This window comes from Mustela lutreola, chromosome 1, assembly GCF_030435805.1.
Source record: "Mustela lutreola isolate mMusLut2 chromosome 1, mMusLut2.pri, whole genome shotgun sequence".
In the NCBI taxonomy this organism is placed as follows: domain Eukaryota; kingdom Metazoa; phylum Chordata; class Mammalia; order Carnivora; family Mustelidae; genus Mustela; species Mustela lutreola.
Window position 1 is genome coordinate 109,226,259 of NC_081290.1, and position 72,089 is coordinate 109,298,347.

Sequence of the window (72,089 nt, forward strand, 5' to 3'; positions counted from 1 at the left end):
TGTCTGGCTCAGTAGGTAGAGTATGTGATTCTTGATCTTGGATTCATGAGGTCAAGCCCCATGTTGCATATAGAGCTTAAAGAGCTTATGTTAAAAAAAAAAAAAAAAAGACAAACAAACAAACAAACAATCTCCCCCCCAAAACCCAACTTTTTAAAAAGGACTCTGAGCAATGAAACTATTATGGATCTGAATATTAGTGTTTCCTTATCAGCCCCACATTTCTACGAATCAACATGGGAAGATATGTTTACCATATGATTATGAACCTGGAGTCAAAGCAAGGTGAATCCGTTGTATGATTAGTGTCCTCAAGAAATCATCTCTCTCATCATCTCATCAACCAAGCCTCAATGTTAATGTTAATTAGAGGTTGCTTTAGATTATATCTGAAGTTAATAGATTGAGGAACAATCAACCAGAGATCCATATTTTAGCACCAGAGCACCTTGTCTGCAGAAAAATACTAGAGACAGATAATCAAATATTGTTATTCTAGATTTCTCTTCTACAGATAGCAAGCAGACCATCTGCCACCCATTAATACATTTCTCTCTTTAGACAAATTCAATGCAGGCATTTACTCACATATGTGGCAATGACAATTCAGTCATGTCTCCCTGGGAGTTCCACTTAAACCTCTGAATTTTGGGTGTTTACAATCTTGCAGGTTACTTCTAAATACTATAGATTCCTCTCATATGTTTACATTTTTCTTAATTTCAGTTTTAAAAGGGAAATTAAGGTAGATCATTTTGGGAGCTACCTTATTGTTGCCCAACATACTACTTAATATGGATTTTTCACATACTCTTTGCAGATTATTTCTTTCTCATTATTTCAGACAACGATTTCACTTACTAGGTGGTCCAGTCACAATCCAGTCAATATTATATAGTGTTAAGAGCCCTGAAAACCAAACTGTGTTTTTGGGAAAATTATTTAACTGCAGTTTCCTTATCTATCTCAGAAAGTTGTTTTGAAGATAAAGTGAGGTTATTACTGTGGCAAGTAAACTGAGTAACATGGGGCTTGACATATAATAATTTTTCTATTACTTACATTATTTGTTTTGAGGCTAGAAATTTTACATAGTTTTACAAATTATATTTGAATTTTCCCAATATTTGTTAGCAATCTACCTACAAATCATCAAAAAGCTAATATTTTAATACTGGATACCACCTATAATTGGCTAAACAATGTTTTATATACTCTTGGGTGTTGAGCTGGGGTAATGAAGTAGTCTGAAGAAAAATAAAGCAAAGTAAGGAGATAAAAAATAATGAGCATGCTAACTTAGGTAGGGTGATCAAGGAAGTCTTCTCTGAGGAGATGGCATCAGAACAGAAAACTGAGTGAAACAAGGGAAGGAATTGTGACTGTCTCATTCATTAGATGAATGAGTGCTTGTTATGGTGTTTGTTAGCTGCATCCTTTTAGTTCTTAGTCACACTTCTTTATATGGGTACTGAACTATTTATATTTCTATGACTTAGGATGCCAAGCAGATTTTACAGTCCAGGAAGGAAGTGCCTGGGCTTTCCATGTGCTTTAAATATCTGCCAGTGATTACACATTTCCCATTACTGACTTAGTACTTCTTGAATAGTTTGTCAGTTCTGTAAATGAACTTAGTATTAGAAGTCCTTTGAAAAGGAACAGGCATTTGGAAGAACCTATCAGAGGAAAGCCGCTATGGAATGGAGGAAAGAATCTTGAGTCAAGAGAATTGGGTTTGAATTCCAGCTCACCATTGGCTGTGTGGATATGTCCCCTAACTTTAAGGCATTTGTTCTTTATCTATAAAATGGGGATGATAATGCTTGATTCACATAATTGTTGTAAAGGTCCACCAAAGTAATTGATATGAATAATACTTAGTATGTTATATGAAATCAATAAATGTTACTTGAATTTGAAAGCTTAGAGTATCCTTAAAGATAATGGTCTGGGGTTGGTTCTCTGCATTAAAGAATTCTTAAGCATATTAGACTAAACTAAGAAGTAGTAATAAGAAACTTATGTTACTACAATATCCCAGTCATAACAATTATAGTTAACATTGAGTGCTCACGATGTTCTAAGAACTATCCTAAGAATGTTACATAGATTAAATCATTTATTTCTCACACTAACCATACAAGTACTATTATTCTGCCCCTTTAACTCATGACAAAATTGAGGCTCAAAGATGGGGCTCCTGGCTGGCTCAGTCAGAAGTGTATGTGACTCTTAATCTCATGGTCATGAGTTCAAACCCCATGTGGAGTCTACTTAAAAAAATTTCTTTAAATGAGGCAAAAGGAGATTAATCTGCATACGGTGATATAGTAAGTGGTAGGATTGGGGTTATGAATTAGATGATTTGACATCACAGCTCATTTTTAAACTTTATTAAACTATACAATTATAATTTAAAAGATTATCTTGTCTGAAGCCATCATCTCAGGCCTTTCTTTAAGGAACATCACTGTAGAAAGTGACATTAAAAAAAAGATAGAGTTTAAGGTATGACCAAGTTTAAAAAGAGAGTGAATAAGGTTAAAAAAAAAAAAAAAGCAAAAAAAACCAAGCCTCAATGTTAATGTTAATTAGAGGTTGCTTTAGATTATGTCTGAAGTTAATAGCCAGCACTGTAATATTAAGGATCATCTACTTTATTATGCAATTTCATATCTTGTTTGAAGATCTACTCATTTTAAGAAAAATGGTTGCTTAATACTGACCAGAGACTAAGAAAGACATCTAAGAAGAACAGATTGTCTAAAATTCCAAGTCCTTAAAAAAAAAAAAAAAAAAAAATCCCAGAGGGTGAAACAGTAACATTTTTGAGGGATTGGGTTGTAACAGATGTGATCAGTTTGAACCACAGCTGAACAACATCCAGTAAAACAATGATTCTGGCTATCTAGAAAACCTAAATAAAGTTCCAATGACAAAGAGGTAAATAAATGAAAAAAAAAAAAAAAACCTGATATATTCTATCAAATTATTTAAAATATTTTACCATGAGTTAAATCTATAAAGGCTGGTAATATACCAGCTTGTGGAATATATTATGTAGGAAAAAGATCATGACTATACATGCTAAATGATAACCAATCATCCCAGGCTTATAAGTAACAGTTACCATGATACAATGCTGGGTCATTAGTTATGTATTAGCTAATTTGATGAAATAAAATAGTATTTCAATGCTATATACCATTTCATACATTTCTTTATTGCTTAAATATAAGCATAAATATGGTATTAAGGTAACAAATGTAATTTTTTATATATTAATAACTAAAGTATAACATTTCTACTCTGCACAATTCAGACTGACAAAAACAATACAATCACATAAACACATAGATAAAAATCTAATCACCAAATCTTTGACATGGTAGAATCTAATGGTGATATTAGGCAAAGACACACGAATGTGCCATAAACAAACTGTATACAAAATGGAGATAAATTAAGCTACAAAGAATAGGAGCATATATAAGTATTATAGAAGTACTGGGATGATTCACAAAAGTGGAGAGATTTTTAATTGAGAAAAGTTAATAAAATGGAAGCTATAATTAAAGTTTTAAGAGTATCACTGGCTTTCAGTCTCATATGGGGACTGAAGTTCCCTTAATTTTTTGCTACTATCTAGTAGCACTATCAAAATACATCTATGCTATCCCCTCGAAGAAGATAACCAGATACTACAGAAGATATCACTGAGATCAACTGTAATTACTTTGGGTAGTATAAGTAACAGTAGATAGTTTCCATAAGTAGAAATTCATTTATTTACTCAGAATTTCATATACTTTAAGCCTGCTAGAGGTAAGCTGATTGGAAAAAAGCTTTCATTAATCACCTTTGACATCCAGGGAAACCAAAGCATATGAAAAGGCGATGGTTTTGTGTGTACAGCCTCAATTATGTTAGTCAACTCAAGCAACCATTATGTACTCAATAATAGGTATGACACAGCTCTGGACATCAGCAACACTAAAGCAGGCAGGCACAGGCAACCTGCTAATACTGATGTTTCTAGTGTTGACATTCTTAAGAAGTATGGAAAATAATAATGATGTCTTCCTCATTAGAACTTTATAGCAGTGTTCTTTTAGATTTACCTCCACTTTTTATTAACAACCAGGCTGTGCAGAATAACACGGTCTTAAGAAATTACAGCAGAATGTCTTAAAGGAAAAGGAAATGTACGATGCCGGTGTAGGGATAACTGACAGGGATTTTTGCGAGAATAACAATATATTCTTGAACATAAAGCCTCTGTAGAAGGTACCTACAGTAGTAACGAAAAAAGTCGTCTTGAAACTTTTTAAAATTTAAATTCCTTAGTGTACATGATAATGTAGCAAAGTCAACAGAAAAAAAATTAACATTGTTTAAGAAAACATTAGGGGAAGCAGCTTATCCTTAGGGAGGCATGAGGTTGCCTTATTATTAAGTAGTTAATAGAGTTCGATGCATTTTCAAAGCTGGTTACAATCATTACCACAGCACACCCTTGTGAGGTAAGTGTATTATCATCTGTGGTTCATAAATGACAAAGCTGAGGCACTGAATGATTAAGTCACTCGCCTAAGGAGAATGAGTCAACGTCAAGAGTCATAGTTGACCGACCTAACTTCTGCCGATCAGTCCAGGGCTCAGTCAGCGGGGCCCAGAGTGGCTTCCCTGGCTGGCACCTGGACTTCGGCTATTTTCGTTCTCGTTAAGCAGACTAGTGGGACCGAGAGGACAAAACTTTCAAATAATTTTTACTTCTACTCAAGATTTAGCCCTGAGGTCTTAATCTCAGAATTTGGGACAGGAAAAGCTGTCGGGCGCACTCTCCCTCCCCCAATCTGCGGCTAGTGGGTACTGCGGGCGGTTCCGCCACCCCCTTTCGCAGCGATGGCAATGAGTGACCACCCTCTTTAGCAGAACAGGGGGACGGGGGAGGGTCGGTTGCTTTAAACAACGACTCTCCATCGCCGCCTCTTTCTGAAAGCAAGAGAAAATGGTGGGAAGTCAAACAAAATTTAAATAAACAACTTGTCCTCGGACCCCAACTAAGCAAATGAAGCCTCATTGTGCGTGCTGAGCCTGCAGTTCCCAACTTTCCGGGGAAGATGGGCGGACAGGGCAACAAAGGGCCCAGCAGGCATGCCTGGCAGTAAACGCGACAGCAGCTATCCAGGCGGAAGAGCACAGGACTGAAAACCACCCTCCGCCACGCCAGGGTCGGCTGCCGAGAACCGCGAACCCGACCCACCAACCACGTGACCAGTCCTTTTCTTTCTTTCCTTTTTTTTTTTTTAAACTTCTTTGCCCTTAAAAAAGAGAGGGAGAGCGAGAGTGAGCGAGAGAGACTCCACTTCCCAGAAGCCTCTTGTTACCCACGCAGCCGCAGTCGTGCGCAGGCGCCGCCGAGCCAAACGGACACGTCCGTCACGTGGACAGTAGCCGGCCAATCCGGTTTGAATCTCATTTTTTTCCTCTCACCCCCCCTTCAGGAGCGGTTGTGCGATCAGATCGATCTAAGATGGCGACTGTGGAACCGGTGAGTATTGCCTTTGCCCCCCCCCCCACCGGTCCCCGCGCTCCGTCTCCCTTCGGACTGGGGGACCCCGCGGGACGGCGTTCCCGGCGCGCACGCTACTGCTTGCTGCCCCCTCCCCCTCTTCTTGGGCCTGACCTCTCCGGGGGCAACTGGGGGCGCCCCGGAGGCTGGCCGAGGCGGCGTGTAGCGCACACGTTCTGGTGGGGGCCCGAGAGCAAGGGGAGAGGGGTGGGGGAGGGGCGGCACGGCGCCTCCTGCGGATCCGTGAGGTGGTCTGCTAGGGTGGAGAGTGATCGGGGTCCTGGGCAGGGTGTGTGGGGTATGTGTCTTCAGGATAGAACGGCGCAGGACTGGCTGGAGCGGGTGCCCGGATCCGCAGGGAGGCTGGGTGGCGAGCCGGCCCGGAATGAGATGGAGGAGGGAGCCCCGGGGTAGCCTTTCCGTCCCTCTCCCCCTCCCGAGCTCCAGCCTGGGGGTTCGTGTGCGAGGCGCGCGCGGGTCTTTATACCGGTGGGCCAAGGGGCCGGTGGGCGCGCGTTGCCGGAGGGTGGGTTGGGCGGGAGTGGTTCCGCGGCACGCGCGGAGAAGCTTCGACCTCGCCGAGGGGAGCCGAGAGGGGCGAGCGCATGTTACTCCAGCGCGCCCGAGAGTTGCCGGGGTTGGCGGCAGGGGAGGCGAGAAAGGTTTGGGGCGGGGAGGAGAACCTCGTGTTGCGCGGTAGAGCCCTCAGAGTAGGGTGGAAGGTAGTGGTGGTGAGAAAGGGGGATCACATTGTCCTCTCCCCTCCATGCTTGATACTGGGCTGTCATGGAGGAGGGAAGGGGGAGGAGCGAGGCCTACAGATCGCTGCTGCTGGTCTGGTTGCCGGCCGGACCTGCTGCATTTCACACGCGCCTGTCTTCCATTCATTCATCGTTTTCCGCGCAGTGCGCACGTCTCGACAGAATGCGGATGGGTCTTGATCCATCTGTTCTTCCAAACCTTTATAGTCTGAAATATTTCTAAGACATCGTTTATTGGAAATAGGAACTTAACTTTTTAAAATCAGTTTTTTGTTTATTTTTCCTTTACCTATTCTGCCGCTTTCTTTTCAGGTTAGGCACCATCTTAAACTTAGTGAAGCAAGCCGATCCCAGAACAGTAATTTGGTAGTTAACCGCCCGAAGGAGAGGATCTCTTGGTCATGTTTGGTTTTGCCGGCACTGGCTCACTGAAACTTACAGGCCTGTGTTGCAGTTTTAGGAATGTCACATCTAAGTGAAATTTTTTTAGAGGCATAATGGACTGTTTTAACAACTAGAAGACCTTTGACACTCTGGAAGCAGTTCTAGACCTTGGTTGCTAGATATTTTTGTGTATCTTTAATGATAGTTTGTGATTTTGATAATGGATTAACCAGTTTGTTTAGACTTTTTAGAGACTTTTATAGCTAGATGAAAAATTAGTCATGGAAGGCTTGTAGAATACAAAAAGACTTATTTTTTCATTACGTTGGTGTGAACTATCCTTACCTTATTGCCAGAGTTTACGGCAGTTCTTCTCTTCGGTTACTTGTTCTTCATTGGTGCGTGTTTTCATTTATGTTCTGCAGAACTGTCTCTTAACTTGCTGATACACTTAACTTTATAACATTAATGTTACATAAATAAAAAGATAAAGAATGAAATGAAAATACTCCCTTTTAACAGATTCCCATGTCCACTTTTTACTGGATCTGCTCTCCTCCCTACTGTTAACCAATATCATTAAAAAGCATTACAGAGAGTAATAGGGGCAAGGCTGAAACCTCTAAGCTGTGAAATAATGATGTATCCTGTGAAGTTTAAGTAACATTTAGGCCCTTTGGATTTTGCAAAGCTATGCAGTTTTCTTTCAGCCGCGCAGAACAGAACTACAAAGTGTTGAAGGACTATTTTGAGTCAGTGTACATTTATAGTCTCTTATGTTTAGGAGGCTATACCAAATGTTTTTTAGGATACAACGTTATACAAAATGTGATTCTATACCTTGTTCAATTTAACTTTTAAGGAGCTTAATTCTCAGTGATGTGGTGGGTGATACAGTATAGTATTCGTTCTGTTGCTGACAGAAGGAAATTTGGATAGTGCATTTAAATTTAGGGAGTAGGGAACCTAAAAACCTAAAGTGTGTGAAAGTGGAAGGCCAATAGTAGTTTGAAGATGTATGTAAAATACATTGACATGTTTATTTTTAGTGAGAATGGCTTTTTTTTTTTTTTTGCACCTTTAATGCACCTTTTTCACAGGTTATTCTTAGAATTCTTTGATGATTGTAAATACTGGGAGGTGGTTGTTTTTAAACTGCAGCTGGTTAGTATTGATTGTAGTTGGTGTTCCTGCTGAAGCCTACAGAAACCATATTTATATTTGTTCATTGCTATTTCATCTAGCTTGTGAGTTTCCTTACTGCTTTTTTGTTGGGCATAATCAGTAAGCACTTAAGGAGTCATGGGCCTTTCCTGCTTGTCCCACCTTTCGTAGATATTTGGGAGATTTTTAACGATGGAAATTACATAAAATATCAGTCATTTTCTGTTTGATATTAGTTGATTTTTTTCAGATGTGTTTAAGAGATCAGTTACATAAAGATGTGGTTTACAGATACTAAATTTATTAAGAAGCTTGATAGGGCAAAGTAAAGGAAGCATTTTACCTCTCTGTAGGTAATATGGGAAATTTTTGAATATTGGGATAAACAATGTTTTCCTTTTAGTCTCTTGGCATTTGAACTGTGGCTAGGTCAAAATTAGACTTTGTGGCTAGATCAAAATTAGACTTAATATTAGTAGTGAAGATGGCAAGGCAGTTTCCCCAGGCCATCTTGCTTCTAGTAGCAAAACGTTTCTTTGTAGCTATCTTCATTCTGCATTCTTCATTGTTGGGCTGGTTTTTGACTTGTAGTTCTTTTTAAAGGGTTTTTTTTGTTTGTTTAATTAAACTGGAGGTATACAGTTTTACATTGTATCTCTTGGGTTTTTAAAACTATGTTAATTGCATAACCGGAATCAACTTGGACAGTGGGCTGAACTGTTGTTTCCATTTTTACCCTTTAGAAACGTGTTTTGTACTATAAAGAGCTTATTAAAAGTAAATAAGGCTTGGGCACCTGGGTGGCTCAGTGGGTTAAAGCCTCTGCCTTCCACTTAGGTCATGATCTCAGGGCCATGGGATCAAGCCCCACATCGGGCTCTCTGCTCAGCCAGGGAGGCCGCCCCCCCCCCCCGCCCCCACCTGCCTCTCTGCCTACTTGTGATTTCTATCAAATAAATAAATAAAAATCTTTTTAAAATTTTTTTAAAAAGTAAATAAGGCTTACATATATATTGACAAATCTGTTGTATATAATAAATTTTTGGTTAATCAGAGACTGTTGATTGACAAGCAGACCTTGCAAGTTAATATTCTGTTTTCACCTTAATGAAAGAACCCAGTATATATATCAAAGTTCATTCATAAACCAAGTAAATTTGGTTCTGGTGTTTATATTTCAAATTTCACTTCATTTTATACTTTGAATTAATACTATGCATAATCATTTGACCTAGAGAAATCCAGTTTAGAGAGCAGTCCTAATTTGTACACTGAAGTTGCAGAGCATACAGTGTTAAATGAATTGGGTAAGCTTAATCCAATTTGGACAGCAAATTCTAGACAATACAAAAATATGTTGTTTAATATATATAAGGTTAAAAATGTAGTAGAGTACCTGGATATAACAAGGAACTGGTGAAACGGTTACTCTGGCAAAGATAGTTTCTACTTTTCCTTCTCTGCTACTACTGGAAATTTTCTTGCTCTTCTGGTACCTGTTAGTTTTTCCATATTTGTTGTAGAGATTTTTGTTGTAGAGATTTTTTAGAGAAGTGGAAAAGAGTAGGGGTTATAGTCTAATTTTAATATGTTTGACCTTGACTGAAATTTCTAAGTTTAGCTGAGAAAATGGGAATAAGATATCTTACAGTGATTTTGATTTTCAAGTTCAGTATTCAGGGATGACAGTTTGTTAGTTATGGAGACCTAGGTATACCAAGTTAATAGTCCATGAATGTGTTGCATGCAGGTGTATTCACGCATACGTATACTCACCTTTTCCTCTTTTTTCTCAGAAATTCATGTGGCTGCTTTTTGATTATCATTCTTAGTCTTTGGCAAGAAATGCAAAACTTATGCTGTACAGTCCTGAGATACTCTTTCCACTCCTATCCCTATCATAAAAATTACTAGTGTTTGTTCAAAAGTTCCTGTTTATGTCAGGAGAAAAAAAGAAAGGATCACTTTTGTCCTGCAGGTACTTAGAATGTGGTCAGAAAATAAGTTATTTTTTTTCCTCCTCTAGTTGGAACTTTTGATATATTATTCCACAGAAACAATGGAAAGCTGTGATTTAGTCACATTGTTCAGTAAGTTTCTGTGGCATTAGGACAAATCTAACCAGCATTGAATTTCTAGGGAAATGGATACAGAGTTCTAAGCAGTTGTCTTAAAAATGACTTTTAAGGGGTGCCTGGATGGCTTAGCCAGTTAAGCATCTGCCTTTGGCTCAGGTCATTGTCCCAGAGTCCTGGGATCCAGCCCTATGTGGGGCTCCCTGCCTGCTCCTCCTCCTCCTCCTCCTCCCTTTACCATCCTTCCCTTCACCACCCTCTCCCCACTCCCCGCTCTGTCTGTCAGATAAATAAAATCTTTGGGGAAAAAAATGACCTTTAAGCAGAACCTGTTTGTAACTGATTTTTAATGTAGGCAGATCTTTATTTCTTAATTAAAATGTAGCACTTATGTATGTTGGGCACTACATTACTTTACATATATTAATTCACTTAATCCTACAGAGCCCTGTGAGGGAGATACTATTGTCCACAATTCAGATGAGGAAACCAGAGCACAAAGCGATTAAGTTACTTTGTGTGACTAACTTGATCAAGATCGCACAGCTAATAAATGGTGGGGTGGAGTTCAAACTAAAGCAGCAAATTTCAGCATATGTGTTCTTAACTGTGACACAGTCTTTCCAATGACCATGTAATGTGTTTTCCTTATGTGATTTGGGAACAGTAATTTGATTAACTAGGTATTTTGCTGCAGTTCTAAAAGAAAATGTGTGGACATTTTAGGCTCTTTTGTACTACAGTGTTAGATAACTGATAACTGAAGTACAGTAAGAAAATAGCACTGTGGTGTCTAAATCCAAGGACTAAACAAGTTTTTACACCTAAGTTTATATTTTAGAAACTGGTCCACAACACTTTGGATAGATTTCTGAAGAAAGCAAATGGTCACTTCCCTCCCCCCCCTTATTTGCTTTTGGACCTTGTCAAATCAAAATCAAAATCAAATGATTTGCCAATTAAAATATTTTGCTAGTAAAGACACAGTAAGTTTTTAAGAATTTGTCATTATGGAATTTACTAATAACTACCTTGAACTGTTAGTAATTTTGATGAAAGGACTAAGCCATCCAGGCACCCCTTAAGCAGTTGTTTTGAAAATGTTTCAGTATAATAATTGCTAGCTTTTTTTTTTTTAAACAGATCTATTTTATTTATTGTTTACAGAGCACGGGAGAGAGAGAGAGAGAGTGTGTGCCTGCGATCAGGAGCATGAGTGCCTGTTGGGGAGGTGTGGAGGGAGAGGGAGAGAGAATTTCAAGCCGACTCTCTACTGATCTCATGAGATCATGACCTGAGCCTAAGTCAGGAGTCAGTTGCTTAACCAGCTGAGGCACCCAAGCACCCCTAATGTTGCTAGTCTTAAGAAGCTCAGGTGTTTGAGGAAGATAGTAGTAAGACCATTTCTCTGAAATTCAAGGCTTTGCAGTAATTGTTAGAGCTAAAACGTATATTTAAATGTTTTTAGCTGTATGTTTTAAACTTGTTACTATAAAATGTTGAGGAGAGATTACAGTCTTTCAATACTGTGCTTATTACAGTGACCATCAATAAGATTTTTATATTTATCTGAACTAATGTCAGTGTTTTTTTTTTTTAAACATTTTATTAGAGGGAGATAGTGCCAGTGGGGGGAAGGGCAGAAGGTGAGAGTAAGAGAATCTCAAGCGGCTGTACTAAGCATGGGGCCTGATACAGGGTTGATCCCAGGACCCTAGATTATGACCTGAGCTGCAGCCAAGAGTCAGACACTTAAATGACTGAGCCACCCAGGCGTCTCGTGTTAGTGTTCTTATGAAGAATTTTTATGGGGTTTTACATAGTCATCTTAGGGCAACACCTTATGCAGTCACAAAGTCTGATAACTTCCAAGTATTAACTAAGGAAAGAAAATTTAATATTTTAATGGAAAGATGAAACATCTTTTTCTTGTAGTTTTTCTCCCTAATTCTCTTAATATTTTGAGATAAATAATAGCTGGGAAATTCATATTTCAAGTCATTTTTTCCCCTGTCTAACTTAGAACTCAAACTCAGGCCCTTGGGCCCAAGTTGTGTTACTATTCTATTAAAAAAAAAAAAAGAAAGAAAGAAACTGAAATTCAAGACTAAAAAGTCTAAGTCCTTGTTATCAGTAAATCTCCTGCCTTAAGCATAAATTGCTATATAGATCATTTTGCACAAGTAAATTAAATATAAAATTCTGTCTTTGAGGGCGCCTGGGTGACTCCATTGTTTAAGCTGCAGACTCTTGATTTTGGCTTAGGTCATGATCTCTGGGTCCTGGGTTTGAGCCCTGGTTCAGGCTACATGCCCAGTGGGAGGTCTGCTTCTCTCTCTCCCTCTGCCCCTTCCCCCACACATGTGCATGCTGTCTCAAATAAATTAAAAAACAAACAAACAAACAAAAAACCAAAAACCCATTGTTGAAAAGATATATCAAATGATTTATGGGCTGTGGTATGGAGCAATTTGGGTTTTTCTTTTCTTTTTTCTTGTCTCTTCTCTTCATTTGAACTTGTACGCTGTATTTTTAATAATGTTCAGGATTATAAAATCTCGTTTGGATTTTGGCTTATAGGTAATTCCCATTTAGCTTTTCTTTCTTTCTTTTTTTTTTTTTTTTAAACTTTTTTCTTGAATTAGTAATACATGCTCATGGTCCAGAATTCAAATGGATCCCTTTAGCAGTGAAGTCTATGGCTCCATTATCAGAATAATGTTTTTAAGTGCATTAAGTAAAATATTTAGGATTACAAAAGAAACCGTATTTGAAGTACAGTAAGGATTAACTGAGTTAACATGCAGCATTAAGGATGCTGCCTAGCCTAGGCTCAGTCCTATCTCCCCCCCACCCCCAGAGATTTTTTTTGTGGGAAGGGAGAGAGAGTGCATGCTAGTGCGCACATGAGTGGGTCGGTAAAGGGAGAGGGAGAGAGAGACTCTCAAGCAGACTCCCTGCTGAGTGCAGAGCCTGTATGGGCCATCACATGATCATGAGATCACAACCTGAGCTGAAACCAAGAAATGAGGAGTTAAAAGCTTGACTAAACCACATGGACACCCTGTCCTGTCTTTTTATGGTTTAAAACCTATTTCCTATCTATCTTTCCAGCCATCTAGTTCCCTTCTCCAGTGCATCCGCACTGTTACCCACTTTTTTGAAGATTCTTTTAGATAAGGGCTGTCCAGGAGAACTTCTGTGATGGTAGAAATGTTCTATATTTGTGCTATTCGGTATAGTAGCTACTAGCCCTACATGGCTTTTGAGCACTTGAATTGTGACTGATTCCACCAAAGAAGTGAATTTTAAACTTCATTTAATTTTAATTTAAATGTCATTTTAATTAATTGAAATTTAATTTGATTTGTCACTAGTGGCTACCAGATTGGACAGTGTAGCTGTAGAATCTAGACCTATCTGGTATAAACATATGCATATTGTATTTGGCTTAACTTTGTAAGGTACAATCAACTATAACCAGTTTGGTTGGAGAAATTATCAAATTTTATCCTAGAGAAACTTCTGTCTGTATTTTAAACTTTCAAAGGCAATTATTTGCGCTTATATGTATAATGAAAATTGTCCTATAGCCTTTTTTGTGCTGTTTAAAAAAATTTGTGAATAGGCAGTACTTTATGTTGTTTGAAATTCAGATTTTGTACAAAAGACTAGTGAAGTCTGTGTCTCACGCTGATCCCATTCAGGTAGATCACTTCTAGACACAGCCAGCATCACTTCTTTCCATGGAAATTTGTATGTATATAAGCAAAAAGGGTATATATTCTTTAAAAACAAAAAAAGTGGTCAACTGTATACACTAATCTGGCACATTGTTTTTCACTTTAATAATATGTGTTTTAGAGCCTTGCATATCAGCACATAAATCTTTTGCCTTTTTTTTCTGATGGTATGTATTGCATGGTTTGGTCTTAAACATAGTTATTTCTGTATTGTATTTCTATACATTTGGTTTATTTCCAACTATTTGCTAATTCATTTTATAATAGCCTTTTACTAAGGTTCCATACATGAGGTAGTATAGCTGCAAGGTAAGTGTTTTGGCAATAAATTGAAAATTAAAACTCTACTGGTTAGATAAAGTACTTTGTGATTACAGTTGGCTATTAGGCTATAATTTTTTTAGAACTACACCTTTTTTTTTTTTTAAGATTTTTAAATTTACTTATTTGACAGATCACAAGTAGGCAGAAAGGCAGGCAGAGAGAGGGGGGCAGCAGGCTCCCTGCTGAGCAGAGAACCCTATGTGGTGCTTGATCCCAGAACTCTGGGATCATGACCTGAGCTGAAAGCAGAGGCTTTAATACACCTCTTTTTCTAATTGTGATAGATTTATATGTAAAAAACGTAGAAGATGCACATGTGCATAGGTTTTAGAGTAATAAGTTGATGACCTGTGTATTCATCACCTAAGACATCATCATGTCTTTATGATGGCTTCAGTTTCCTTGAATCTCTACTAAAGCCCTACTTGGGGGAACCAGTGGGCAAGATCATGAACATATTCTGGGAAACATAGGACTCCACAGTTGTTATCTAGCAGGTTACGGTGTGAGTCAGGCAAAGAACCTTCAGTTAGGAGAATGTTTTGTGCTAGTAAGATGCTTTTGTGTTGTTTTAAGTGCGAGTTCCTCAGTGTGAAATTTGTAGCTGTTTCAGGGGAAAGGGTGCAAAGGAGAGAATGGGAACTTTGTCAACACAGGGTTAAGATGAATTAAGTGTAGTTAAAAATCTGGGCTAGACTAACCATGGCAATCAGTGTTTTGTTTTAAGTGTAGAATAATAAGCATCTTGATCATTACAGCCATCAGATGAAGAATGTAGCCTGAATCACATTGCTCGGATCTGGACCTTGCTCTCTATACTTGGCGCACACCTGTCTTTGACTATGCTCGTGATTCCCTCATTTGACTTCCTTTGTGTCCCTTGTTTTATTTGGTTTTCTGTATCATTTCAGTAGGTCACATCTCAAGTAATTTTTTGAGAAAAGATACATGAAGAGTTGGATATTTTTGATACCTGGCCTATTAAGCAATATCCTGTAGTTTGGCTGGGTGGAAAATTCTTTTCTTCAGAATTTTAGTTGTTATTTCAGGTTGTCATCTGTTGGTGGCTGTTCAAAGTCAGATATTCTTTTTTTTTTTTTTTTTTAATATTTTATTTATTTGACAGAGAGAGGAGAGAGAGAGAGCGAGATAGATCACAAGCAGGTAGAGAGAGCAGAGAGCTGAGCAGAGAGCCCAATGTGGGGTTCGATCCCAGGACCCTGGGATCTTGACCCGAGCCGAAGGCAGAGGCTTTAACCCACTGAGCCACCCAGCCCCTAAAGTCAGATATTCTGATGGCTACTTCCTTTTCTCTTTGCTTTCCTTTCTTTTCCTCTTCTCTTTTCTTTTCTTTGTGTGACCAGTTCTCCTACTTCAGCCCCGCATTTTTTTTGTCCCCATTTCACAGTGACAGGCTCCACTATGCTAGGTACTCATTGCACTTTTTAATGTAGTAACACCTATTCATCACTTTAGATTTATTTGTGACTTTCATTTCTCTTTTCTTTCCTCTCTTTAAAAGTTATTCAGATAATAGATCGCCTAGCGTGGTTCTCTGATTTTTTTTTTTTTTTTTTTTAAGTTTAAATCTTGCTTTCATTTTCTGTCTTCTGTTTTCTGGGAAATTTTACTTTCCAATCTTTTCTGTCATAATTTCAATTTCCAGATGTCTTCTTTTTTCTCTTCTCTTCTCAGTGTTAACGTTATAGCTTCCTATACTTGTGATGCAACATTTTATCCTTTGGAGGATATAGATTGGTACATATTTTTATTTTTTTAAGATTTTATTTATTTATCAGAGAGAGGGCGAGTGAGCACAGGCAGACAGAATGGCAGGCAGAGGGAGAAGCAGGCTCCCTGCCAAGGGAGAAACCCGATGTGGGACTCGATCCTAGGACACTGGGATCATGACCTGAGCCGAAGGCAGCTGCTTAACCAACTGAGCCATCCAGACATCCCCATATTTTTGAAGGCATTTTCTTTTTCCTGCCTCTTCCTCCAAGTTGCTTATTTTCTTTTTTATTTTTGAACTCATGGCAGCAATCCTGTGAAGGTGGAGGGAGGAAATTGAAGAATCAAATAGCTTTTGCCATATCTCTTTATTTACCTCCTCCTTTCACTGTCAGTTCTAAAGGTGCTTTCTTTTAGGTGCTGCCGGCTTTTGAGACTTTTAGGATCTAGCTATATATATTGATTAGTGACCACTTGTCCATCTGTGTTCCAGCCCTTTACCTTTTTTCCCTGCTCTTTCCATAGTTGTGGGCTTAGAAAAAAGTTGTGGGATTTTGAGAGGGAACAAAATTAAAATCATTTTATTCGAACATTTGAGTACCTATCATGTGCTAGACACTTCTGAGTGCTTAACCCAGCTCTCCTTTGAGCTTAAAGTTACTGAATTACTAAATAGCAAAAAAGAAAGAAAGAAAGAAAAAGTAACTTATTGTTGCATTCTGGTAATAGAACACAGTATTACAGTTTTTCTCTAACTAGGCAGATAGTGCCAGGAATAGTAAACTTAGCAAGTAATTGACCACTTTCATGTACCCAGGAACCAGTGCCTTCAAGTGCGTAGAAATTATAAACCTAGTAAGTAATTTGCAGGATTTATAAATGAAAGCTATATAGTTCTACTGAGGAATACAGTGGAGGGCTTTAATAAAATCATAATTTGCTTTTGGGAATGATTCAGTATTGGAAAGATGTTAATTTTTCCTGAATTTAATGCTTAAATTTGGTATATACTGAATCAAAATGCCAAAATCATTGCAGGGGATGGGGAACTATATGCTGAGGTCCACAGACTGGCCTTAGTGCTGTTCTTGTGTGGCCTGCTAGCTAAGAACATGTTTTGTATTTCAGAGGGTTGTAAAACAAAACAGAATAAGTGATAGAAAGATATCAGCCTAAAATATTTACTCCTTGACCCTTTATAGAAAAAGTTTGCAAACTCCTGCTTTATAAAATGATTATAAAGTTTATTTGAAAGGATAAATAAATGAGAATTGGCAGTACATTTTTAAAGAGAAAAGAGGAATGGAGAACTTGACTTACAATGAGAAAAAAATATTGAACAAAGTTAACTCTTAAAAATGTATTGGTGTAAATAGGACTGACAGATCACTGGGACAGACCCCCCCACCCCCAGCCCCACATCCCTTACCTGAGTGGAACATATGTTATACCAAATGAACCTACATTGACACATCATTGTCGTCTGAAGTCTCTAGTTTACATTAGGTTTCACTCTTGGTGATGTACAGTCTTTGGGTTTGGACAAATAGTGTCATGTATTTACCATTGTATCATACAGATTCAAGTATATATTTGGTTTCAGTAATTTTGCTGTAATAAATTTGGAACATTTAGATCTGTGTGAAGAAAATAAAAGTCCTTTGTAATCACAACAACTAGGTTTTCTTTGGTAATATTTTGGTTTTTCTAGTTTGTGGGCTTTTTTTCCCCTTACCTCATCTTTTATCTCTCTTTTCCTTTATTTATTTATTTATATTTTAAAGATTTATTTATTTACTTGATAGAGATGGGCTTATGAATGGGAGGGGCAGAAGGAGAGAGAGAATCTCAAGCTGATTCCACAATGAGCCCGGAGCCTGATGTGGGGCTCCATATCTCAGGATCCTGAGATCTGGGCCTGAGCTGAAACCAAGAGTTGAAGGCTTAACAGACTGCACCACCCAGTTGCCTCTTTTGCTTTTAAATAACAGTATTTTTAAGAACAATTTTTGATTCACTACAAAATTGAGAGGAAGGTAGAGAGGCTTCTGGTATTCTTCTGTATGCACAGACCCCCACCCCCACATCCCATACCTGAGTGGAACATATGTTATACCAAATGAACCTACATTGACACATCATTGTCGACTGAAGTCTCTAGTTTACATTGGGTTTCACTCTTGGTGTTGTACAGTCTTTGGGTTTGGACACATAGTGTCATGTATTTACCATTGTATCATACAGAAGGAGTTTCACTGCCTAAAATCTTCTGTTTTCTGCTTATTCATCCCTCCCTTCTAACCCCTGGCAACCACTGATCTTTTTACTGCCCCTGTCGTTTTGCCTTTTCCAGACTGTCATATAGTTGGAATCATTCAGCATGTAGTCTTTTCAGATTGACTTCTTTCACTTAGTATCATTCCTCCATGTCTTTTCACGGTTTGATAGCTCGTTTCTTTTTGCGCAGAACAATATGTTAACCATGGTTTATTTAGGACTTCTTAAAAAGTGCCTCCCCTCCACTGGAAAAGCAAAGTGGTTCTTGTTTGTACAGTTCTGTAATCTACCTTTTCTCACATTTACATTAGCATTTTTTTTTAAAGAATTTATTTATTCATTAGAGAGTCAGAGATCACAAGTAGGCAGAGAGGCAGGCAGAGAGAGAGAGGGAAGCAGGCTCCCCGCTGAGCAGAGAGCCCCATGTTGGCCTCTATCCCAGAACCTCGAGATCATGACCTGAGCTGAAGACAGAGGCTTCAACCCACTGAGCCACCCAGGCGCCCCTTACATTAGCATTTTAAAATAATTTTCTAAGCATCACATTTAGTGTGAACACCATAGTAGATCTCTTACTTTTTGGTCATATGTTTTGATATATGCTGACTGTACTTTTTATTTACTAACATAAAATACACAAAACTGTTAGTGTCATGATACTTTTTTTTTTTTTTTTTAAAGAAATCTGAGAAGTATAATTACTGAGTTAAAGAATAAAGCTCTTTTTATATTTGGAAGCTTGTAGTTCATTAACTTAAGCTCAGTAAGTAGAAGAGTATAACCTACTCTGTAAACCTGGGGATATTTGAAACTGTGACTGTCTCTAGTTTTCTAATTTTAAAAAGTAATATAGGTTGATTTCTTCTGGAAGATAATTTAGATATTTGAAATAAGAAAGGACAACTCTAATTTTCTTGGTAAAATTATTGTTTTGGGGCCCTGGCTAGCTCATTTGGTGAAGCATGACTCTTGATCTCAGAGGCATGAGTTTGATCCCCTCCCTGGGTAGAAATTTAAAAAAAAAAAAGAACTAGTTTATATCACAATTTTAATCTTTAACTTTTAACATTATAGAACTTCTAAAAAACATGTAGAATTTAGAAAATTCAGCTGTAAAAAAAGCTGCTTACTTAACTGGGACTGTAAAGATTTCAATCAGTGTCATGAAATTTTAGTTACAATTTTTAAAGGAATAAACTTTAAAAGAATCAGAAGATAAATTCTTCAAAATGTTTGCCTTACAGATTGTAATTATGAAGCTTTGAAGAATAATTGAAATAGAAATTGCCATGCTACTGGAACCAGTGTAATTTTGTGCAGTGAAAATGCTTGTCCTTACATGATTTTAATGTTACTTGGAGCACTTTTAAATTTTGTATAATGTTTAACTCCTATAAATTTCCTTAGTTGTTATAATGATGAGTCTTTATATATGAGTCTTTTGGTAGTCTTTGGTTTAAGTAGCATTGACATTTAAGTTTTATCATTAGCCTTCTTATACTATATCACACATGTTTATTTTTTATGTCTCTATCATCACATTTTCCTTTCTGAATTTGGAATCTTCTCCTAAGCTACATAAGATGTGCAGTGTAATTTGGCTGACAGATTTCAAATGAAACAAGATGCCTGCAAGTCTTTCTAGTAAATGGTTAAAGATAGATGCATCCAAGTTTTAAGAATTTTATTCCATAAGGTCAGAAATTCAAGTGTGGCCTTGTAGGGAATTTTTTTTTTTAATATTAGTAAAATGTGGTTAAGTATATCTTGCTGTCTATCCAGAAATAACCATTTTTAGCTATAGAGCTGCAAAGTTAATCAACTCTGTTCACTGAAAAGTTTAGTGCTTGCTAGTCATTAATTTTAGTCAGGTAATTAATTAGGTTATTGTTACTTAAATAGATTGAACAGCTATTAAATTTTGTAGTACTTATAGATATGACACAATTTGTACAAATCCTCACAGCTCTTCCCTTCTATACCTCAGCTTCCAATATTTTTTGTTGTGTAGATGCCATTTTATATCAGTTGAAACGAATGTTGCCTGGGTGGCTCAGTGGGTTAAAGCCTCTGCCTTCGGCTCAGGTCCTGATCCCAGGGTCCTGGGATCAAGCCCCGAATCGGGCTCTCTGCTCAGCAGGGAGCCTGCTTCCTCCTCTCTCTCTGCCTACTTGTGATCTCTCTCAAATAAATAAATAATAATAAAAAAAAAAGTACTGTCTTTTGAATCAGAATTGGTATTTAGGGTCTCATAGTCCTTTACATGAAAAAAATTTCTCCATTTAAACAGTGCCTTAAACTTAAAAGGTTTGTATTTTGCTACATCTGCTTATGTTGTTTTTCCACCTCGACGTTTTAGTTTAGAGCATGAAAGTCACTATTTTGATTCTTCATTACAGACAAGGAAGAAGATCTGCAAAATCCACAGCCTCCTCTTTTGTGAAGAGTGATGTCAATTAGCTGATATTACTTTAACAACTGAAATAATTGATTTAATTATTTGTGGTTAATTTTCAGTGTTTACACCAATTTTTTTTTTATTCCTTACAAGGCAAGTGGTAAGACTACTTGTTCTTTTGTACTAGTTAATTAATCATACTAATTTGCATATGGAGAGTGCTGGGGGAAATGCATTGTTTGCTAAAAAGAGACCTGGGAGCTCACTGTTTGGAGACTAAAGGGGAGAGCAATATATCTTGAGGTCTGTTTACATATCTTACATGAAATGATTTTCTCCTTTCAGTTATTTGTATCCATTAAGAGAGGATTTTATTTATACTTGACTGTATTTCTGAGATTTTTGACCATATAGGCATTTAGTATGCTGTCTTAAAAAATACTACAAACTCACTGTAATTGATAATTGGCATTTGCTTGCTTTTTTTCCTGGTGGAATTTTGTGTGTGTGTCGGGAGTAAGGTATACCATTCATGCCTTTTTTCTAGTGTATTGACAATGCCATGCATTTGCAGGATAGTGAAGGTACTGAGTCCGAGGCTGTGGCGCAAGGCATAGTACATACTGTAGTGTTGTGCAGCCTGGAAAGCGTACCTTGATAACCTTATATAATTTATTATCCAACTCTGGGCACTTTTGGGAGTGAATGAAGATTCTACTGACACACTGAAACAATAAACCGGTAAAAACCAGGACATATGATAGAGATATCCCTAGCTGTGAGTCCTGATGGTCCTGGATTCAAATATAGCATACAGCTAGGCCACATTAACTTCCAGCACTTAAATTTGAAGAGCAGAGAGCATTAGTAGTTTCACAGTATTGTGAAGATTGAATATATTGAGATTATGTAAATATTGAAATAATTATGTAAAAATGTGTAGCACATTATTTGATAGTAACTGCTTGGCAAATATTACTGTCAAGTAAAAACTCATAGTTTGGATGAAGTGTGAGGGTGGGTGTTACCACTTTAAAAGTCACAATGCACCATTCTTCTCTGTTCTTATTTGCTTATTCTCATTATTTTGCATCTTTAATGTATGTAGTGCTTTCAGTTTACTGAAATGTTGGGTGAGTAACTTGTAGAGATAATTACAACTCTCTTTGTCAAAATAGCATTTACATTTCTCTTAAGGCCACAAATGATCTTTTCTAACTCAACTAAAGAACAGTGAAGCAAGGGGTATATATAAGGAAGTGCGACTGAAAATAGGATATTATCCATTATTCGGTACTCTGATCTAAACCAGTGTCTCTCATACTCTGGTAGAAAGTGAGTTATTTATTTATTTAGTTATAAAGACTTTACTTTTTAAGTAATCTCAGTACCCAATGTGAGACTTGAATTTACAGCCCCAAGATCAAGAGTCAAATGCTCTACCGACTGAACCATCCAGGCACCCCTTTTGTTTTTAAACAATTACTCGTGTAATGTTTTTATAAATCCTAAAAATAGGATAAAGAAAAATGCAAAAATGTAAGCCTGAGTTTGCTGTTACTAGTTTTGACAGGTACAAAAATACTGTCAAATTGTTGTAAAGTTTTCTAAGTACTTACTTCCCATTTCTATACCTACCCTGGTTGTAGACTATAACCAGCAGAAATCTGTGGACTGCATTTTGAGTTACTGCTTTAACTCTTTTTAGTGCCAGGGGAACTGTCTTCAAATTAAATTTTAGGTGATGTCCTAAAGCTGTGTGTGTGGAGGGGGGATGGTAGAAGTTCTTAGTAATATTTGTTCAATGAAGTAAGGGAAGACACTAATTAAGTCTTCTGAGGGGAAGGCTCATTGTTATTTCTAGGAAAGATAGTTTGTAAGTGTGTTTGAGTTGAGAGTTAATGAAAAATTGTGAGTGTTTACAACCATGGAAAAGCATACTGTGGTTTTGGAATTAAAGCTCTGTAGATTTGAACATGGCTAGAAGCAAGAATCTAAACTTGTCAGATTAGAGAAATGATACTGTATCTGGGAAGTATTTAGCTTTAATTTTTTTATTAAAGATTTATTTATTTATTTGACAGAGAGAGAGATTGAGAGAGAACTCGCACGTGCTAGAGAGGAACACGGCAGGGGAGTGTGGGAGAGGGAGAAGCAGGCTTCTGGCAGAGTATGGAGCCCATTGTGGGGCTCCATCCCAGGGTCCTGGGATCATGACCAGAACTGAAGGCAGATGCTTAAGGACTGAGCCACTATGTTAAGCTTTATTATATTAGGATTGTCCAACAAACTTAATATTGTGTTTGATACATGTGCTAGTTTTCACAGAATGTTACTACATTCTGAGATGTAGCAACAATTAGAAGCTTCCTGAGATTCTTTGCAGCTGATTGTTAAACTTGCCCTACTCCTGCTCTACTTTTTTTCAACTTCTCTTGTTATGACAGTTACTGAACTCTGGGACCACTAAATTATAAGACTACATTTTTATTTGAATCTCATAAACTAATCTAAAACCATGCTTAATATTTTGCACTTAAACTGGTTGTCTTTTCTATTCCCATACTTGTCATCAGTGTTTAATTAGTTTGATCTGTCAGTGAATGGCTTCCATTGCTCACAAGGTGAAAGGTTAACTTGACCGTTAAGGCTTTTCAGTTTCCCTTCAGCCCCTGTTCTAGTTTGTCCTTGGTTTCATGAGCCCTCTATTTCAGTCTCATTGGTTCCTTACCATCTTCTAGTTAAACCTTGTACCATCTAATAGCTTTGTGCTCTCCATTCTACCCACCTGAAATAGGTTATACAAGAGTTTTTCAAGTATAGTTTGTCTTTTAGGTTAAAAATGTATTTGATAACTTAGACCAAAATTAACACAAGAAACAGCAGGTGTTCGTGAGGATGTGGAGAAAGGGGAACCCTCTTGCACTGTTGGTGGGAATGCAAACTGGTGCAGCAACTCTGGATAACAGTATGGAGGTTCCTCAAAAAGTTAAAAATAGAAATGCCCCATGATCCAGCAATTAAACTGCTAGGTATTTACCCAGAGGATACAAAAATACTGAGTCAAAGGGATACATGCACCCCAGTGTTTATAGCAGCATTATCAGCAATAGCGAAATTATGGAAAGAGCCCAAGTGTATGTCAGTTGATAAATGGATAAAGAAGATGTGCGTGCGCGCACATACACACACACGAATATTATTCAGCCATCAAAAAGAATTAAATCTTGCCATTTGCAATGACATGGAGGGAGCTAAAGAGTATTATGCTAAACTAAGTCACTCAGATAAGGACAAATGCCATATGATTTCATTCATATGGGAAATTTAAGAAACAAAACAAATGAACACAGGGGTTAAATAAAAGAGACAGACCAAGAAACAGAATGTTAAGTATAGACAAACTGAGGGTTACTGGAGGGAAGGTGGGTGGGAGGATGGGTTAAATAGGTGATAGGGATTAAGGAGGCCACTTGTTGTGATGAGCACCAGGGGTTGTATGTGAGTGTTGAATCACTAAATTCTATACCTGAAACTAATATTACACTGTATGTTAACTGGACTTTACATAAAAACTTGGAAAGAAAAAATGCATTTGATTACTCTGAGAGTACAGTAATTGTTAAATTAGCCTTTTTTGTTTTGTGTAATTTTAAATTAATGAATACTGGTAAAACATGGATATTTAAGATGTAATTCTCAATAAAATTTGCTTACAGAGGATCTTAGAGTGAAGGTAGAGGATGTGGTGGAAGTAAAGAATTGTTTTTAAATTGAATGTAAATTTAGAACTTTTATTGTCTGCTCTATATACAAAGCAACCATAAAAATGACAAGTTATGGAACACATTTTTTAGTTCTTATACAGATCATAATCTTATTTGCTTTACTTGCTCCTTTGATGATCTTACATATTTAAAAATAAGAAACTGAATCAGTTGTTACAGATATCCAGGGAGAATTTTATGAAGTTGGTGTTAACAAACAAAACTGTACCTGTTTTTTTGGTAATCCTAAGTCTTCGTAGCTTTCTAAATTCTAAGAGGAGATAAAAATTCCAAGATAATTTATTTTCAAATTCAATTTATATTAGAAGTACTTAATAAATTAGAACAAAAAGTGAGTAATTTGGAGATTTGTTATGGTTAGAGGCTTATGCTTAACTGATGAGTGAACTGAAAGAATTTTTGTTCCAGTTATTTAAAAAATAAATTTGTTTTTTTTCTAATTTTAGTATATATGCTGCCGAAGCGGGCACTATTTGGTTTTTTCTAATTTGGCATATGTTCATCATTATAAATCATTTTTAAATCAAAGGATTTAATTCAGGATGACCTTCATTCTTCACATCATTTTTCATTGTGTATGTTGCTGTAGATTCAGAAGTTTATGTAGGAATTGGACTTTCCCCATAGAGAACTACTGTCACAGAATTAGCCTGGAAGTCTTAAATAACCTCCTACACTGATTATATTTTTTCTTTTGTTTTATCTAAGGTTTTTTAAAAAAGCATCCTGATTATTTGAATCAAAGTTGAAAGGTCTTATAACAATAAAATAATAAGTTGAAAGAAATTAACAGAGAAGCATGTCTTTTTTTTTTTAACTTCTTCACAATAATTTACAGTATAGTTGCAAGAAACTTAAAAGGTGAATGATTGATAAATTTTTGGTTTAGATTTTGGTTTAAATTTCTGCTGATTAAGAGTGAATTGATGAGACAAGTAAGATGGTCATAACAAAATATGGCCTAAATAAGAAAGTGTATGCCAAAAGATATGACTTCTTTTTATTTTAATGTGCCTTTTCATATGTGGTTTTTAATATTAATGTTTCGTAAGTAAATTCCATCATGAAGTGATTTCTGAGTTTTATTAGATTTGGTTTGTGCTGTGTTAAAGAGTATTTTCATTTTGTCTTGGAAATAATTGGCTATTAAAACCATTGTTGCTTTATTAAAAGAGTTTGAAAAATTCTTAAGTTAAAAATTTGAACATGAGGGACGCCTGGGTGGTGCAGTCAGTTGAGCATCCAACTCTTGGTTTTTGCTCAGGTCATGATTTTGGGGTCATGAGATTAAGCCCTGCTTAAGACTCTCTCCCCCTCTGCCCCTCCCTTCCACTGTGCGCGCACTCTCTCTCAAATAAATAAAATCTTAAAAAAAAATTTGAACATGAAACTATTAAAACGCAGATGATAACTTAAAAGGCTAAATAAAAGAAACGTCAGTCCACTGCTTAAAATCTTTAAATAAAAGGGAGATGGGTGCGTGAGTGCCTCAGTAGGTTAAGCATCTGCCCTGGGCTCAAGTCGACTGAACCTCCAGTCTGGCTCCTTGCTCAGCAGGGAGCCTCTTTCTCCCCCTCTGCTGTCTTCCCTGCTTATATTCTCTTGCTCTGTTTCTGTCAAATAAATAAAGAAAATCTTAAAAGTTTTAAATACTGAAAGATGATTGTGTTTAATAATTTTGGGGGGTGTTTTAGAGTATTTGTCTTAACATTTAGCATATTTGTGTAATATTAAAAGTGGAGGCTGAAAGATTTTTACATTTTTATACAATCACACATTTATTTAAAGTTGAGTACTTATTTTAATTTTAGTTATAAGAAAAATTCAAAATTATAGATTCTTAATGTAAAGACTGAAACATCAGTTAAGGTAGGACTTTTAATTCGAAAAAAACTTAAATTCTAGGAACTGAATATACTTTTTCCTGAGTTATTACCTGCTTTTAGTTCCTATGTGTCCAGAAATTTTTAATACCATCTAAGTCTTTGATCATTCTCCTCATTGTGAAAAGATTCAAGTAACCAAGAAGAAAGGAAAATACTAAGTTTAGCAGGTGACATTTAGGATCTCATAAAACTTGTAATTATTCATACTGAAATTAATTGTTTTTATGTGCTGCTGACATAAACTGTTTAAGTAAACATTGGGAAAGTATGGTTTGTACTGAGGATTTTGAACTTAGGAGTACATTTTACTCGTCTCTTATTGTAGGTAAATAAGATCATTTATAGCACTTAACTTCTGAAGGAAGAATATGCTGTACAGCCAACCTTACAAATTTATATATACCCAGCTCTTCACTAGAACCATCATTACTATTTTAAACTTCATGAGACATCATTATTATTGTTCTTCTAAACTGTTCATAGTCTTTGACAAATTGATCTATTTACATTTTCCAGTGATTTTCATTCTTTTTTACATTTTCATGTTCCTACCTGGGCTCTCTAGCCTGTCGACTTTTTTCCTTTGGTGTTTGTTCCTCTTTATTTTGGATCTGTATGTATGTGTTGAGGAAGAGGGGTTGTTTCTGTCTGTGTGCATCTGTGTATTTATCCAGTTCTGAAGGATGTTTTTCCTAGGCACTGAATTCTAGGTTAACAATTTCTTTCAGTGTAGAGATGTCATTCTGTTATCTTAGTGGCTTCCATAGTTTCTTTGGGAAGTTAGCTGTTAATCTTATTCTTATGAAAGGGGTGTGTGTGTTTGTGTGTCTATGTCCTCTTTCCTAATTATTTATAATGTGACTTCTTTAAGTTTTCAGTAGTTTGAATTTGATATGCATAGGTATAATTTTGTGTGTATTTTACTGCTTGGAGTTCCTTGAGCTTTTTGAATCTGTGACTTGGGTTTCTGATGAGATTTGGTAAATTTTGGTCATTGTATATTGCTGCTTTCGATTCTCTCATCTTGTACTTGAACTTTTTAACCATTTTCCACAGTGCTTACCATCTATTTTTCTCTGTCTGTATTTGAGGATCTTCTGTTGACCTATGTTTAAGTTCACCAATCTCACATTCTGTAGAGTTGAATTTGTTGTTAATCATTCAGTGAACTCTTTAAGTTTTATTTATTTATTTATTGGTGAGCTAGAGAGCTTGAGCAGGGGGAGAGCAGAGGGAGTGAGAATCTCAGGCAGATTCCTTGCTGAGTGTGGAGCCCCATGTGGGGCTCACTTTCATGACCCTGAGATTATGACCTGAGCTAAAACGAAGAGTCGGATGCCTAACCGACCTTGCCACCCTGGTGCCCCCCCCCAGGGAAGTCTTAATTTCAGACATTGTACTTGGCATTTCCATAATGTTTATTTGGTTCTCTTTAAAAATTGATTTCCATTATCTTTTCAAAAACTCCACAATTTTTTTTCATCTTTTCTCCTATTTTACTAGAGTAATTTTAGTTATTATGTCTTTGTTTGCTGTTTTCAGGTCTCGATGTCTTTCTGTAGACAGATTAATCTCTTGATCATTAGTGACTTTAAAAAAATTCTTTGCAGGGGCGTGTGGGTGGAACAGTTAGTTAAGCCTCTGCCTTCATATCAGATCACAATCTCAGAGCCCTGAGTGGAGCCTGCTTCTCCCTCTCCCTCTGCTGCTCCCACCTGCTTGTACTCTCTCACTCTCTCTGAATATATAAGAATATATAACATATCTTAAGACTTATTTATTTATTTATTCGAAAGAAAGCAAATAGTAAGATACAGCACAAACAGGGAGTGGCAGGCAGAGGGAGCAAGCAGAAGCAGCAGTCTCCCTGCTGAGCAAGGAGCCCAGTGCAAGGCTCAATCCCAGGATCCTGGGATCGTGACCTGAGCTAAAGGCAGACATTTAACCAACTGAGCCACCCAGATGCCCCATAAATAAATAAAATCTTTAAAAAAAATTCTTTGCATGTCTAGTAATGTTTGATTGTTGGATAGGATATTGTAAATAGCATTCATAGAGACACAGAATTATGTTCTCTTCTGAAGAATGTAGAGTTTGGTTCTTGGAGGCACTTAATTTGTAGGTAGATTACCTTGATCCTGTCAAAGATTGGTTTTAGGATTTGTTAGACAGATGTATTTCACCTGATTTCCTTTCTAGGATTTCATCTGAAAGCTGAGGATTTTCACTCAGCTTTCAGGTGTGAACCCAGTGAAAACCCAGGATTTTCAACTCAGCTTTCAGGTGTGAACCCAGTCTTGCTAATGGTATTCAGCCCCTGAAGTCTTGGCTGAGCTTTCTCTGCTAGACTACCCAGAGCTGTACTCTGAACATCACAGCTTAGGAACTAGCCAAGGATTTCTGAGGGACTTTTACATAGATTGTTGAGGCTTAACATCTCTCTAGCCCATTTTTCTCTACTACCCTATCTAAGCCCACTTAGTCTGTAACTGTTGCCTGTTTCTTGACCCATTGAGACTGCCTCTGTCTGGAAATTATTAATTTTAATCTGGTGGGTTAAGGAATGGCATTTTGTAATTATCTATATGCAGATGTAAATTGTGATAGAAAAATCCTAGTAAAAATGGTGATTTTAGGGCATTGACTGTATAAATTTTCGGGTCTTAATTGCTTTTAAACGTTTACATTTATTTTATTTCTTACATAATCAAGCCACTAAGTTCCTGCTGATCTCATTGGCATTACAGTTGTGAGCAAAATCAAGGCATAGTCTCTATTATAAGCGACTTCATAGGCTAGTAGAAATTAGCTCCTAGATATGTCATGTTATTAAGGAAAATGTATTTTGTAAAATGAATACTTAACACCTGTCTTATAGATCTTCCATCCCTGACTTGCACAATCCTGTTAATGTGAACATAGATCTTTGTTGTTTTGCTAGTTCAGTTGAAATATGATCCCTAGACTCTTTTTGTGGTGCCCTTTTTGAAAAAAAATCAGCTTTTGTTTTAGCTTCTGGTGCCTTTCCGTGGTATCCAGCTGTGTTGACAGTAGTTTATAATTAGGTGAAGAGCTACATGGAGCAATCTGGAGAACACAGATTATCCCCAAGCTCCTTTTTTTCTGAGAGTTTTTAAGGATTTTTTTTTTTAAGAGTTTATTTTTTTGACAGAGAAAGAAAAAGGACAAGCAAGGGGTCTGGCAGGCAGAGGGAGAAGCAGGGATCCATCCCAGAACCCTGGGATCATGACATGAGCCAAAGGCAGAGACTTAAGTGACTGAGCCACCCAGGCATCCCTTTTCCCGACATTTGTAGATTGCAATATTATGTCTAACCTAGAAGGAGATTTAGGATCAAGCCAACATCAAGCTTTTTTGCCTGGGGCTTTTGAAAGTGATAGAAGTTGCTGAACTTCTAAGTTAACATATAATAAATAGTGTGACAAGAAGGAAGAGCCTGTGCAGTATTGGCTTCATCAATTTATAAGCTTTCTTTTGTCATATTATACTCTCCAAACTTTAGGCACACTTCCCCCACCCTCCAAACCCTACATAGTACTTTAGTGGTATGTTAGGAAAGACAGCTGATTCCTTAACTTTGTTGCATGGTGTCTAACAATCTTTCTGATACCAAAATGTGTGTCAGATAACTGTATATAGTATTGTTACTGTGTTTTTATTGAGAAGCCTTTTGCTCTTAGTGAAGAGATGCTAGATTGGAGAATCTGGTGGTTTTCTCAGCGTTTGTTTTTGGCCTATTTTATGAAATTCTTTTATAATTCTTAAAGAATATTGGCAGTATTTGTTTAGAGTATTGCTATCATAGTTATGTTAAGAAATTTAAAATAATATTTTATTATTTTCCATTAGGAAACCACCCCTACTCCTAATCCCCCGCCTACAGAAGAAGAGAAAACAGAATCTAATCAGGAGGTTGCTAACCCAGAACACTATATTAAACATCCTTTACAGAACAGGTAAGCCTTCTGACACATGTTCTTTTGACTGAGGCAATGAGGAGAATGGTAAAATAGGACAGGTTTAGGGAACAATTAGGTGAGACTAGTTTTAGTTATATTAGGCTGAGGATTCCATTTTCACTTGGATAACCTGTTTTTAGCAAGCAGTTTTATGTGCGAGTCTTGAGCGCAGAAAAGAGAACTGGTTGAGACATTGGGTGTAAAGTCTTATCAGTAATAATTGGTGGTAAGTGAAACTCTAGCAAATGAATTCTCTTTGAAGTGAACTTGACTCAAGACAGAGAGGTTTGGATACCAAAAAAAATACGGATTTTTTGGAGGGATAATGCCTATGAAAGGTTTAGACATAAACTGTGTAAACTAGGACAGAGTGGCAGTCAGGGAAACAAAGAAAATGGTTTGTTTCAAGGATAGGTGGTCAATAGCATATGTTACACAAAAAGGTCAAATATCCATTGGATTAAACAATTTGAAAACTCAAAATGGCCATTGGATTGAATGATAGAGTCCTTGCTAATGTAGAAGAAAGTTTAGTAGAATGTAGATGATGGAAAAAGCTTGGAGTAGTTGGTATAGTGAATACAAATGTATTATAGAGCAAGAATAAGCAACTTGAAGTCGGCCTGTGAAGGAGAAAAAGCTGGGGGATGTGGAGTCTAGAGGTTGGTTGGTTTCTTTTTAAGACAAATTAGGAGAGGTTAGGATGAATTAAGTTTCAGGACACCTAGATGGCTCACTTGGTAGAGCATGCAATTCTTGATCTCAGGGGTTGTGAGTTCAAGCTCCATGTTGAGTGTGGAGCCTCCTTTAAAAAAAAAAAGGATGAGTTAAGTTTCATAGTCAAGTAGTAGCTCATTATATATTTTTCCAGTTCTACCCCACCCCTTCCCAGTATGTTTGTGTGTTTATGGTTTATGTAATGAAAAGTAACATGAATGCTCTAAGAGCTGATGGTGGAAAGAAAAGGGCAAGGCAGAAATATTTTAAGAATTTAGAGGGAAGTAAATTAGAATTTATTTGAGGATATATAAATATTTCAATTCCATTCATTCCCTTACCCCAAGACTTTTTAACCCTATCTACTCTAAAAATCCCATAATCCTATATATGTTTCACAGGCATCCCTTGTTTTATTGCATTTTGCAGAAACTTTTTTTTTTTATTTATTTATTTGACAGAGAGAGAGAGAGAGATCACAAGTAGGCAAAGAGGCAGGCAGAGAGAGAGGGGGAAGCAGGCTCCCTGCTGAGCAGAGATGCAGGCCTTGATCCCAGGATCCTGGGATCATGACCTGAGCCGAAGGCAGAGGCTTAACCCACTGAGCCACCCAGGCACCCAAAACTTCATTTTTTACAAATTGAAGTTTTGTGGTGACCCTACTTTGAGCAAGTTGGTGCCATTTTTCCAGTAGCATTTGTTCATTTTTTGTCTCTCTGTCACATTTGGGCAAGTCTTAGAATCTGTCTCAAACTTTTTCATGGTGTTTGTTATGGTCATCTGAAATCAATGATCTTTGATGTAATTACTATAATCATTTTGGGGCATCATGAACTGTGCCCATATGAGATGACATACTTAATAAATACTGTGTGTTCTAATTGCTTTACTCATTAGTTGTTCCCCATCTCTTTGCCTCTCCTTGGGTCTCCCTTTTCCCTGAGACAGAACAATATTGAAATTAGGCCAAGTAATAACCCTATAGTAGCCTGTAAATACTCAAGTGAAAGGAAGAGTCCTACACATCTCGCTTTAAATCAAAAGCTAGAAGCGATTAATCTTAGCAAGGAAGCGTGTTGAAAGCTGAGATGGGGCAAAAACTAAGTCTCTTGCACTAAACAGCCAACTTAGGAATGCAAAGGAAAAGTTCTTGAAGGATATTAAAAGTGCTACTCCAGTGAGCACATGAATAAGAAAATGAAACACCCCTAGTGCTGATAGGGAGAAAGTTTAAGTGGTCTGGATAGAAGATCAGACCATCCACAATATTCCCTTAAGCCAAACCTAATCCCGAGCAAGGTCCTAATGCTCTTCAATTCTGTGAAGGCTGAGAGAGTGGAGGAATCTGCAGAATAAAAGTTTAAAGCTAACACAGGTTTGGTCCCTGAGGCTTAAGAAAAGAAGCTGTCTTTCTAACATAAAAATGCAAGGGCTGATGTAGACGCTGCTCCAGGTTATCCAGAAGATCTAGCTAAGATTGTTACGAAGCTGGCTACACTAAATAACAGGTTTTCAGTGTAAATGACAAAGCGTTCTAGTGGAAGATGTCATGTGGATGGACTTCCATAGCTAGAAAGGAGAAGTCAGTACCTAGCTTCCAAGGACAGGCTGACTCCTGTTAGGGTCTAATATAGCCAGTGACTTTAGGTTGAAGCCAGTGCTTATTTACCGTCCTGTAAATACCAGAGTCCTAAAGAATTATACCAGATCTACTCTTAACAGTGCTTTGTAAATGAATCAGTAAAGTCTGAATGACAGCACTTGTGTTTTACAAAGCAGTTTGCTGAATATTTTAAGCCCACTGTTCAAACCTGCTCAGAGCAGAAAAATTCCTTTCAAAATACTAATGCTCCTAAAACAATGTACTTGGTCACCCAAGAGTTCTGATACACAAGATGCATGTTGTTTTCATGCCTGCTAATATATCTCTTTGGCAGTGTATACAACATCTGAATAAAGGAGTAATTCTGAATTTGAAGTCTTACTGTTTAAGAAATGCATTTTGTAAAACTGTAGCTGCCATATAGATAGGGGTTTGTCTGATTGATCTGGATAAAGTACACTGAAAACCTTCTGGAAAGGATTCAACCATTCTAAAATGCTGGTAAGAACATTCATGATTCCATATGTAGAGGTCAGAATATCAACATGAATGACGTTTGGAAGAAGTTGATTCCAGTCTTCCTGGTTGATTTTGAGGGATTTAAGACTTTGGTGGAGGAAGTAACTGCAGATGTAGTAAAAATAGCAAAGAAGTAGAATTAGAAGTGGAGCCTGAAGATTAGGACTGCATTGCTACAACTCATCATAATACTTGAATAGATGAGGAGTTGCTTGTTATAGATGAGCAAAGATATTTTCTTGAGATGGAACCTACTCCTGGTGAAGATCCTGTGAAGATTGTTGAAATAACAACAAAGGATTTAGAATATTACATAAACTTAATTGATAAAGCAGCAGCAGAGTTTAAGAGGACTGACTCCAATTCAAAAGAAGCTCTGCAGATAAAAGTATCCAAACAACGTTGCGTGTTGCAGATAACTCGTTTGTGAAAAGAAGAGTCAATTAATGTGGGAGACTTCATTGTTTGTCGTACCACAGCTTCCCCCATCTTTCAGTAACCACCCCCTTATCAGTCAGCAGCCAGCATCATCAAAATAGGACCTTCCATTAGCAAAAGGATTTTGACTCACCAAAAGCTTGGATGATGTTTTTTAGCAATAAAGTATTTAAGATTTTATTTTTTTATTTGAGAGAGAGAGAGAGAGAGAAAGTACGAAAAGTGGAGGTCAGAGGGAGAAGCAGATTCCCTGCTGAGTAGGGAGCCTGATGTGGGACTCGATCCCCGGACTCCAGGATCATGACCTGAGCCAAAGGCAGTTGCCTAACCAACTGAGCCACCCAGGTGCCTCTACACCAAAGTATTTTTAAATTAAGGTATATTCATTAGGTTTTTTAGACAATGATATTGCACCCTTACTAGAATACAGTAATAGTGTAAACATAACTTTTATGTGCATCTGGAATCCAAAAAACTTCAGTAGTCTGACTTCCTTTATTCTAATACTTACTTTAGTGTGGTGGTTTAGAACCGCATCTGCAGTATCTCTGAGATATACCTATAGTTTCACTTACCCAAACAATACATTTTCTCTTTATGGCCTGAATTTTTTTTTCATCATTTCTTCATTATCATGGTAGACTTATTGAAATAAAGTCCAAACATGTTTTAGGTAGTTTTTTCATAAGATACCTGTTTCAGCATATCCTGTAGTGAGGAAGAAACTCATTGTTTGTAAGTGGGGATTGTCAGCAAATGAGTGAGCCATCAAAAGTCAAATAGTCCATAAAGGGTAAAAATCCTTCCTCAGGAGAAAGCATTGTACCAAAGTTGAACAATTGATGAGTGGCAATTTCATATAATTCAACATAAAAGTTGCACCAAAACCCTTAAGGAAGGTATTTAAAAAATTTTTTTTAAATATCTATTCATTTTAGAGAGAGAGGCAGATGGTGAATGCATGTACAAGCAGGGGAAGGGGCAGAGGGAGAGAATCTCAAGCAGATTCCCCACTAAAAGTTGGAAGCTCAATTGACTGAGCCACTGAGGCACCCCTGTTTTGGGTTTTTTGTGTGCTTTCTTTTCATATTTTTAGTGTTGTCTTACAAAAAGCTAACTTTGTATGCCTTTTGTCTATGAAGTTAGTTTTTGATATTGCTGTTGCTGGGAGAGGTAATCAAAGCATATATCCCTCACAGCTTGAATAAAATTCGAGAAGAGCTTGAAAATGTCATTAGTAGATAAACTGATTAACCCTAAATGAAGTCTCTGAGGATTTTAATTTTTCTATGAATTCTACTTCAGTAATAATATCATTGTGTAAAATACTATCATTTGGAAAAATATTCCAAGATGTTTTATGTTCAGATCTTGGTAGTTTCCTCATTATTTACTTTTTTGTAAATATTGCATAATTATGCATTATTAAAAATGTATAATAATTACAAGAGTAAATTATCAGGATACAAGTATGTTAAGTAAAAGTTCTCTGTTTTCCTTAGATACTCTCTTTTCCATTTTACTTTTCTTCACTCCCTGGAGTAGTCAGGTCAGTGTTAATTTTGGTTTGTAGTCTTCCAAAGCTTTTCAGTGTGCAGGTCTATCTGTTTCTTTCTTTATACAGGTGACAAAACTGTTAACATTTTTGTTTGTGCAGATTTTGCCCTGTTATTTTAAACTTTGTGATAAATAAATAGTCACGTATTTTGTCAGCTTAATATTAATGGGTATTTAGACTTTTTCTGTTTCCTCTTTACACTGTTGTAGTATATGCATTCCTGTATGTTTTTTGTGTACTTGTGGGAATATATTTATTAGCTAAAATTTCAGATTTTTAAAAAAAGATTTTATTTACTTGAGAGAGCGGTGGGGAAGAGCAGAGGGAGAAGTAGGTTCCCAGCTGAGGAGGGAGCTTGATTTGAGGATCCTTAGATCAGGACCCAAGCTAAAGGCAGATGCCTAACTGACTGAGCCACCCAGGAGGCCCAAGATTTCAGATTTCTTAGGTGAAAGACTGACTATGCTTTAACAGCCTAAATAGATAATTGTCGAATTATCCTCCTTTATCAGCTTAGGCTCTTAGCAATCTGAGTTCTTGGTTTCTACATCTTTGCAATTGATCCTAGTCTGATTTATAAAAAAAACAATGTATTCTCATTTTAAATTTGCATTTTAAAAAAGATTTTATTTATTTCTTTGTCTGAGAGAGAGCACATAAGGAGCGGGGGAGAGAGAAGCAGGCTGGGGAGCTCAATACCAGGACTGGGATCATGACCTGAGCCAAAGGCAGATGGTTAACCGACCAGAGCCAGCCAGGTGTCCCTAAATTTGCATTTCTTTTTGACGTTGCACAGCTTTGTCATATATATGGAACATTTTTGTTTTTATCTGTGGACAGTTTGCTCTTTTGTCTAGGTATGGGAAGCGAGTATTCTTTAAAGGGTGCCTGGGTGGCTTTGTTAAGTGTCCCTCTTTTGAGTTTGACTCAGATGGTGATTTCAGGGTTTTGAGATCAAGCCCTGGTATTGGGCTCTGCACTCAGCAGGGAGTCTGCTTGAGATCCCCCCTCCCTGCCCCTCCAGCAATCTTTTCAAAATAAATTAATCTTTAAAAATAAAAAAGTTTATTTCCAGGCATTGTAATTAGGGCTGCTGACTTACCCATGTAGGACATTAAGGTGAAAATGATTTATCCAAATAATTTGTCTTTTAACATTGTTTGTGGAATTATATTTTTTTAAAACCGTTTTTATCTTTTCTTTATTTTTAACAAGTTTTGGTTTTTATGTATGTGGTTTTATGTAGCACCTTTCCTCCATGGCTTATGGGTTTCATGTCCATCTTAGGAATAACTTTATCCACATAATTATTCTGTTTAATAGCTGCATGGTTCTATTTTATTGGTGTATATTTTATTTAAGTCAGCAGTTCTTAAATTTTTGGTCTCAAGACCTTTTTATTGAGGACCCCACAGAGCTTTGGTTATGTAGATTTTTATCTATTTCCCTTTAGTATATTAGAAAATAAACCTGAGAAAATCTAAAATTATATATTCATTTAGAAAATCCATTGCACGTTAACAAATATTTTTTATGAAAAAATACTGAAAAATATAGTGGGAAGAATAGCATTTTTATAAATCTCTTTAAGTGCCTGTCTTAACAGAAGTTTGTGTAGCTGCATTCAGTCTGTGAAGGAGATAAGTTGTTTCATGGGAAGTATAAGAGTATATGTCCTCATATAAGTACATGGTTGGAAAAGGAGGATTTTTAATAGCCTTGTAAGTTAATTATAGATACTATCCTTTGATAATACTTTTTTTATAGGTCAGCTGCAATGTACAATCTGAAAACCTATCCAAGAATCTTTCCTTCTTTGTTTCATTAATATCTATTGGCCTGTCTTGCATTTGGCATAGACCTTTTACCCTTGCATGATTTTGAAACACCAGGGGGGTCCTTTGGAAAACATTGCTTCAGTGAGTTATGCAGATCTTCTACGTACTGATAGTTCTTATTATGCAGTATGGAAACAGTAACGTTCATTAATATCACTACTGAACTCATCAGAAATGTGTTTTAGTTGTGGTAAGTTTGTCACAGTGGCACATGCAGTCTTTCCAGACTTCTGATTTTCTCCTGGAAGCTCACTCTCTTCATTTTCAAGAAATAACTGTGTTTATCTATCAGTCATGGTTAAAATGGAGTTTTATGAAAAAAGTGGCTAGTTTACAATTCAGTTCCTTAAGCATTGATTGTACTTTGGTATATGGAAATGTTTTGTTGTTGATTTTGATTTTTTGCAGAATATGAAAAAGATGTAGCTAGATTAAAATTCAATGAAACCAATTACTGTGTTTCATCAGTGGCATTCTTAATTGCAACTGACGTTGTTACTCTCAGAGGTGGTGAAAGGAAAGGGTGTAGTGACTGCTAGTACGATTTGATACCATTGTATGGAACTTGCTAAAGCCGATTTAGTCCACCATTGCTTTTGTACCATTAGTACAGATGTCAACACAGGGGAAAATAAAATAATGTCTTAGCATTGTTATGAAAATAGTTCTTACGGATCAGAGTTCCCTGAAAGGGTCCTGAAGTCCCCTAAGCATTTGCAAACCACATTTTGATAACTGGATTTAAATGATCCCTTGTTGAAAGTGCTTAAGATGTTTCCAAATTTTCCAACATGAACTACATTCTCATACAAACATTTTTACCTAATCATCTAATTATTTTGTTAGGATAAATTTTTATATGTCCAATCGCTGGATGCAGTAAAAAAACAAAAAAAGAATTTTATTAATCATTTTTAATTGAGGTATAATTCACATATAACATTAGTTTCAGGTGTAAAACATGACTCAGTATTTGTGTGTGTTTTTTTTTTTTTTTTTGTATTAGCATATAATGTATTATTTGCTTCAGGGGTACAGGTCTGTGAATCATCAGTCTTAGACAATTCACAGCACTCACCATAGCACCTACCCTCCCCAATGTCCATCATAACTATATTGTGAAATGATCACTGTAGAAAGTTTACATAATATCGGTCACCATACTTAAAAAAAGGTTTTTTTCCTTGTAATGAGAACTTTTAAGATTTACTCTATCTACTTTTCATATACATAATACATCGTCATTAACCATAGTCTCCATGTTGTATATCATTAATGACTTATGTATTTTATAACTGGAACTTTGTACCTTTTGACCCTCTTCACTTCTTTTTACCCAACCCCTACCTCTGGCAGCCACCACTCTTTCTGTGTTTATGACCTTGGTTTTTTTAGTTTTTTGTTTTAAGATTTCCCCATATAAATGAGAAACATAACCGTATTTGTCTTTCTTTATCTGACTGACTTAACATGTGCCCTCCATGTTCATCCAATGTCTCAAATGACAGATTTCTTCTTCTTTTTTTGTGGGCAAATAATACTCTATTGTGTACATACAACATTTTCTTCACCCATTCATTCATTGATGGGTACTGAGGTGATTTCCACATGTAAATAATGCTGCATAAACATGAGGGTGGTGCATACATCTTTTTGAGTTCGTGTTTTCATTTTCTTCAGTAAATACCCAGAAGTGGAATTGCTAGATGATATGGTCGTTCTATTTTGAATATTTTCAGAAAAGATTAAATTAATTTTGGAAAACCAGAGTATACAGTACTTGACCTTATTACATGTGTCCTTAATAATTTCTATGCCTTTGCTTTTTTTCTTTTTTGTCCTTAGCGGCTTGGCAAATTCACATTGTCAAACGGATGTTGAAATGCATCTCATTTTTATGTCAGATAATCCAAGCGTTAATTGTGGAGTTGTGAAGTATATATAATGTGCTTGGAAACCTGTCTTCAGACAACCTTATTCTCAGTGAGAAAATGAAATTTCCCTCTTGAGTTACCTTTGGTATCGTAATTCAGATAATTGTACTAAAGATGTTATCTTGGGCTATTTAAGTGTAACTTTGATGTGACATGAGTTTGTATTCTAGGTATTAGAATAAAACTTTTTTTAACAGTTATATACAGATATATAGAAACTAGTATACATTATTTCACAGCATGTGACAGCATTACTCAGTGAATCCTTTTATTTTGTTATTTTCTCATTTCTGTGCTTGTGTAAAGAGGGAATTCCATTTCATGCCCCCCCCCCCTTTTTAGGAGTCTCTTATTTTCCACTCTTGGCTAATACCTTTGCATTTCTCTGAAAATTCAGCTTTTTTGCTCCCTGCTTTCTTTTCTGCACTTTTCAGTGCTTCTACTGTTTTTCTTAAGTAACTGCTTCTTTATCTCTGTCAGAGCAGTTGGCACTCTGTAATTGTCTATTAACACTTCTGTGAATTACTCTAATGGATGAACCCAATGGGTCTCTAAAGTATGGCAGAGAATCTGTTAGGAAGTAGGTACAAAATACATACTTATTTTTTTTTTTCCTTTAAAGATCTTTTTTAGGGGCGCCTGGGTGGCTCTGTCATTCCACATCTGCCTTCCGCTCTGGTCATGGTCCCAGGGTCCTGGGAGGCCTGCTTCTCCCTCAGCCTCTCCCTCTGCTTGTGTTCCCTCTCTCCCTGTGTCTCTCTCTGAAATAGACACACAGGGAGAGGGAACACAAGCAGGGGGAGAGAGTGAGAGAGAAGCAGACCTCCCGCCGAGCAGGGAGCCCCATGCAGGGCCTGATCCCAGGATCCTGGGACCATGACCAGAGCCGAAGGCAGATGTGGAACAACTGAGCCACCCAGGGGCCCAGAATACATACTTTCTAAATGAAAGAGCGAAAACTACTCATTATTTGCTACTATATTATCTACCATTTAAAATTATTTTTAAATTAAAATAAATTTTTAATTGTGGTAAAATACACCATAACAGAATTTACCATCTTAGCCATTTTTTAAGTGTATGGTTCAGTAGCGTTGAGTACATCCATGCTGTTGTGCATCCAGTCTCCAGAACTCTTTTTCATCTTGCAAAACTAAAACTCTGTATCCATTAAACAGTTGTCCATTCCCTTTCCTTCTAGCCCCTGCCATTTTACCTTCTGTCTCTGAATTTGATTACTTTAAATACTTCATATAAGTAGATTCATACTGTTTGTCTTTCGTGATTGGCTTATTTCACTTGTAATGTCCTTAAGGTTCATCCTCAGACTTTGTTTTTAAGTCTGACACATATTCCACTGTATATTTAAACCAGATTTTATTTATCTACTCATCTGTTAGTGGACAATTGGGCTGCTTCCTTCCTTTGGCTGTTGTGAAGAATGCGGCTAGGAATGTGAATGTAAAAACTACCATGTTTGACACTGACTTTTTACTTTTAGATGGGCACTCTGGTTTTTTAAAAATGATAAAAGCAAAACTTGGCAAGCAAACCTTCGGCTGATCTCTAAGTTTGATACTGTTGAAGACTTTTGGGCGTAAGTAACCATTTAGGATGTTTGTTTTATTAAATGTGTAATTTTTCATTTTAAGTCACATTTCCAAAATGGAGGATAGAGTAAACAATAGATGTTCATCTGTAGACCTACCTTTTTGTTTGTCCATCTCCTCAGAACTGTTTGAATTGGAAAGCTTTAGTCTTGTCAGCCTTTAGCCCTGTGTATATTTTATATTCTTGGCCTAAGAGATCCTTCCCTTGAGAGTCCTTTGTTGCTTCTAGAACTTTTGACAATATGTTGGAACCTGTCCCCTTTCTTGGTTGCCTAGATACATTTGCCCCATACTCAGGAGCTTTGTTAGGTTCCATTTTTGCAAATTTTTTTTGGTGTAACACCTAGGATTTTCTGTGATACGGATTCTGAGATTTTTCAAAGGCTGAAAGGTTTGTCCAAGTAAAATTTAGGTAAAGTAAAATTTAAAATTTGTAAAGTCTTTTGAAGAAGTTTTGTTCTATTGATTATCGAAAAACAAATTAATTTAGGATGTAATTTATTTGAAAAATGATTTTCATTTCAAAGATAAAACTTTTAAAACATTTTTAAGAGGTGTAAACTTATCTAAAAATTCTAATTTGTACATCTAGTATTTTTTTGGATCCTATATATGTTGAATCAGTGATATAACTCTTATGTATTAACATAACCCCTGAGTATATTTTGCCCACAAAAAAGAACAGATTGTCAGAATATTCATATATGTATACTTCTTCCAGGGCAGAAACCGTATTCTTCTGTATCTTTGCAGTGCTTTGCCCATAATAGGCATTAAATGTGCATTTGAATCACTGGGGGGAAAAGCATAGAAAAATTTGAGATAACTCTTAAATTTTGAGCTCTGTACTTTGAGTGGTCACTTTATATTGAAATCATTATCTTTTTTTGAAGTAATGGAACTGTATTTAAATCCCCAGTAATTCATAGGTTTAGTTGTCTAATTAAACTAGGGTTACTGTGTTTTGCCCTTCCATCAAAACATCAAGTGATTTTCTTCTTTGATTGTATTTATTTGAGTCCTCTAAAAAGTCTTCAGTCTCCTATGGAAGAGGAAGAACAAGAGTCTTGGGAACCATTTCCCCCTCTGAACCAGATCTGCATTTATCTGGTTTGTTAGGCTTTTTACCGGTTTACATAATTGGGTTTCTAAGTGAGCCTGTAATTACAGCATGGCCCCATACATTAGTTTTGTGTAAGCAATGTCATTGCATAGTAGACTTTCACACTTAGACGTATGAAGGAATTCTTTAGCTTTCTGTAAATACCTAAGCACTTAATTTCTCACTTTTTTTTCCTGGCAGATTTAGTGTTAAACAACTGTTGAGCCCTTTGGGACTTAACCAGTCTCATCTGTAGTGCTCTGATTCTGTTTAAATGTGTCACTACAAATACTCATTACTATAAACTTAATAGACTTTAGAGCACAGTGAAGGAGAAAGGAGAAGGCATAAAGAAGCATTGGGCATTTCTACCTTGAGTGCCATTGAAGAAGGCATTTCCACCCTCTCCAATAATTTCGTAAAGTGGTGGTACTAATTCTATAGTTACTGTTACTATCCAGGCCTCTTCTCTTTTGCCTAGTGGAAGCTGCCAATGATAATGTAGTTTGGAAGAGTGACTGATGAGTAACTCTGCATATCTTATTCAGCCTTGGGCTGCCTTCCCCCAAATTGGATTTGTATGTAATCCTGTGGAATGTGATCCAAACGATGCCAGAATCTTTCTTAAAATTCTACTTGAAATATTTCTGGATTAAAATAGCATCAAGAGAATCTGACTAAGGATAATAGCATTGTCCATGGTCTGCAGATGTAGCAGAGATCATGTTTCTGCATCTAATGTTGGAGACAGGCAAAACATCCTTAAATCTGTTGCCAATTTTATTATAACTTTAGGAGGTCAAGTGATTTAGCCTTCTACCTTCAGGCTAGTGAATATTTAAGTCATTGCAAGTGTTACTCTGTTATATTGATACTTGGGGAAAAGTTTAGAAATATAGATTCCAGGGTTCCACCCTATGCATAAAGGGATTAAAATCACAGGAGTAGGGCCTGGGGTGGGTTTTGTTTGTTTGCTTCCTTGTTTTTTTCCAAAACTTTCCAAATAATTGCTATGCCGACTGACTAGTAATGACTTCAGTATTTGAGAACCATTGGTCTTTTCTTGGACAACTTCAAGGATAATAATGTTGTCTTCTTTCAGTCATGCAGTGCTGATAGTCAGGAGGTTTGTCTTGCTTTTCCTTGATTTGTTTTTTTGTGTGTTTAAAACTGCTTATTAGCATCATGAATTCTTGTATGTACAGAAAACAGCCTCATACCTCCTATTCTCAGTTTCTTATATATACATATGTATGCACTGAGTTAACTAATACATCAAAATATACTTTTGTCAGAATAAAATCATTAAAAGTATTTTCTAGAAAATGATCAAATGCTGATTCTTGAATTGACCATTATTAAGATACCTGTTTGGTCCATTATGGAAATTGACTCAGTAGAAAAACAAGTATACAAACTTTTATCTTTTTATTTTACCATATTCTCTAAATGCTTATGTAAGTACCTAAACTCTGCATTACATATTCTGTGTTTATAATTGTCCTTTTCTTTTACCTAGTCTGTACAACCACATCCAGTTGTCTAGTAATTTAATGCCTGGCTGTGACTACTCACTTTTTAAGGTATGTTTAACTGGTGATTTCATACATTCATTATAAGACTGGACCATTCAGTTACTCAGTAAGAAATCTTGTCAGAAACTTAGGAATAGTTAATACTCTGAGTTTTGGAGAATAATTAAATTAATTTTACTGGGCTTTAGCCTAAACAGATTTTGCCTTACTGCTATAAATAATTGCAATTGAGAATCTTACTCTGTGGACACACACTGTGATTGATTTTTGACCATCCAGTCCAGTCTTTCTTACACATTTGAGTAGACTGAAGTCTAGAACTCTAGAGTTCATCAAGAATTCTTAACCTTGGATGCATTGGTCTTCAGGATATTCATATTTACAAATGGGTTTTGTCAAGTGGTAGGGGGTGGGGCATTCATTAACTCCAAAATTGCATAATTTTTGCATATATTTTCTATATATAGAAATGTATGTAGCTTCTCAAGGGTATCTGTTTCTGGGTGTTTAAGAACCTCAATTTAAAGGAACCCCAAGGTTTATAGCTAATAACGATGTCAGGACTCTAATCTGTAGTCCCATAGCTTTAAATCCTGCCTGGTTTTTTCCCCACTACATCAGTAACAGCTTGATGGAGAACAAAGTAAGAAGTTGACAGAGTTGTTGCTTCCTCTTTGTAGTGCTCTCTTCAATTAAAGTAACAATTTTGTCTAATATTGTTACCTACTAACCTTGTAGGATGGTATTGAGCCTATGTGGGAAGATGAGAAAAACAAACGAGGAGGACGATGGCTAATTACATTGAACAAGCAGCAGAGACGAAGTGACCTGGATCGCTTTTGGCTAGAGACAGTAAGGTTTTAAAATTATAAAGCAGTTTTGGAATATTAAAACTTAGTTTGGGTTACATTTTACATTGGTTACTTAATTTAAGAGATAAGGATGCCCACCCTATAAAATCTTAAGCCAGCAATTAATTTTGTACTATCAGTGTATACTGTGTGTTTTACATATTGGTACAGTGAAACCTCTTACCATATTACAAATCAGATATAAAGAGATTGGCAGTTTACTTTCACCTTCCATAGTAAGCTCATCCTGGTCATTTCATTAGCCTCAAAATTCTAGAACCTTGCATTTTTGTATTATACAAGTTTTACAGCCCTCTTAAGAGTATTAATTTGTATACTAAATTTTTTAGATCATTGAAGCAAACAATGAAATTGATCCTATATATTGTGCTATAACCTGGAACTTTTGGCTTTATAAGACATATATTAAATATGAGGTAATTGTCATTTTCTCTAGTGAGAAGTTCTAAACCCCAACCTATCAGACATAAGGATAATAATCTCTTTTGGATTTTTAGCACTTGTCATAGTGTTTCATTTATAGTTAGCACTTACGAAGTTAAGCAGTTTGTCAGTATTTCAATGAATGGGTTTTTTATTTGTTTGGTTTTTCTTTTTTTATGAAGAGATTGATTTTGTTTTGGGGGGAGATTATCAGTAAATCCATTTTAGAATTCCACTTTAAAAAAGTCATTTCAGCTCTATAAGATGACAGATGTTCTGGAGATGGATGGTTGTGATAGTTACACAATGTTGTCAATATACTTAATGCCACTGAACCATATCCTTTAAAATGGTTAAAAGTGATTTAATGTTGTGTCGTCCATACTCAAATCAAAAAACCCATTTTTTTAAATGGTAAAAATGGGTAAGTTTTATATTTGCCACAATAAAAAAAAAATTGTGTTCATGAAAAACGGTGAGAACAAGAGGCAGCATGAGCAACTATTCAGTTATTCCATTAATACTTGTTTGCTGGCAAGTTGAAGCAGCAGCAGAGCAAATGAATATTAAGATAATTTGCCTTTTACATTTGCCCTGACCTCAATTGCCCCACTTGCTTAAAAAGCTAAAATAACTGTTAATGATCTTGATATTAAACACACAAATGAATTTTTGAAAATTCAGGACAAAGAACTATATATATAAATAGAATTTAGATGTTCAAAAAGTTAACTTTTGATTAAAAAACTGTTTTGTAAAGAAACGTTTGTAGTTCATTAAGCAATGTATAATTTATTTAATGTAATTTGGGATTGAATTTTTTTCTTTTTTAAAGCTGCTGTGCCTTATTGGAGAATCTTTTGATGACTACAGTGATGATGTATGTGGAGCTGTTGTTAATGTTAGAGCTAAAGGTGATAAGATAGCAATATGGACTACTGAATGTGAAAACAGAGAGGCTGTTACACATATAGGGTAAGTTTTGCTGTTTGTATACTTCCTTTAAAATATTAAGATAAAAATATATTAAGATAACTAGAAGCAGATTTTAAAATCATAACATTAATATTATAATACTCTTAGTAATTCAGTGAGTATTGGCAAATAATGTATGTGCCTTGTGTGTACATATGTGTACACTGTACATAAACTTCCAGTCACATTTAAGTAATAGTATCTTAGTTCTGACCATATTTTTAAAACCCACGTTTTGTTTTTAATTTTTTTGTTTGTGAATATTATTCCTTGTAAAAATTACCTATCACTTCCACCCACCCCACCCCCATATATTGGTCATTGTTAACTGGGATCATCTTTTTATTACATTTAACTTAGTAAAATTTGACTTTAAATTTTGTTTTAAAATTAAGTATTGGTCATAGGTCACAAAATGTTTGGTTCGCTCTTTGTGATTTTTTTCCAAACATTATGAATTCTCCTATGAACATAATTTCTTTCTAGATTTAAAGGTACAGAGATCTACCAGGTTCCATTCCATAGAGGTTTTCTTTAAAGAGAGGTTGACTGTTGTTTGTGGTCATACTCAATCTTCCTGTCAGCATCAAAAGTTATTAGTTGTGGGATTTAATATTTTAAAACAGTTTAAAAATAAGTACAAATTTCTTTTCTTTGAAAATCTTGTATTTGTGTCAGTATTAAAAATTATTGAAATGTTTGTGAAATATTTGACTTCAGTTTTTCAAGGGAGGATTTTTTTTTAAACCCTTCCAAGTTACATGGCTCAGTGCTCTGCTTTCTGGCATTTTTAATGATTAAGTATAATGGAAGGGAATACACTGTATCATAACATAAATCTGATAATAGTTATAATTTTGGTTATCATAAAACTGTTTTTAGAACGTTTATTTGAAGGAAGGTAGTAGAATCTTCTGGAAGGTTGAATATGGATAAAAACTATCCTAGTATCATATTGGAGGATTTAGCTCCCAATATGTATAAACATATGTCTTTATTTTGGTGTTTATTTTTGAAGTGCTGCTGGATTCGTAACTTTACCTGTGGTGCTCTCTGTGATCTGGCCCCAATTTTACATTGTCACCCTTTTTGCTATACTCTTTTTCTTTATGAGCTATAACCGCACAGCCTTATTTTGTTCCCCAGCCTTCATATGTGCTTCTTTCTCTCAGCATTTTACTTTTAACCTCATGACTTTTAAAGGGGAGATTTCTCTAATTTCACAGACAAGATTAGATCATCCTTGTTATACAATATCACAGCCCCTACACTTACCCATTTTGGCACTCATCATAGTTTGTTCTTAAAATAGAGTCACATGTTATTTGAAAATTAAGTTGCAGAGTTAGTATTTAAAGCAGAAATCATATATGTTCTAAATTACCCTGAAAATACCACAAAGTAAGTGTGGTAAATGTAATTTGTAGTAATATACAATATTTGTTATGGTTTATATGTAAAATAAAATTGTAGCATTTTATATCAGCAAATTAAAGTAGACATATAGGCAATTTTGTATAAATGAGTTATGCATATCATACAGCTCCACTGTATGTATTTGTGATTGTTTGTAAATAATCAAATACTATGAACACCCTGGGACTGTCCATGCTTTACTTATTATTGATTTATTAGTAATTACACAGTACCTCATAACAGGTCTCAGATACTGGTTAAGTGATTAACTGAAATTGCTGTAAAATGAAGGGTAAATTTTACTAAAAGGAAAAGGCTATGCAGTTTCCTGTTTCATGCTCTGGACTTTTTTTTTTTTTTTAATGTAAAGAACTGGAATATCAAATTTAGTGTGTGTGAATGAAAATTAATGTCTACTATTTTTATTTTTCTTCTTCTAGGAGGGTATACAAGGAAAGGTTAGGACTTCCTCCAAAGATAGTGATTGGTTATCAGTCCCATGCAGACACAGCTACTAAGAGCGGCTCCACCACTAAAAATAGGTTTGTTGTTTAAGAAGACACCTTCTGAGTATTCTCATAGGAGACTGCGTCAAGCAATCGAGATTTGGGAGCTGAACCAAAGCCTCTTCAAAAGCAGAGTGGACTGCATTTAAATTTGATTTCCATCTAAATGTTGCTAAGATATAAGAGAAGTCTCATTCGCCTTTGTCTTGTACTTCTGTGTTCATATTTTTTTTTTTTTTAAATTTTGGCTAGAGTGTCCACTATCCCAATCAAAGAATTACAGTACACATCATCCCCAGAATCCATAAGTGTGTTCCTGGCCCACTCTGTAATAGCTTAGTAGAATTACCATTACAAACACATTTTACCTATCCACAATATTCAAAAAAGAACTTGCATTTCTATACCTTACAGGAAAAAAATTTTGTTTATGTTCCATTGTATGCAGGAGCATATTTTGCTGGTTTGAAAGAGTATGATGCATACAGTTTTCTAGCAATTTTCTTTGTTTCTTTTTACAGCATTGTCTTTGCTGTACTCTTGCTGATGGCTGCTAGATTTTAATTTATTTGTTTCCCTACTTGATAACATTAGTGATTCTGATTTCAGTTTTTCATTTGTTTTGCTTTTGTTTTTTTTCCTCATGTAACATTGGTGAAGGATCCAGGAATATGACACAAAGGTGGAATAAACATTAATTTTGTGCATTCTTTGGTAATTTTTTTGTTTTTTTGTAACTACAAAGCTTTGCTACAAATTTATGCATTTCATTCAAATCAGTGATCTATGTTTGTGTGATTTCCTAAACATAATTGTGGATTATAAAAAATGTAACATCATAATTACATTCCTAATTAGAATTAGTATGTCTGTTTTTGTATCTTTATGCTGTATTTTAACACTTTGTATTACTTAGGTTATTTTGCTTTGGTTAAAAAATGGCTCAAGTAGAAAAGCGGTCCCATTCATATTAAGACAGTGTACAAAACTGTAAATAAAATGTGTACAGTGAATTGTCTTTTAGACAACTAGATTTGTCCTTTTATTTCTCCATCTCTATAGAAGGAATTTGTACCTCTTATTGCCAGGCAGTCTCTATTGTGTCTTCTTGTAGTGTCTTCCACGTGAACAGCATAAGTTTGGAGCACTAGTTTTGATTATTATGTTTATTAAAATTTTTAATAAATTGAATAGGTAGCACCATATGTATGGAATTAAATTGATGTGGCTATCTTTGTTTTTTATGCAGGAAGGCATGGTCCTTCGGTCTTAGATAAATAATATACTCCTAACATGTTAAAACTCAAGAGAATTATTATCTCGGTGCATTACCATTTGATCGGAATGGTAGTTGTAAAACTTGGTTGCTGAATTGAGATGTTCTGTTGTGTCAATATGATAGCATAGGGAAAGAGTACAGATGGTAGGGATATATACATTAAGAATTTTGTTAGTGTTACTGTCTAAATAGAATGGAATAAATAGGTATGAAGACTTATATTTATATTGGTAAATTGGTGTAATGTGGTTTTATGTAAATTTGAAAACTTGATCTACTCTTTGTAGGCATTTGAAAGCACATGTGAAAAACTTTGTACATAATAGATAACTGTGTATTTCTGATAAGATAAAATGAAATATGGCTGTTATAGACAAAAAGGTAAGCTGAACTTACAGATAGAATGAAAATCATTAGATAAGAGGAAAATTTGTCTTTAAATGGTGATTATGAATTAATTTAAAAATAAGTTTGACAAAAATCCTATGTATAGTAAACATGAAATTAATAGTATTGATTTCATTGAAGAATTTAAAAACAGCTTAAAGGGTACCACAGGCTACTATCTGAGTACTCTCAATACCACAAACTTAATATTCTTACTTAGTATTTTAGAAATACAGAATCTTTTGTGTTTATATTCTCTATAGACTGTACCTGATATCTGCTGCTTAAGCTTGGGTGATTGGTTAAGGTGATTTATTGTCTGTTGATATGTAGTTGTGAGCACTACAAGAGCTTATATATACATGATGGTGGTGGTGGTGTGTTGACAGTGGGTGCGATTGGAGTAATATATTAGGAATCAGTGCTCTGTTTCCTTAATTCTAAGGTGTAGTCCATTTTAAGAAGCATCAGCTTTCAGGAGTGGAGGAGGAATAATGAATTAAATGTACACATTTCTAAACTTGTTTTTAAAACCTGATTTATAATACTTATTTGATTATCCTTATTCTCATCATTTTAGAATCGTAATCAGTTTTATTTTAAGTCTTCTCCCAGTGGGTGGGGAGGATGATGAATTACTGAGTCACTTTTGGCAGATGCCACATAAGTATTACAGTGACTTGCAACTTTTCATAACTTCATTAGCATCTTTTCTAAATATAAGATTAGACTGTACATGATTTTCTATCTTTTTCTCCCTGTCCAACAGATTATAAATAAATATATTTTCATAATAGAGAATTAAAATCTTTTAACAAAAGAATTGTAATTAATTGTAGGGATGTGACATATTTAACCAATTTAATTGTTTATTCAGTTCAAGAGAAGGCTTTGAGACATACTGTGTAAGAATTAAATAATTACAATACTTATATAATACTTAATATGTGCCAGGCAGTGTTCTAAGCACTTTACATGCACTTTAACCTGCACAATTATCCTTTAATGTAGGTGCTGTTGTCCCCATTTTATAGATGAAACAGAAGCAGTGAGGATGTAAGTTGCTTTATAGCTTTTAAGTTGCAAAGTGGATTTTGTTACAGAGACCCTATAAATCACATTATAGTCTCTCAATAGTGTAGAGCCTATCTTACAGGCTATAGTAAATCACATCAGATTGTAGTCGTTTTATAGGCCAGGCATTTTTCTTTCATTTTACTTCCTTTGGTAATGAACTTAAAATAAGCCTCCTAGGCTCACCCTATTAGCAAGCAACTAAATCATTTGGGGGAGTTTTGAGAACATGGAGACAAAGATAACAGGAGTTTACAGATACATGAGTTACATAGTTACATAAGTTAAGCGAATATTTTCATATACTTTGTGTCTATATCCTGTTATCTTCTAAAATAAATGGTAAAACAAAATTTTCAGGTCGATAGGAGTGAACATTCTTAAGAGCTATAGCTTGCATTTAAAAGGATAATTTTAATTTTCTGAGGTAGTATGATAATGTGGTGTTTTAAATTTTAAAATTAAAACATGTTAATGACCAGTCTCTGTGCTACTTTTTATCTCTAATTGTTACGGATTCTCTTCATTATTTAGTGGGGGGAGAGCTGAATTTTCTCTCTCAAAGTCAGACTCTCTAGACTAATACAAGCTTTTAGTCAGATTGACATTAGAGAACAAAATGGTAGGTCATTGTTACACAGTGTCTCTGTGGACCCAGTGTAGAAACTGAGAATGTCTACATTCTATAGCAGTTTGATACTACTGTCACATTAAAGTATGTGATCAGTAATCTAGTAATTTTTGAAAATACATTTTACAAAAATATGTTCTTGGCAGAGTGCAATTTAAGGGTTAAAATTGGTCCTTCACATACAATTTGAGAAAGATTACTCTTAGGTGGTTTTCCTTAGGAGCCAAGGCCAGCTCATTTGCCCATCCTTCCCTGAAACAGCTAGGTTTGTTATTTGTCTACACCTCATCTCCTCACAACTATGGGACTTGGTGTCAAAATTTCAGTCCTAAACTGTAACATCTTTAAATAATGCTGTGGTATTAAATAAACAGCATTAAATAATGCTGTGGTATCCTGCTTATTATGAATTCCAAAGTAGACATCAGCCAACCTTCCTCGTACTTCAAGTAGTTTAGACTTTAATGTTGCTGTCACTTTTCCATTACTAGAAGCCAGAAATGAAATTGCAGGCAAATGATCACATGTGGTACTATGGTTTGCTATCTTTTTAATTGAGAGGAACCAATTTCACATTTTAATCTTGTCCTGTTTTCTTCTAATTCAGAACTTGTCATTTTTGCGTTTATACTCGTCAGTGTAAATTGTAGTCTTACCTTTGTATAGTTGAGGTTTTTTTTGTTTGTGTAAAGGAAATAGTATTGTTTTCTCTAGCAGGGGCACATATTCTCTACCCCTTCCCCATCTAGACTGTTCTAATCCACATACATGAATCATCATCAGTTCTGTAACTGTGTCCTATAGTGCTTCTTTGTAAGTTTTGCAGTTTGGGGCCTTGTGAATTTTTTTTTTTTTTTTTGGTTTTTAATTGCTTTACTTTCTTCTAATGAGCCAATATTTATGACTTGTTTTAAATACAGTGGTTTCTTTGCTAGATTGTACTTCTTCCCAAAGATAAGCAGTAAGACCTATTGTATTTTAGGCCTGTAAACGTTGAAAAAGCTTGAATCAAATACATTGATACTGGACCTTGTTTTATTTTTAAACAGTGTAATAAACTTAACTTCATAATTTTTGATATGAGAGTATTTCCCAAACACATCTATGTATTGTCAAAACCATTTCCCTTGGCATTCGGTTTTGTTTTTAAGGGTATTGTTTTGCTTTATTTTTGTTTTCAATCTTTGACTCAATTTTGAGTAGTTTCTGTGAAATGCATGTGAGGTACAAGATTTTGTTCCAACCTGACCCTGCTTTGGGTTGTCTCATGTCAAGGCCTTAAGTGTATTACATACACATTTGGGACCTTTTCTGTGTTCTGGCTTTGCCTTCCAGATAATGACTATGGTTAAATGTTGCAGTGTCCTGCACTTGCTCAAGCATAAGGGATTTGTAATTGAGCCAGAATGACATTTAAGGGAATCACGAGTTTTCATTTCACACGTTTTTTCTATTTTCAGGAAACCGCTAATTATTTACCTCCTTATGCTTTTTATGAAGTGCTGTTCTTCATAAAGTGTCTTTACGTATTCATATTTTGCATTTCTGCTAATCTTAGGTTATCCCTTCTGTCCCTTTATTTGTGACAGTGACTTCCAACTATTTGTTCTTATTCATGACCTTTCTCTTGTGCTTCAGATTTGTTTATCCCTCCCTGTTAGATATGTCGGAGGTTAGCAAACTGCCAACTCCTAGGCTACATTTGGTCTGCATTCTGTTTTATAAGTAAAAATTTATTAAAACAGCCTCATCCGTTTGTTTACATATGTCTGTGGCTGTTCTGTGCCACAGTGGCAGAGTTGGCTAGTTGTGATAGAGACTGTAGCTAGCAAAGCCCAAGATGCTTACTATCTGACCCTTACCCTTTTTTTCTTTTTTTAACGTCTGTTCCTTACTGTAAATGGTAGCAATGGTATTACTGGCAAGAGCCAAGTATCTTCTCTTCCCATTTCCTTGTCACTTCTAGTAGACCCCTAACCCCATTTCCTCCTGATGGCTTTATTATCAATATAATTAAGTATGTGCATTGTTAATTATTTCCTTTCACCTTCCACATATATATGGTATCTCTGAGTCCACCGCAGTTTCTCCTAATTGTTCCTTTTTGTATCTCAATTTTGTTATAAGACCTCCCCAGCTGAACTCCCTCCTTTTTGCCCATGTCCTCAAATACTTATTTTATCTGTATGTTAAGACTTACTGCTATTGTGAAAGCAGAGTAACCAGGATTTTCACAAATTGGAAAGTACTGGAACTTATGTACTTGTTATCAAAGTGATAGTTGGTATTTTTAATTATAAAAATGATTGCAGAGTGGTTTTTGAGTTACCCAAGAAAGCTTGTACCCTGTAGGACTCTTACTAATATATTTACTGTATTATCTAAAGCAGCATGTGGTATGCATTTATTTGTTCCTTGTTTTATTACAGGGAGTAGAATAATGAAGAAAGTGAGGAAATGTGAGAAAAGATTAAGCGAGAGTAAGGTTAGCATGAAAAATGCATTCATTGCATGAAATCACTCTAGTAACCAAATAAAAGGGAGAAGCAAGTAATTCAGAGATCCTAATATCATGCTTGGGCAACTGCCATTTGTGGCCACAGTTTTTGCTGTAAGTACTTTAACAGGCTATGCCAAAGGAAGACAGGATCCAGTCAATATTCCATCAAAGATCAAAGGAAAATACAGCTGCATGCTCCAGAAAAGCACACACACACACACACACACACACACATATGCTCTGGAGTCTGACAGCCTGAGTTCAGATTCTAGTTCTGCTCTCTATTAGGTACATAAACTTAGTCAAATTCGTTGAGCTATCTAAGTCAGCTTCCTCCTCTGTGAAACAAGTGGTACTTCAGGGGGCAGTTGGGAAGCAACTGAGGTGGTATGTACAGAGTATAGTGCAGTATCTGGTGCACTGTGAATGTGTAATGACTACTAGTCCTCTCCATGGGTCTTCAAAAAAAAAACCTGCCATGTGCTAGAACACCTGTAGTGTATATAATACAGTGGCTGACATTCTTTTTTTTTTTCTTATCTTTATTTTTTTAATTTTTATTTTTTTTTTATAAACATACAGTGTATTTTTATCCCCAGGAGTACAGGTCTGTGAATCGCCAGGTTTACACACTTCACAGCAGTCACTATAGCACATATCCTCCCCAATGTCCATAACCCCACCCCCTCCGACCCCCGTTCCCCCAGCAACCCTCAGTTTGTTTTGTGAGATTAAGAGTCACTTATGGTTTGTCTCCCAATCCCATCTTGTTTCATTTATTCTCCTACCTCATTAACCCCCCATGTTGCATCCCCACTTCCTCATATCAGGGAGATCATATGATAGTTGTCTTTCTCTGATTGACTTATTTCACTAAGCACGATACCCTCTAGTTCCATTCACATTGTTGCAAATGGCAAGGTTTCATTTCTTTTGATGGCTGCATAGTATTCCATTGTGTATATATACCACATCTTTATCCATTCATCTGTTGATGGACATCTAGATTCTTTCCATAGTTTGGCTATTGTAGACATGGCTGCCATAAACATTTGGGTGCACGTGCCTCTTTGGATCACTACCTTTGTATCTTTAGGGTAAATACTCAGTAGTGCAATTGCTGGGTCATAGGGTAGTTCTATTTTCAACTTTCTGAGGAACCTCCATGCTGTTTTCCAGAGTGGCTGCACCAGCTTGCATTCCCACCAACAGTGTAGGAGGGTTCCCCTTTCTCCGCATCCTCACCAGCATCTGTCATTTCCTGACTTGATTTTAGCCATTCTGACTGGTGTGAGATGATACCTAATTGTGGTTTTGATTTGTATTTCCCTGATGCCGAGTGATGTGGAACACTTTTTCATATGTCTGTTGGCCATCTGGATGTCTTCTTTGCAGAAATGTCTCTTCATGTCTTCTGCCCATTTCTTGATTGGATTATTTGTTCTTTGGATGTTGAGTTTGCTAAGTTCTTTATGGATTTTGGACACTAGCCCTTTATCTGATAGATCGTTTACAAATATCTTCTCCCATTCTGTCAGTTGTCTTTTGGTTTTGTTAACTGTTTCCTTTGCTGTGCAAAAGCTTTTGATCTTGATGAAATCCCAGTAGTTCACTTTTGCCCTTGCTTCCCTTGCCTTTGGCGATGTTCCTAGGAAGACGTTGCTGCCGCTGAGGTCAAAGAGGTTGCTGCCTGTGTTCTCCTCAAGGATTTTGATGGATTCCTTTCTCACATTGAGGTTCTTCATTCATTTGGAGTCTATTTTCATGTGTGGTGTAAGGAAATGGTCCAATTTCATTTTTCTGCATGTGGCCATCCAATTTTCCCAACACCATTTATTGAAGAGGCTGTCTTTTTTCCATTGGACATTCTTTCCTGCTTTGTCGAAGATTAGTTGACCATAGAGTTGAGGGTCTATTTCTGGGCTCTCTGTTCTCTTCCATTGATTTATGTGTCTGTTTTTGTGCAAGTACCATGCTATATTGATAGTGACTGACATTGTATAGTAATTCTTTCATGGGGTTTAAAAAAAAAGTTTGTTAATGTGAGCTGATGAAGTGATGCAGACTGGTTCCGTAAATGTTACTGGTTAGGGGCTCAGCTACCTTTGGAGATTGAAGTTTATAATCCAGTGCAATACATAGAGTCTCAGAGTATATAGTTTTTGATGAAACAAAGTTATAGGTTATCCCCTCCAGGGTGTCTATGCATATATATAAAATTATATATAGTATTTGGGAGCTTTGTTGACCTCCTGAAGCCACACCATGGATTAATTAGCATGAATGTCCTTGTATTAAGGGCTCCTGATCTAGGGGGATGGCCATGTGCATAAATCTTTAAATCAGGGGTTCTTAAAATTGTCAGATATAGTACCCCATATATAAAAGGGAATGTATCATTGCACATTCTGATCCTGAAGTGTGAAATTCATGGATGATACAGCTTGCTTATCCACATTTTAAAGAAAAATTAACAAATACCCTAACTAGACAATAATATATATTTTTTAAAGATTTTATTTATTTATTTGACAGAGAGATCACAAGTAGGCAGAGAGGCAGGAAAAGAGGGAAGCAGGCTCCCCGCTGAACAGAGAGCCTGATGCAGGGCTCAATCCCAGGATCCTGAGATCAGGATCTAAACCGAAGACAGAGGTTTAACCCACTGAGCCACCCAGGTGCCCCGAGAATAATAGAGATATTAGTAAAATAACAAGAGAAGGGAAATTAGAGGGAAGTAGTTTTTAGTAAAATTGTTATAGCTCAAGTGTAACTACATAATGATGTCTGATAATTGACCTACCTTCTATCAGTAGGAATGTGACAGCCCTAAATGTAAGCTATTAAGTTACTCTGAAATGGTGAATAATATGCAGTAAAGTTCTGGACAAATGTATTTTTTCAATTTACATTCAGTATTTCTAGGAAATTCAAGAGTATGGTAAGATTGTGCAAAAATTGGTTAGATGACATTATGTACTATAGTTAAATTCAAAATTTCAATTTAAAATCTGTTACAAATAGATTTTTTTAAAAGGTTATATGAATGTCTGGCAGGATGTTTGAATGTTGTTCGAGATAATAGTCCTTAGATGTGTATATTTGTTCTGTGTATTGTTTTACCTGTACTGCCAGCATTACTCCACTTGTAATTGCTACAACCAAAGTAGCCCATAAATTTCCATAGTATGGTAGTGCTCAGTGGTACTGTGCCCATTGACAACCAGTCTTTAAGATTGTTCTCATTCTGCCCATGAATCATTCTGCTCATTACATTTGGAATCAAACCTATAATTCTGCATTTCTAAATAGTTTCGAAGTGATTCAAGTGATCATTGTGATCTGTGGGCCATACCTTAAGGCATAATGCTCTCTATCTTCACTGTCCAAAAGGGAAATTTTTCTTTCATTGCAAGAAGTTCTGTTAGGGAGCTGTGGCAAATACTGTTTCTCAAGTGATCTTTTTTTTTTTTTTTTTTTTTTTAAGATTTTATTTATTTATTTGACAGAGAGAGATCACAAGTAGGCATAGAGGCAGGCAGAGAGAGAGAGGAGGAAGCAGGCTCCTCGCTGAGCAGAGAGCCCGATGCGAGGCTCGATCCCAGGACCCTGAGATCATGACCTGAGCCGAAGGCAGCGGCTTAACCCACTGAGCCACCCAGGCGCCCCTCTCAAGTGATCTTTTAATTGGTTTCAAATATCAGTGAGTTTTACTTCTGACCATTTATCTGAAGAACTGTTTATATTTGTGATCATATGCTTTAGGAGCAGTGTTTGGAATAAGATTGCTCATTCTTTTTGTGAAAGTTGAAGATGTGTACCTGAATGGGACGTCACATCTTCAGAGATGGATCTAGATTGTATTGAAGGAGTCCTGAATCATAAAACAGCATTGTTCAAAATCTTTCTTACCACAACCTACAATAAGAAATACATTTTATATTGTGGCTCAGTTTATATGTGTATATATATATATCCCAAAACAAGTTTTACCAAGCTGTACTCAACTTTACTGTGAGGGACCCGTTCTGAGATTTTTCTGTGCTAATCTGTTCGTTTCTCTTCCCTTGTCTGTTTGTTTTTCTTTTTCATTACTCTTCCCTTGTGTCTCTTTCTTCTTTCATTCATTCATTTCTTTTGCTGGTCTTTATCTTCATCTAATTAGTCACAATCTGCAGTTTGAAAAAAATACCATAGGAAATATCCCTGGTAATGTGAACCTATTAAAATTATAAAGTAGGTTTGTTTTGTTTGGTTTTAGGATTTATTTATCTGAGAGAGGTAGAGTCCCAAGCAGACTCTGTGTTGAGCACAGAGCCCTACCCAGGGCTCAATCTCATGGCCCTGAGATGACAGTCTGAGCTGAAATCAAGAGTCCAGTGCTTAACTAACTGCACCACCCTAAAATTATAAAGCAGTTTATACCATTTGAGCACATCGGCCATGGAAAAGTATAAAGCCTTCATTGTTTGTTTACACTTGGTTAGGTTAACTTTTTTTTTCTTTTTTAGTTTTTTTAAGTAATCTCTATACCCAGCATGGAGCTGGAACTTAAAACCCTGAGATCAAGAGTTGCATGCTCTTCATACTAAGCCAGCCAGGTCCCCTAGTGTAACTTCTTTAAAACTAAAGTAAAATTAGCATATAATACTAGTTTGAAGCATATGACATAATTCAATATTTGTTTACAGTATAAGGTGATCACTACAATGAGTCTAGTTACCGTCCCTCACCATACGGTTGACTTCCTTCACTCATTTCATTCACCCCCCAGTCCTCATCTCCTCTAATAGTGATCAGTCTGTTCTCTGTATCTGAGTTTTGTTTGTAAGTTTGTCTTTTAGGTTTCACATGTAGGTGAAATTGTGTTATTTGTTATCTCTGGATTATTTCACTGAACATAATATTTTTAAGGTCCATCCATATCTCATATGGTAAGATGTCATTTTTTTTTAATGCCTCAGTAGTATTCTGTTCTGTGTGTATACCACATTTTGATTCATTCATCCATTGATGGACTTTTAGGTTGTTTTCGTGTCTTGGCTATTGTAAATAATGCTGCAATGACTATAATGGGGTGCATGTATCTTTTTAAAGTAGTGTTTCTGTTTTCTTTGCATAAATACCCAGAAGTGGAATAGGTAGATCATGTGGTAGTTCTATTTTTAATTTATTTCTAAATTTATTGAGGAACCTCCATACCATTTTCCATGTATATTTAGACTCTGCCCATTTTTTAATAAGTTTTTTTTTTTTTTTTTTTTTGCTATTAAGTAGTTTGAATTCTTTCACATTTTAATTAGATGCTAACAAATACAAAATCTATTCCTAGGTAAATGAGTGGGTACTGTTAAGTCTTAATCAGTTAAAACAGTAACAACATTGTAAGAACTGATAATGCTGATTGTATTATTTATTTTTATTTTAATTTTATTTTATTATGAGAGGGTGCAGGTGCGTTGGGGAGGGGGGCAAGGGCAGAAGGAGAGAGAATTCCAAGCAGTCTCCACCCCCATCAGGGAGCCTGAAGCAGGGCTTGGTCTCACAACCCTGAAATCAGGACCTGAGCTGAAATCAAGAGTCAGATGCTGAACCAGCTGAGCAGCTCAGGTTGCCCCGGTAATGCTGGGCATTTTTTTTGTTTGTTTGTTTGTCTTTTGTTTTTTTTAATTTTATTTATTTGACAGAGATCACAAGTAGGCAGAGAGGCAGGCAGAGAGGGGGGGAAGCAGGCTCCCACTGAGCAGAAAGCCTGATGTGGGGCTCGATCCCAGAACCCTGAGATCATGACCTGAGCCAAAGGCAGAGGCTTAACCCACTGAGCCACCCAGGTGCCCCAGTAATGCTGGTTTTAGATACATACTCCCTGGAACGCTTTTTGGGACGGGTGGGTGGAAACAATAATTACATTGCAAGCTACTTGCCTGCTTAAGGTCACAGTTCATGACAGTAAACCTGGATCATCTGCAATAACCTGAATACTTAACTTTGTATAACAAAAGAGCCTATATTCTTCATCCCAAGTGTGGTATCAACTTATTAATTTAAAAATTAAAAAGAAAGTGCAGGAATATGCTCATTAGCTTTATCCAGCTGGAATTCTGATCTATTTAAAGATAATCTTAGTACTCAGTCTCCCACTAGTATTAATGAGCAGGCTCAGTATTCAGCCATTCAACAAATATTGAGGACCTATTATATGCTAGGCACTGCTAAGTCTTGAATAGACAATGAACAAAAGAGGGCATGATCCCCCCCATGATGATGATAATCTGTAAATTTATATAATGTAAATGATAATAGGTTTATTAAATGGTTACTGTATGCCAGGGTAGTTTATACTAACAAAGCAGAACAAAAATCTCTAACTTAAATAATAAATCTTCTAATAGATCTGTAGATATGTTCATTTTCCCTTTGTATTTGTGGAAGTTTTTGCCTTATCAGTTCCGTGCAAAGTTATTTGAGGCTAACAGATAACATTTCAATGGCTAATGATTCTCCATTGCAGTAGATAACCACTGATATTACTTACCCTGAACCCCTCTCCTCTACTCCCTACTTCCTAAAGTCTCTACAGCTTTCCTATAGCTTAGGATTTTAAATAGGCAGTTTATTTCCATAGCAATAATTAGTTACCTATATGTGAATTCCAGAAAACATTTTGACATAATTTCAAAGTTACAGAAAAACTAATAATACAAAAAATTTCTATATACTTTCACCCAGATTCATCAGTGTTAACATTTTACCACATTTATTTTATTCTAATACTTTTGTGAACGTCTTGAGAATAGCTGATGTCCTCCTTTGCCTAAATACTTCAGTATGTTTCTTAAAATATTTACTGCATGTTTCCTAAAAGCCAGGACATTCTCTTACCTAAGCATAATACAATGATCAAAATCAGGAATTTAGCTTTGATACAATGGTATAATCCATAGATCTTACTCAGATATTCTCATCTGTCCCAATAATTTCCTTGATGGCAACTGAAAACCAGTTTATATGTCATATCCCTTTAGTTTCCTTTATTCTGGAATTAAATTTAATCAGCCCTCCTTCTGGCTTAATGACAGTAACAATTTTGAAGGGAGCGTGCCAGCTATTTTGCAGTATATTTCTTAGTTTGGGTTTGAATGTTTCCTCATGGTTATAATGAGGTTATGAACTTTTGGCAAGTATACAATCGAAGTTAGGTGTTTTTCTCAGGGCATCCTACCAGGGACACATGATGCCAATTTGTTCCATTACTGGTGATGTTAATTTTGATCACTTGAGTAAGGTAATTTCTGTGGGTTTCTCCATTGTAAACTTAATAATTTTCACTTTGTAGTTAATGAGTATCTTGTTGTGGAACTTCCTGTTTCTTCACAAATTTTACCCACAAGGTTTTACTACTCAATGATGGTATTATCTTCATTTATGATGATTGACTAATGGTGATTTTTCTACTTCATTATCCTTCTGTATTAGTTGGTTTCCTATTGTTAGAACTTTGTCTTATTTAAGTGCAGACTCGTGCTTTCTATTTGATTTTGATGTTCATACTGTCCCAGATTTGACCAGTGGGAGCTCCTTCAACCTGGCTCCTTGTCCTTTTGGTGTGTTCATAATCATTCTTTGAGTGGAATTTACTTTTGGATGCAAACGAATGTTCCAGACTTTTCTTGACTCATGTACTTTATCTCCTTCAGCTCTGAAACTGGTAATTTCACCATGGAGCCCTGATTCTTTTAGTGAAGAATGGAATTTATAACTGAGATCTGGACAGTTGTTATACTCATTGATACCAAGTTGTCATTCCTTAAAAGTTCTCATAGTAGAACTAGGAAATAGAAGTATGTATGTACTTACATACATGTCTTCCTATAATCCTTTATATATAATTGTATATATATACACACACACACACACACACACACATATATATATATAAACTCTGTGTGTGTGTGTATCCATGAGTTTACCCTGGTATCTCTAATTCTAACTCAAATACCTCACAGGGGTCTTTGTATTCTCTCTTTTCATATGTATAATTCTCTTCTGTGTACAGTGAGAAAACAGGACATCATCCCCAATATATTTTTTGTGCTGTCCTGGAATAGAAAATAGTTTCATAATTGCTACCCTTTGTCTTTACAAAAAAAGAAATCTAAGAATTCAAGACATGTTCAGAGTTCATTTGATCTTTTGATGCAGGGCTTTTAGTTCAAATACTGTGTTCAGAACTTCAGTTCTCGCTCCTACCCGTCCCTTCCTTCAGTGTGGCTACGTTATCATTTGAAATGCCCTTCTGTTCATTGGTTTTGTTTGTATTCTATTTTAGGTTCCCTTGCCCTATCACTTCTTGTTTCTCTCTTGTCCTTTCCCTTTCTTTTCCCTTTCCCTCCTTTTTTCTTTCTTCCTCCCTTCTCCCCTTTCCCTTCTTTTCTTTCATCTTCTTGAATGTGTAAAACGTTAACATGATTCCAAGAGGCAGAACTGCTTATGAAGTTATACTCAGAAAAATAATATCCTCGTCTTCCCCCTCATTCCTTGTGTCCTCCCTACCCCATTTCAACCCACCTCCCTTGGGTAACTCAGTTCGTGGGTCCCTGCATTGTCTTTCCTGTATTATTTTTGCACAAAGGAGTAGATTCATATATATATTTTACTTCCTCTTATTTCTTACACAAAGGGTGATGTACTACAGACACTCTTGTGTTTGCTTATTTTGCCTGACAGTGTGTCCTGGAGATTGTTTCACATCAATTCATAGAGATCTTATTCATATTTATAGCTACAGAGTACTCCATTGTCTGTCCCATAGTTAATTCAACCACTCTCCTATGTATGACTGTATGTGTTCCAATATATACAATTACAAACAGTGCTGCACTGGATATTCTTTTGCAGTTAAATTTTCTTGCATCTTCAGGTTAAACTCCTAGAAACAGGATTATTTGATTAAAAGATAAGTTTTTGTTGGTCCCTTAAAGTTTGCATCAATGTACATTGCCACCTGCAGTAAATGAGAGTGCCTGTTTTTCCTTTACTTCACCAACTGATCATGTTGTTAATATTTGAATATTTGCCACTGGAAAGTGGAGAAGTGATATTTTGATATAGTTTTAATGTTCTCTTACTCTGAGTGATGTTGAATATACTTTAAGGGCTGAGTTTGTGTGTTTTCAAAATTTGTTCTTGTCTCTTATTTATAATTTTTCTGGTATATTTAACAGCCCCTCAGGTAGTTACCAGGTTATCAACTGCAACCACGACTGAAAATTCCTGCTCTGTTCTTATAATACTTTTCCACTTTGGCCACATTTATACTCCTTTCCCAAAATATGTGTGTGTGTGTGTGTGTGTGTGTACGCACGCACGTGCACACAAGCATGCATGCCCTAGAATCATTAAGGATAATGTGGGAACTGGTGGTTTCAGTTCCTGGTTCCAGTTGTTCCTAAAGCCCATATATTTCCCTGCTCTTTCTATTTTTTGTTCAACAGTTTCTGCATTGAAGCAAATAAATCCGCTTGCCTTTCACTTAAATTCATTGGATTTCATTACTACCAGAATAGCCTAGAAAACCATTTGGGGGCACCTGGGTGGCTCAGTGGGTTAAAGCCTCTGCCTTCGGCTCAGGTCATGATCTCGGGGTCCTGGGATCGAGCCCCGCATCGGGGTCTCTGTTCAGCAGGGAGCCTGCTTCCCCCTCTCTCTCTGCCTGCCTCTTTGACACTTGGGATCTCTCTCTCTCTGTCAAATTAAAATAAAAAAAGAAAAGAAAATCATTTGGCTCTTTTTTATCATAATTTTTCATATTCTCTGGAGGAGTATTCATCTATTGGTCAGTTCTGTTGTTTTTTTTCTTTTTCTATTTTTTAAGATTTTTATTATTAGCATAATGAGGGGCTGAGAGGGAGGGAGAAGTAGATTCCCTACGGGGTGGGGTACCCGATGTGGAGCTTGACAAGGCTCAGTTCCAGGACCCTGGGATCATGACCTGAGATAAAGGCAGACCCTTAAGTGCCTAAGCCACCCAGGCACTGCTATTTCACTTCTGGTAGTATCTTTATGTCCATTTAAAAATTTAGTTATTTGCAAAATGCAACTGTACTTTACTGGTTATTTCTCACATTTTCTTCTGCTGGGCCTTTTTGATACTGTCTAAGCTTTCCATTCCCCTTTGTCTGCGACTGTCCTCACTTTAGTTCTTGTGCTGGTTGTTGTAAAGAAAGCCATGCATTTTAGGGTGCAAGTGTATTTTTTCTGGTGCTCTCTCAGATCTGCCACTGCTAGGCTGTCTGTTCACTTCTGTGTAGGCTCAGGCGCTTTTGGCAGTACTTATCTATGATTCGGTGTCTGCAGATTATACTTTTCCTATGTTTCATTGGGAGAGGCCACAAGGTTTCCTTTCTCCCTATATTCTTGTTTTTGTACAATTTCCAAGAAGAGAAAGGAAAAGATGCTGGGGTTTAGCTATTTCTAGGTAAATTTATCCTCAGTCTGTTATTTTCAACGGGAAACCAGATTTTGGTCATTTTAACCCTTTCCGAGATACCCATCTTTTTTGTTTTTACTTTTTTTTAAAGTAATCACACACAACTTGGGGCTTGAACTACAGCCCCAAGATAAAGAGTTGCATGCTTTTGCAGCCAGACACCCCTCATCTGCCTTTAATACAGAAGATTGATGTATCCATATAACTAATGTGTTTGATGATAGTCATCTTTTTAGTTTTTCTTAAATGCTTGATTGCTGCATTTTTCAGTGTCTTGGTGTAAACTATTTGCTTTGCTTTTGTCTTCCTAAATGTATTTTGTTTTTGATTCTTGTAGTGGATATTTTAAGTTTTCAAAGCATTCTCTAACTTGTGTTCTTTGTTAGTATTAACCATTCTGAGATTTAACATTTTTAGCTCCTTTTGTTTAAGAAAATACTCCAATTCTTAGAATTCTCGGGGTTTTTTATACTGTTTTATGAACACATTCACAGCATTAAAAGTTATCTCTATTTTTTATTTACTACCTGACCCTGAAGGTCATCATTTTTAAAAAAAATAATGAAATCAGTTTTATTATTTTGGTCTGACTATATAAATGCTATTTACTCATCAAAAATTCAAACAATTTATAAAAGTATGAGGGCTACTGTTAATATTTTGGTGATCAAATTTTCATGCATTCATAATAACCCAGGTAAACCCAGGGCTAGTTTAGATGTTAAGCTATAATTGACCCAAATATTTGATGAAAAGCAGTATCAACAATAGAGGTTTATGAATTAAATACCTAACATATAATAAGACTGCCAGTTGACAGTTACAGGGTTTATAGCAACTTAGCAAGGTTAGGGCTTTGGATTGGCTTCTCTTGATTTTCTTGGCTTTCCTCTCTTAGTCACAAGATGGCTCTCACAGTTCCAGCCACGACTTACTCAGATAACTATGTTCAAAGGCAGGAAGCAAGGAAATAAGCTACTTTTCCTTGTGTCTCTCTTTTTTTTTTTTTTTTTTTTTTTTTAAGATTTTATTTATTTATTTGACAGAGAGAAATCACAAGTAGATGGAGAGGCAGGCAGAGAGAGAGAGAGGGAAGCAGGCTCCCTGCTGAGCAGAGAGCCCGATGCGGGACTCGATCCCAGGACCCTGAGATCATGACCTGAGCCGAAGGCAGCGGCTCAACCCACCGAGCCACCCAGGCACCCCCTTGTGTCTCTCTTTTTAAGGAAAAATGAAATCTTTCCTAGGAAACCCTAGCATATGCTTACTTTCCGTTGGTCAGGTTCCGTGGTTATGCCTCAGATGCAAGTGAGATTGGGAAAGAGTGCTTTTGGCATGTTCTGCTTCCATATTAATGGTTAGACATTGATATCAAGAAAGAATGGTAGGGAATGAGTGTTAGATGATCTACAGTGTTTGTCGCTTAGTATATGTGCAGTAGTATCCAATAGTGCCTAAAATTATGTTTGTTTTGGTGTGGACATTTTTCAAAAGTGAATTATTTTTTTCTTACAATATCCAAACCCCATATACGCATTATTACGAATCTGTTAGCTCACATTTCACTGTGTTTATAAATCCACCCAGGTATAGAGTGGAGGTTCAGTCATTGTTTTATAAAATGGGCTCATGTTATATACATTAATCTGACTCTTCCTTTTCTTGCTTACTATGTAGTGCAGATCCTCTAAAGTTGATGGACATAGGTCTAATTTCAGTCAATCTTTTTTTTTTTTTTTTTTTTTTTTGAGAGAGAGAATGTGCTGGGGAGGGGCAGGTGGAGAAAGAGAGAATCCTAAACAGGCTCCACGCCCATTGCGGAGCCCCATGTGGGGCTCCATGCAGGGCTTGATCTCATGACCTGAAATCATGACCTGAGCCAAGGCACTAGAGCCAGGCACTAGAGTGAAAAAGTTCTGCCCGCATGGAGTTGACAGTCTATTGAGGAAGACGGGCAATAAACAAGTAATGAATGCAATCTAATAAATATTGTATGCATACGATGAAACAGTTACGAAAGATGACTGCTAAGTGCTATAGAGGGAAGTAAAGTAGGATAAGCAGGCAGAGCATTATGGCAAGGGGGTTCTCTTTTAGGGAGATGAGGGCAAATTTCTGAGCAATTGGTTTTTGGGTAAAGACATGAATTAAGTGAAGGACAAGCCATGGTAGTATCTAAGGAGGTACTATTTCAGGCAGACAAGACTGTGTTTTTATTAGAAGGTCACTAGCTGGAACATGTAGCTAGGGTGGAGTGATAGGGGGAGAAAAGAAAGAAATGATGGCAGCAGGGGTGGTCTAGGGCTAGATTACCAAAGGCCTTGTCAGCCATAGTAAGAAATTTGGTAAGGTGCTGAAGCTTTTAATTTTTGATCATCTGATGACTATAGAATCTTAATGTCATTGGTACTTCATTTTTCTCTGTATAGTAATGTTTTGAAAATATTTTCCTATGTGTATTTGGATTTACTCTCCTGTCTCTTGCTTTTTACTCTTCTGCATGTTTATATCCTGAGTCCATGTTTCTGTCAAGTTGTTCTTTACTATTATTTTCTTAGAGTTATTTGTTTCACATTATAAATACTTATACAAGTATATCACTTAATGGCCTGAGTTTTATCTCATTCACAAATTAAATTTTCTTAAAGTCAAACCTATCTACGTATGCTGTTAGTGCTTATAGAATTATGACCATTTTATTCCGCACAAATTGCTACTGTCTATATAATACCTTTTTATTTTGCTATGGCTTTTAATATTATATTGCACACTGGCTGATATTAGTAGAAAGAAAGGTTTTGCCACTTACCAGCTTGTGGCTTTGGGCAAATTTTTCAATCTCTCTGTACTTCTATTCCTCATGTGTAAACTAGGGATTATAACAGCATCTAACTCATGGGGTTGTGAGAATTAAAGGAGTCAATACTTCTAATGTGCTTAGAACAGTGCCTGGCACCTAGGTATTATGTAAGTCTCTGTTACCTAGCCATGATATCCTTCACTTGCTAAGTGAAGGCAATATTCCCAGATAGGGAAATATTCAGAGACTATACCAGCCACCTACACCATCTTAGCAAAATACTCAAGAACTCAAACTTGATTTAGAAAGAAGCCAAACTGATTTTACCTTGTACTGTTAGAGATGAAAAGAAAAAATTCAGTACTGATGTTTTTAGAGGGAGTGAGCAGGGAAGAAAGGAAATGATTCTTTTTCTCTTTTTTTCTTTCAGTCTAGAAGGCTGTATGATTTTATCTTTGAAATAGAGTTTTATAAAGCTAATCAGGTGTGTCTGTTTTCTCAAACAATCCCAAATGGGATTCTAACCTCTTTAGTCTTTTGTTACTTTGTTTCATTATTACCTTTCCTCCATCTGTATTTCGTGAAATTCTGCTGGCACCTCTGTGATTTTTTGTAGGAGAGGTGCCTTTGGATCTGCCCAGGTCAGCTGTCGTCTTTTCTCTCAAGTCACATTCTTTTGCATGCCTGCTGACTGTTTTGAGATAGGCCTCCTTATTTGACCTTTCATTAACTGAAGATCTAAATAGTTCACTTCCTGTGTCGATTTATCTACTGAATTTAAAATTTTTTAATCCATGGTTTGTGATTTGTGATCAGATTTCCTTAAACACATTGACTTTGTACATTTAAGGTGACTTTGCCCTTCAGGAGGTCATCTCAGTTCCAGGTGTTTGCATGCTCCTTCTCACTCTGGCTGCTAGGTTAGGGGCTCTGCTGTTTGCTTTTGTCTCCGCAGAGCTCTGCCCTTGCTCAGGGCCCAAGTCCTGCTACTGGTGTACCTCCCGTGGAACTCCTCGAGTTCTGAGAGGCACTGGCATTTTCCATCTTGCAACCTGCTTGTACGCCAGCCCGTACTCTAGTCGGTTCTCCCGCCAGAAGTTTGTTTATCCCCTACTAGGAATGGTCTGCTTCCTTGGCTGGTCAGATTAAGAGGCGGGAAGGATTCAGCCAGTTTAATCAGTTCCCATCACTTACCATCCAGGGCCAGAGATGTGAAAAGGAGTAAATTATGAGATCTAGTATGATCACGTTCTCAGTTTTAACCCTCATCCAAGGCCTCCTGCTCTTTCTGCAGGATCCCATTGTTTCGTCTGACCTGGAAGGAAAGGGCTTGAGTTCACTCTCTTGGAAGAGATCTGGGCACCCTTGAAGTTTAGCTCATACATGCTGTCAGCCTACTCAAGGGAAGTCATTGGTATTTGGGCTGGAGTTGAGAAAGCTAAGCATTAGCAAAGTGACACTGCTGTCGTCCCAGATATCTTCCAGTGTTGAGCTTTTAATTTTAGGTCAGTTGGTAGACAACTTTATGTAACAAGAAGGATTCATGGGGTGGTGCATTTTCTCAGACTTTGTCTATCTGAAATAATCTTTGATTTCTTTTTACATTTAAAGGAAGCTTGAAGGGGTATAAATGGTTTAACATTTTAGGATTGCAGTGTTTTCCCTTTGAAAACTTACAGATACTGCTTAATTATTCTTGGCATTTAAAATTGCAGTCATGTCTACCCCTAATGTTCACTGGGCCCAAGGCAAGAATTCTAATGGAGATCCACATACAATATATCTAAATATTTAAAATGTTTGAATCAAGCTAACAAACTTAAATACATTCTGTTCTCTCAGAATTTACTTGGCAAGTAAATTTTCATTACAATAAAATTGAAAGAGAAGTGTAGTATTATGGTTTTTATATGATGAAAAACTAAATGTCAAAGATGACTGAATTTAATTATTGCTCATGTCTGGGTTTTCAACACCAATGTTTGTGTGAGTGATAAAGACATGTGTCCTTGATGGTTCTGTTTCTTTTGTTCAGTCTCCTTCAGGAATACTGTTTATTTTGATTCTATTCTCTATATATTTGGCTATTCTTCCATTTTTTTTCTTTTCTTATCTTTTTCAAATCTTTATTCTAAAGAGCTTTCTCATTTGGCCTGCCTTCATTCTAGCAAAATCACTAATTACATTCTTATAATAAGAACTCTCATAATTTCTGTTTGTAGTAACATAAAGTATAAACAATTATTCCAAGTATGTAATATTTAAATATATTTCATCAAAAATGAAAATTAAATACTAAAAATTATTTTTATGTTTTCAAAAAGTTGTCTTAAAATATTCAGAATTATTTATAAAAACTAAAAGGTAAAATACAAATAAAATTAATGTCTCAATTTTAAATAAAAATTAAAAACTTAATTTTTTGGAAATTTAATGAAATGTTATTAAGTGATTTATATAAATAAAATTCTTTGCAATTCTAACGTTCAATGTCCATCTTGTTGCCAATGTAGAGAGAACCAGTAACACATTTCACACATTGCCTCTATAACTATACACAAACCTAAGAGGAGGAATGAACTGCTTGATATCATGAAGTGTTGTATTTTGTGTACTTGATGTGAATACTTGGCTATTTGTGTCATTCTGCCTTTTAAAAATCTAGTTTCATTTAGTGTCTTTTAACCTGACCAAGTCTCTGTCACTTACCTCCCTTGACCTTTGTTGCCTACTAGAAGAAATCAGATCTTGTAGGATGCCCCAGAGTCTGGATTTGTCTAATTGTTTAAGCCGTTCTTTTATCTCTGATATTCCCATTTACTGTAAGTTTAGCCTAAATGTTTGGCTAGAGTAATGTTAAACTTTTTTGGCAAGAGTGGTTCATGCTATTTATTTCATATTGCATCCCATCAGTGAGCACATAATGTCAAGTTTGATCACTTGGCTAAGATGATAACACCAGAGCTCTCAATTATAAGATATGTTTCTCCTCTGCAGTAAGCAAGTAATCTGTAGGGTGATACTTAGGTCCTGTGCCAATATCATCTTCAACGACCTTTATCCAATGGTTTTAATATCCTTGTCTGAATTATTTCATTAAGATTTGCAGAAAGGTTTCTAATTAAATACTTCCTTCTATGTTTATCAGCTGACATTTTTCTATAAAGAAGAAATTTCCCTCATCAACAGGAGATAAATTCTGGTTCTTCCCCAAAGGCAGAATAAAAGTTTAGTTCTTTCTTTTACAGAGTAAAGAAATGATTACCCTGTAAGGAATGAAAAGGGCATGGGGAGAGGAGAGGATGGAAGCATGACTTTTATATGACTTTGATATTCTTTTACCAATGTGTTTTATAAACTTGAAACAATAGTAGAGTGTAAAGTGTAAACATCCAAATTTAACTCCAACAAGGGGCACCCGGGTGGCTCATTCGGTTGAGCATCCGACTCTCAATTTTGGCTCAGGTGCTGATCCTTGGGGTTGTGGGATCGAGCCCCTGGTTGGGCTCTGTGCTCAGCGGGAAGTCTTGAGATTCTCTCTTTCCCCTCTCCCCCTCTTGCTACTCCCTGCGCTCGAGTATGTGTGCATACTCTCTCAAATAAATCTTCAGATTTAACTCCAACAATTAAAAATGTATTTTATTTTTATATTGTTAGGATCCATACAGAGAAAATAATTATTCCAAATGAGCATTGAACATAATATTCTATCTGTACATCCTTAATGGGATGTATGCTAAGAGCAAAAAGAAATATGAATAAGTCTCTTTTTAGGGGGAGGGGCAGATGGAGAGGGAGACAGAATCTTAAGCCAACTTCGCACCCAGCATGGAGCCAAAGGCAAGGCTTGATCTCACAACCCTGAGATCACAACATGAGCCAAAATCAAGAGCTGGAGGCTTACCTGGTTGAGCCACCCAGATGCCCCAAGAACTGCAAAGAAATCTTGAAACTAAACTAGATAATCTTATTGCTGATAGTAATATTGGTGTTAGAATTATCAGACCCTAAGATTTTCACTGCCAGAGAAAAAGAGATACAAATGTAAAAGCTGAAGTTCAGAAATACCTTTATAGCAGTAAATATGGATTAGAAATATTAATATGAAGTCATTTAGAAGTATTTAAGTATTTCCTAGTTTTGCCCAAAGAACCTAGAGTTAATGAGACCCCACCTGGTAAAAATAAGATTCCCAGGTATATATGATCTCTCTCACAAAGTCTGCACTAGCACTCTAAACCTGCAAAGCTCATTAAATACAACCCTCTATCTCTTAGGTAACGGGAGAAAAACCCAAGCAGACTAACTAAATTCATCACCCTAACCTTAAGTGGGTCTCAGCCACCTCATGTATGTGATACTAACAACCTGGTCCATTTGCTGTGCTGCTCTCTTGATTATTCCACATCTCCCTTTTCTCACCCTTCCAAGTCACTTTCTCTACCCTGTGATGGCTTTGCTTCCTAATTCCCTGAGAAAATGAAACCAATCAGAAAAGAACATTTTAGCCTCCTACCCACCTATACAGTTACTTGTATTTTGGTTTATCTGCTACTATAGAACCTCCCTCTCTTCCACATAGGCAGAACGTTTCATGCCCTCCCATTCTGCTCAGAGCCATTGCTCCATCAGTCCCTCTCTCTGTCATCCTCAGCTGTCTCACTACTTAATTATTCCTATCTGAATATAAATATGTTGTCTATTCTCTAGGAAACCTCTCCCACTTTCCCTGCTCATTACTTCTCTAATTCTCTGCTTTGCAGCAAAACCCAAAAGAGTTACTTGTCCTCTCAATTAGGATCCATGAATTTGTAGAACATTCTACCTCTTCAGAAGTTTTCCTTGTGCCTCTTCCTAGTAATACCACTCTCAAAAGGTAATCACTATTCTGACTTCTGTTATTCACTAGATTTTCTAGTTATTCACTAGCTTTGTCTGATCTTAAACTTCATATAAATGCGTCATCCTTATGTACCATTGTGACTGCTTTCACTGAATACAATGTCTGTAACATGCATCTCTTGTGTTGCAAATATTAATAGTTTAAAAACAATATTGTAGAGTATTCCATTGTGAGACTATACCATAACTGATTGATTCTTCTATTGAACATTTGGGCAGCTCCTAGTTTTTGACTATTATGGATAATGCTGCTGTGGCCATTTTTAAAACATTTTGGAAGGTCTGTGCACATATTTCTCTCTGGAGTGTATCTAGGGGAAGATTTCCTGGATCAGAGGGGAGGTACATTGCATTTTAGTACATAGTGCCATCAGCTTTCATATTGGTGAACAGTTTTCCAAAGTGGTTGAACTAATTTACCTTCCCATAAGCAATACATGAGAGTTCCAACTGTTGCTTCAGATCCTCAGTAATGTTTCGCATTGATAATCTTTTTAATTTTAGCCATTCTGGTAGGTTTGTTATTTTAATTATTATTCCTGTGACAAATGCTTGGATTAAATACCTTTTCATATGCTTGTTGGTCATTTGAATAGCCTCTTTCGTGACAGACCTGTTCAGTCTTATGCCGGTTAAAAAAAATTGAGTCATTTGTCATTTTCTTACAGGTTTAGATACGAATCCTTTGTGGGATATGTATATCATGAAAATCTCTCATTCTGTGATTTGCCTTTTTACTAGTTTGTGTTTTTTGATGAACATAGATAGTTCTTAATTTTAATGAGGTCAGTTTTTTATGATTAGTGTCTTTTGTATTCTATTTAAGACTGTCTTGAAGAAATTTTTCTGTTTTATTTTAAAAGCTTTATTGTTTGGGGTGCCTGGGTGGCTC

General features: G+C 36.2%; 1 protein-coding gene across 4 annotated transcripts; it reads left to right on the top strand.

Moving 5' to 3' along the window:
* The first annotated feature begins 4,511 nt into the window (after positions 1 to 4,511).
* Positions 4,512 to 50,356, top strand: EIF4E (eukaryotic translation initiation factor 4E). Of its 4 annotated transcripts, XM_059172494.1 has the most exons (8): positions 4,512 to 4,526; positions 5,511 to 5,557; positions 29,980 to 30,086; positions 40,198 to 40,293; positions 42,928 to 42,991; positions 43,682 to 43,795; positions 45,074 to 45,213; positions 47,070 to 48,354. In XM_059172494.1, the coding sequence occupies exons 2-8, from the start codon at positions 5,540 to 5,542 to the stop codon at positions 47,182 to 47,184; spliced, it is 654 nt and encodes a 217-aa protein (XP_059028477.1). In that variant the 5' UTR covers positions 4,512 to 4,526; positions 5,511 to 5,539; the 3' UTR covers positions 47,185 to 48,354. The 4 variants fall into 4 exon arrangements, with proteins under 4 accessions (XP_059028477.1, XP_059028486.1, XP_059028474.1 ...); XM_059172503.1 differs by lacking the exon at positions 4,512 to 4,526 and having other exon boundaries at positions 5,368 to 5,557; XM_059172491.1 differs by lacking the exons at positions 4,512 to 4,526; positions 5,511 to 5,557 and adding an exon at positions 6,085 to 6,240 and having other exon boundaries at positions 47,070 to 50,356.
* The last annotated feature ends 21,733 nt before the right edge of the window (positions 50,357 to 72,089 follow it).

Excerpts from the sequence above, each read along its gene's own strand:
- EIF4E (XM_059172491.1), top strand. The coding sequence starts at position 6,184 with ATGTTACTCCAGCGCGCCCGAGAGTTGCCGGGGTTGGCGGCAGGGGAG. Across the intron at positions 43,796-45,073 it reads ATCGCTTTTGGCTAGAGACA|CTGCTGTGCCTTATTGGAGA; the intron begins GTAAGGTTTTAA and ends TCTTTTTTAAAG. Across the intron at positions 45,214-47,069 it reads GAGGCTGTTACACATATAGG|GAGGGTATACAAGGAAAGGT; the intron begins GTAAGTTTTGCT and ends TTCTTCTTCTAG.